The 72,089-nt window shown below is 40.6% G+C and overlaps 2 protein-coding genes across 2 annotated transcripts in view; one reads left to right on the forward strand and one right to left on the reverse strand.

The window, feature by feature from the left end:
* Positions 1-5,173: 5,173 nt before the first annotated feature.
* Positions 5,174-38,436, forward strand: LOC133550446 (uncharacterized). The gene is made up of 21 exons (XM_061896428.1): positions 5,174-5,287; positions 5,355-5,602; positions 5,669-5,817; positions 11,680-11,808; positions 11,908-12,069; positions 12,738-12,861; positions 14,767-14,900; positions 14,961-15,120; positions 15,203-15,303; positions 19,176-19,284; positions 21,350-21,561; positions 23,423-23,559; positions 29,497-29,750; positions 29,821-29,969; positions 30,037-30,162; positions 30,868-31,029; positions 31,558-31,714; positions 34,619-34,749; positions 34,864-35,023; positions 35,888-35,991; positions 36,062-38,436. Exons 1-21 carry the CDS (start codon positions 5,189-5,191, stop codon positions 36,163-36,165), a joined length of 3,111 nt encoding a protein of 1,036 aa, XP_061752412.1. The 5' UTR covers positions 5,174-5,188; the 3' UTR covers positions 36,166-38,436.
* An 11,811-nt stretch (positions 38,437-50,247) lies between these two features.
* Positions 50,248-72,089, reverse strand: part of umodl1 (uromodulin-like 1) — a 66,031-nt gene continuing 44,189 nt past the window's right edge. The window contains 9 exon segments of the mRNA XM_061896429.1: positions 50,248-52,304; positions 55,303-55,387; positions 55,461-55,617; positions 64,229-64,465; positions 67,837-67,997; positions 68,072-69,384; positions 69,816-69,953; positions 70,754-70,973; positions 71,039-71,151. Of these exon segments, the coding sequence (XP_061752413.1) occupies positions 52,117-52,304; positions 55,303-55,387; positions 55,461-55,617; positions 64,229-64,465; positions 67,837-67,997; positions 68,072-69,384; positions 69,816-69,953; positions 70,754-70,973; positions 71,039-71,151 (2,612 nt within the window). The 3' untranslated portion in view covers positions 50,248-52,116.

Consider the following 72,089-nt stretch of genomic DNA (forward strand, 5'->3'; position numbering starts at 1 on the left):
ACACTTTATGCCAGTGTTTTGCTGACACATCAATCATATGAGGCAGTAACTGAAGGTCTGAACAAGACAAGGACTATGTTAACATGCATACTTTACATGTAAGCAGTTTGTCCTATCTACGTAAGGTCACAGTTAATGTGAACTGTCCATAATTCCAACCGCAGTGTGCCTCCCAAACACTAGGGGTGTCACACCTCCCCTTATCTTAAGCACAGCAGCTAAAGCCTCTAACAATCTCTCTGAACCCTTTCAGTCCGGTTTAAGGCCAAATCACTCCACAGACATCTCTCGCAAAAATTACTAATGACCATGAGTCCATATTTCTCGCCCGGAAAAGAGTGGAGAGCCATCTCCGGGTTGGGGAGGAGATCTTGCCCCAACTGGAGAAGTTAAAGTACCTCAGAGTCTTGTTCATGAGTGAGGGAAGAGTGGATCGTGGGCTCGACATGCGGATCGGTGCAGCGTCTGCAGTGATGTTAACCCTGCATCAATCCATTGTGGTGAAGAAGGAGCTGAACCGGAGGCAAAGGTCTTAATTTACCGGCCGATCCACATTCCTATCTTCACCTATGGTCATGAGATTTGGGTTATGACTGAAAGGACAAGATCACGGTTTCACCGAAATTAAATTTCTTCGTCGGTTGGCGGGTCTCTCCCTTAGAGATAGGGTGAGAAGCTCTGTCATTTGTGAGGAGCTCAAAGTAAAGCCGCTGCTCCTCCACATTGACACAGCATGCCTCCTTGTGTCAAGGCGTGGACTGTGGTGTGGTTTGTTTTCCCCAGGTGCAAAGCGACTGGATCGGACAACGGTCGAAGGTACAAACATTATTCAAATTTAACACTCAAAAAAGGAAACAAACGAAAGGCGCTCACAAGGAGGTACAAAAACTTGGCTGTGAAAACAAAACCTGCGCTGAGGCAAAACTATGGACCTAAACTAAAACTTGCACAATGCCAGAACTACGAACAACTAAAATGAAAACACTTACTTTGACCAAGAAAAGGGAATGACAAAAGGCGGCATGGATATCATGGGTTTGTCCAGGGTGATCGATGGTGATGTCGCCAGGCTTACATAATACTGTGGTGATTAGTGAAAACAGGTGCGTGACATGGGGACAAGGTGAAAACTAATGGGTTGATGTGGAAACAAAGCAAACAAGGAAGTGCAAAAACAGCAAACAATAGAGACTTAAACAAAAAAGAACATAACTAAACAAAACATGATCACAAGACATGACACCTTGGGGAGGTGTTTAGGGCAAGCCCGACCCGTAGGAGGCCACGGGAAAAAACCCAGGACATTTTAGGGAAAGAATGTCTCCTGGCTGGCCTGGGAATGCCTCGGGATCCCCCGGGAAGAGCTGGACTAAGTGGCTAGGGTTGAAGTTAAAGTTAAAGTACGAAGTCACACACACACTAGGTGTGGTGAAATTACCCTCTGCATTTGACCCATCCCCTTGTTCCACCCCCTGGTAGGTGAGGGGAGCAGTGAGCAGCAGCATTGGCCGCGGAATCATTTTGGTGATTTAACCCCCAATTCCAACCCTTGATGCTGAGTGCCAAGCAGGGAGGTAATGGGTCACATATTTATAGTCTTTGGTATGACTCAGCCGGGGTTTGAACTCACAACCCACCGATCTCAGAGTGGACACCACAAGGCCACTGAGCAGGGTGACGGTCGTCTGGGCCTCTCTGCTTAGGCTACTGCCCCCGCGACCCGACCTCGAATCATCACGGCTTGTCACATAGTGCCGTGCCTTATTTTGAGTTTCTTGGTGATTTTATGGATGTAGTTTTAGTTCCTGATTTTGCGCTCTTATTTTGTGTTTTTTCACTTCCTTTTTTCTCCTTTCTTGCAGCAGCTTTATGCCTTCCTTTGAGCCTATCCCAAAATAATTTTATTTCCCTGCAAGCATGACCGTGCTTGTACCGAAATAAAGATGAGGAGATCACGTGACTGTACTTGCAGCAAAATGACCTCAGGAAGAATTTCAATTTTATATGCCCTGGCCCGAGCGAGGGGAGATGCCTTTGAGCGGGAAGACATCTTACTGACTCATCTGGGTCGCCAATGCCTGTTTCTGTTTGTAATTTGCAGTATTTAAGTTGAGCTTGCGACACCATTGGTTTGTCGGACATTATTCACGATTCACTGGTGACTGTTAAGGATTTGTTTGATACATTTCTCTAGTACGCATGCACTTTGTGGACGCTGTCTGCTCCACCTTCCTTGTAAGTGTTTTTGCTGTGTTCCAGCATTTTGGTTTTGTCTCCCTCAAATTCTCTGTTCAGAGCACTTCCCTTTTGCGCTTGCTTTTTTGTTTTTGTTTTGTTTGTTTAATCAATAAATCCCCTTTTTACTACACGCTGTCACCTTGTTCATCTGCATTTTTTTAAATCACTGCAGCATTTGTCATCTTCCCAAACGCAGCACCTAACACGGCTAGGCGGAAGAAGATGGATGGATGGATGGATAGATGGATGGATGGATACTATTGCGTTTTAATAAGTAATGGCGTGGTCGGGGGGGGCGGGGCGTGGTTAAGAGGGGAGGAGTATATTTACAGCTAGAATTCACCAAGTCAAGTATTTCATATAATATATAAATATTAGGGGAGGGCAAATTAATGCGTTAATTACGCGTTAACTCATCAATCTATTAACGCCGACAATTATTTAAGAGCACATTTGCGTATGTTGTTTACATGCTTTTATTTTGTTAACGCCTTTTCTTAACAAGATGGCATCTCCCGGATGTACTTCGGCGTCGAGGGGCTCTTGGTAAAGATGGAACATTTGGCAACAATACCGGACAATTCTGCAAATTTCATAGCTGGCTTACAGCGTGGTCACTCCGGGATCACTTACGACCGCCAGACAATTCTGAATGTGGATAGATCGGGACGTTTTGGACTGAATGAGGCGTGCTTGCTAGACCGGCTAGCTAGTTTGGGAATACTTTGCCGGCTACATCCAGCGGCCTGTGAAGTAGCGGAGTATATGTGTTGTCTGTCTATTTATGAATAATGCAGACGAGGAGTGTTGGCTGAGTTCTTAACGTTTGCTTTCAGAGCGTGCATATCACAACATACAAGATGCCGTCATGGCGACACAACCTATACCGGACTACCGCGCATGCTCGTCACTCCTGTTGCATGCTGGGTAGGGTAGTTCTTTTTTTCCCTGGCTCATAACATCACAAATAGTACCATGTATATGCGTTCAGTTTATCAAAGCACCAAGCAAACAATCGGAAAATTCCCATCATATCAATTCCTAGATATGGTCATAATTATTTTAAGTGCACTATGCAGAATAAACACAACATTATTAATATTGCTACTACGGATAATTTGATCAAAAATTCCCTAAAACAGCCCACTACCTATAATATAGGTTTTTTAAACATAAGACCCTGATAAAAAAAATGTTTCTGCTGTTACCTCAGAAATTGCCTTTTCAGATGTTATGATTGTGGCTCAGAGATTTGTATGTAGATTATATTTATTTTCCATAACAAACAGGATAACTTAAATACCCTGGCAGTGGCAATAAGCTTAAATGTTTGTATTTACATTTTTTGAGTTGATTTTCATAAAATATGCTATTTAACTGCTACTGTTTAACAAGGACTGATTTAAATTGTGTTTGCACAACAAATGTTTTGGCGCTTTTGTTCATGTGGGAGAATATTCCAATAAAGGTGCATTACACACTACTTTTGAATTCATTATTGGGCTTTGCGTATACAATGCAGTTAATCGCGAGTAGTCGGAGAAATAGTGCGATTAACTTCGATTAAAATTTTTAATCGTTGCCCAGCCCTAATAAATATATATATATATATATATATATATATATATATATATATATATATATATATATATATATATAAAAGAAATACTTGCTATATATATATTATAGCTATATATATATATATATATATATATATATATATATATATATATATATATATATATATATATATATATATATATATATACATACAAAAGAGGATTATACTTGAACTTCAGTATTCATTTATTTACACACACACACATACATAACACTCATCTACTCATTGTTGAGTTAAGGGTTGAAGTGTCCATCCTTGTTCTATTCTATCACTATTGTTCTAACCATGCTGAACACCCTCTCTGATGATGCATTGCTGTGTGGCACGCACAAAAGTGCTTTCATCCAATGCACTAGAGTCTGGAATCTTCCATCATGGCCCAAAACCGGTCAATCTTTGTTTCCTGAGGAAGATCTTCACTGCCAAGCACTTGGTAGTCCACTACTTCTTCCCGGAGGCTATCCAGGTCCAATCGCTGCTGCGGCTTGGAACTTAAAAGCGTATTCCTTCATACTCGTCGACGGCGTCGCCATGGCTGTATCTTCCTCGTTCTTCTGCTCCGTCTCCTTGTTGTGTGCGCAGTTGTGCACTGCACTCTCTAAAAGCTGTAGAGGTTATTGTCACATATGCATATACAGTAGATGGCGGTATTGTCCTGTTTAAGAGTGTCACAACATTGCTGTTTACAGCAGACAAACTGCTTTACGGTAGACGAAAACGTGACTGCTGTTGTTGTGTGTTGTTACCGCGCTGGGAGGACGTTAATGAAACTGCCTAACAATAAACCCACATAAGAAACCAAGAACTCGTCTCCTAGCATTCTACAGTTATAACGTCATTTGGCAGGCACGCTGTTTATATTGTGGAAAAGCGGATGTGAAAACAGGCTGTCGACCCATCACTCATGTCCGCATGGAGCTGGAGGGGGCGTGACCTCCAGTTTCGCCTGAATTTCGGGAGATTTTCGGTAGAAAATTTGTCTCGGGAGGTTTTTTGGGAGAGGCGCTGAATTTCGGGAGTCTCCTGGAAAATCCGGGAGGGTTGGCAAGTACAGTATGAGTTTAAGGCCCTGAAAATCCCCCCCTAAAATAGAATGCTGAAAATGGTCGAGTTCTTTTCATGTATGTATTTATTTGCATGTGTTATGTGTTGTATCTTAATTGCATGTTAGTTGATGACTAATAACGGCTTCTCCATTGGTCATACCTGAGATTTAAGAGCAAAGTTGCTCAACAAGCCCACCCCTCATCTCCCTTCCTGGGCGTGCAAACACTATTTAAGTAGCGTACAGAAGATCTGTATTCACATTTACTTTGAGCACACAAAAAGATGACATTCTTTAGGCTGTGCATTGTCCTCAATTTGGCGCTTGCAGTTTATTGTATTCCAGTACCACAGATTCCTACAGAAGCTGAGAGTCTGGCAGAGGTGAGATTACTTTTTCTGTTTCTGCTGAGTTGCCCCTTTTGCATGTCTTTCATCTTTCTTCCCCCAGGGTTACCTGCAGAAGTTCTTCAATCTTACGGAGGAGAGTGGCCCTCCGTCCAGACGGGGGATTAGTCCGCTGAGCAGGCGTCTGAGTGAGATGCAAAGATTCTTTGGTTTACAAATCACAGGCACGCTGGATGCGGACACCTTGGAGATGATGAAGAAGCCTCGCTGTGGCGTTCCCGACAATCATTTTGCCAGATTCTCCATCTTCGGAAACAACCTCAAGTGGCAGAAAAATAGTCTGACATACAGGTTCATGATTTCATGATCACTTAACCAAACTTTATGCTTCATATTATTTATTTATTTTACGTGCAGGATAGAGAACTACACACCAGACATGTCCCAGTCAGAGGTGGATGATTCCATAGTAAGAGCTCTGGACGTTTGGGCCAAAGTGACTCCTCTTAGATTTACTCGACTCTACAGCGGCACAGCAGACATCATGATCTCTTTTGGTCGACAATGTGAGTAGAAAAAACATTGAAAAAAGCCCCAAAAAATAATTAATACTAAACAAAAATTAAGTTCAAAGTCAGTTTGGGCCTGTCTTTCTGGGCTTTGCACTTTGTGTCTATAATGTGTAAGTGCTGAAATTGACTCGGTATAGCTTGGTTGGTAGAGTGGTCGTGCCAGCAATTTGAGGGTTCCAGGTTCAATGCCCGCTTCCTAGTTACTGCCGTTGTGTCCTTGGGCAAGACACTTTAGCCACCTGCTCCCCGTGCCACCCACACTGGTTTAAAAATCTAACTTAGATATTGGGTTTTACAATGTAAAGCGCTTTGAGTCACTAGAGAAAGGGACTATAGAATTCACTTCACTCTTTCATTTTAATCTATGAGGTTTTTTTGATTTTTTTTAGATTTTTAAAATAATATATTTTTCCTGAATATTTCAGTTAGGTTCCAAACTTTAACATTTTTTGCAAATTTGACTTTGTTGGTCCCTATATGCCAGGGTTGTCAAACTAATTTTCATTGAGGCTCACATTGTAGTCATTGCTCCCCTCAGAGGGCCGCATGTTTTTTTTTGGTTTGCTTTTGGAAACATTTGAAGTTGTGTTTCTCCATATGAATCAGTTACCTGTAAAAGACAATATAATAATAGTTAAGTTAAAATGAATTTTGATGTCAAAGTTTAATAATAATATTGTTCGAATGAAATTAGTAATGTGTAACAACCTACACCACTTGGACTCTCTACGTTTGATACATCCCCTTTTCAACCCATATTCAGTTGAATATGCTACAAAGACAACATATTTGATGTTCAAACTGATAAACTTGTTTTTTTGTTTTTTTTTTGCAAATAATCATTAACTTTAGAATTTGATGCCAGCAACACGTGACAAAGAAGTTGGGAAAGGTGGCAATAAATACTGATAAAGTTGAGGAATGCTCATCAAACACTAATTTGTAACATCCCACAGGTGTGCAGAATAATTGGGAACAGGTGGGTGCCATGATTGGGTATAAAAACACCTTCCCCAAAAATGCTCAGTCTTTCACAAGAAAAGATGGGGCGAGGTACACCACTTTGTCCACAACAGTGTGAGCAAATAGTCAAACAGTTTAAGAACAACGTTTCTCAAAGTGCAATTGCAAGAAATTTAGGGATTTCAACATCTACGGTCCATAATATCATCAAAAGGTTCAGAGAATCTGGAGAAATCACTCCACGTAAGCGGCATGGCCGGAAACCAAAATTGAATGACCGTGACCTTCGATCCCTCTGACGGCACTGTATCAAAAACCGACATCAATCTCTAAACGATATCACCACATGGGCTCAGGAACACTTCAGAAAACCACTGTCACTAAATACAGTTTGTCGCTACATCTGTAAGTGCAAGTCAAAGCTCTACTAGCCATTTATCAACAACATCCAGAAACGCCGCCGGCTTCTGGGCCCGAGATCATCTAAGATAGACTGATGCAAAATGAAAAAGTGTTCTGGGGTCTGACGAGTCCACATTTCAAATTGTTTTTGGAAATATTCGACATTTTGTCATCCGGACCAAAGGGGAAGCGAACCATCCAGACTGTTATCGACGCAAAGTTCAAAAGCCAGTATCTGTTATGTATGGGGGTAAACTAGTGCCCAAGGCATGGGTAACTTACACATCTATGAAGGCACCATTAATGCTGAAAAGTCCATACAGGTTTTGGAACAACAATATGCTGCCAACTAAGCGCCGTCTTTTTCATGGACGCCCCTGCTTATTTCAGCAAGACAATGCCAAGCCACATTCAGCACGTGTTACAACAGTGTGGCTTCGTAAAAAAAGAGCGCAGGTACTTTCCTGGCCCGCCTGCAGTCCAGACCTGTGTCCCATCAAAAATGTGTGGCGCATTATGAAGCGTAAAATACGACAGCTGAGACCCCGGACTGTTGAACGACTGAAGCTCTACATAAAACAAAAATGGGAAAGAATTCCACTTTCAAAGCTTCAACAATTAGTTTCCTCAGTTCCCAAACGTTTATTGACTGTTGTTAAAAGAAAAGGTGATGTAACACAGTGGTGAACATGCCATTTCCCAACTACTTTGACATGTGTGGCAGCCATGAAATTCTAAGTTGATTATTATTTGCAAAAATAAAATAAAGTTTGTAAGTTTGAACATCAAATATCTTGTCTTTGTAGTGCATTCAATTGAATATGGGTTGAAATTGATTTGCAAATCATTGTATTCCGTTTATATTTACATCTAACACAATTTCCCAACTCATATGGAAACGGGGTTTGTAAAATGCAAGTTTATAAGGTGTGTTATGATTTGCTGCTACATGACTTTTTGTGTTCCGTGCAAGAGGGGACAGAATAGATTTCTTGATAGTAAAGGTTGCCAACCTCTGAACTAACCTCAAAAAAGTGAGCGCTCTCACAAGATGTCTGATCAACAAGCATAAACAAACTCTTTCTCCTGGAGCGGAGAAAAGCCAAAGGTTGTTTTCTGCTGCATGCACAGACTCGCCATTAGTGTTTTTGTGCTCTTGCTGCCTGCCAAATGTTACACAACTACAACAGTGTTGCTGTCAGTCAAATGTAAAGATATGTCACAGTCAACTTTTAGTGGTCCTGAGATGTCGCTATCATATATTAGCATCATAAGCAAATTAGTATACATTCATTTCATTTGGAGTGCCCTGTCATTTATTAATTTACATTTTACTTGTGCTTTTTCACGGATCACAGTGAGATTTGTATAAAGTAGATATGTAACGATTAATAGTATTAATTAGTACTTTTTTAAATAAAATGATCAAAAAAACCCTGATTAATAGCCGCACTTTAATAAACTCACAGATGGACTGCCCCACTGGCTTAAATGCTAACATGAAAACAAGATACATTAACATCTTTCCCCATTACGAAACGTTATACCACAATCTACACTTATATAACACACAGCTGTCCGAGCAACTAAGCTATTTAATTGTGCACATTGAACCTACACAAGCTGTGCTCTCTTAGAACAGATTGATGGAACTATACGACACTACATATTTTACGATGCATTCAAGAACTAGTGAAAGAGTGGGACACCACATCACCCGTCAGAACACTTATCAGTGTCATGATCTGTGGTCTGAAATATGTTTTTGTTACATTTTGTTAGTTTTTGGACTCTTTTAGTTCCTGTTTGTGTCACACCGTTTATGCCAAGCAAGTTTTGTTTGGTTCATGTCTGATTCAAAGTTTATGCCAAGTGTTTGTTTCATGCCATAGCTTATGCTAAGTCCTAGCTTCACGTGTTTTAGGCACGCTTGCCTTTTTTGTTCTTGCCTGTATTTAGGTAGTTGGGTGATTTGCCTAAAAAATCTAATCCTACCTTCTTCACGCCTTGGTCCGGAGTATTCCGGGAGAACGAACCTCTTTAACTCGACCCTCGCCTTGACAATCAGTAAAGCATAAAAAACACAGAACATGCAAAATAGTGGTTCTATAGATTTTAGTCATTTAAAAATATCAACATTTCAGTGTTTTTAATTTCATTTTTATTTTAATTAGTCCAACAAAATAGTACACAATAATACCATAATAATACAATTCCAATTCCAAAACCAAACCCGGCCCAGCAACATTCAGAATTGCAATCGACAGAGCACTTGAGAGGACACACAAACATGACACAAAACAATCCAAAGGTAGTCAAACAAAAATGAATAATGTCAACAACAGTATCAATAGTAGGTCGTGAGTTCAAACCCTGGCCAAGTCATACCAAAGACTATAAAAATTGACCCATTTCCTCTCTGCTTGACACTCAGCATCAAGGGTTGGATTTGGGGGTTGAATCACCAAAAATTTTTCCCGGGCGCGGCCACTCCTGCTACTCATTGCTCCCCTCACCTCCCAGGGGGTGATTAAGGGTGATGGATCAAATGCAGAGAATAGTTTCGCCACACCTTGTGTGTGTGACAATCATGGGTACTTTAACTTTTTAACTTTTTAATATATATAGAAATTCCAACATAGAAGTGATTAGAAATCCCTCATTGACATTATCATCACAGCCATTTATAAAAAAATAAAATAAAAACATTTAAAAAATGAACAGTAGCGTCACAGAGGCTTACACTTGCATCACATCTCATAAGCTTGACAACACATTGTGTCCAATATTTTCCACGTTGATAAAAAGGTCATATGTTAGGTTCATTTAATAGTTAAAATTAATTTAAATAATGAATCCAATATTCCAATATAAGACTCATTATTATCTCAACTAAATGCAGTTTTTGTGTGTGGGTATGAGAACTTTTTGAGCACATTCAACAATACCATGATAATAATGATCATCGTGATCATTTTGGTGACAAGAACCGTGATAGGACATGTTCTTATCGCTACATTCTCAGTGCATAGCTATAGGCATTGCGGCCCAGTTTCCATCTTAGGTTTGGGTATTGTTTGGATTTGGAAGATTACTGTGCCGGTTCCTTGTTCTGATTCCAGTTCCCAACAGTTCGTAATTCCGATTCTCTTAAGAGGAAGGGTCTAAAACTTATAAAATTTACAATTGTTACATGCAGTATACCAAAAATATCAATCCATCCATTTTCTACCGCTTATTCCCTTTTTTTGGTGTCGCGGGGGGCGCTGGCGCCTATCTCTGCTACAATCGGGCGGAAGGCGGGGTACACCCTGGACAAGTCGCCACCTCATTGCAGGGCCAACACAGATAGACAGACAACATTCACACTCACATTCACACACTAGGGACCATTTAGTGTTGCCAATCAACCTATCCCCAGGTGCATGTCTTTGGAGGTGGGAGGAAGCCGGAGTACCCGGAGGGAACCCACGCATTCACGGGGAGAACATGCAAACTCCACACAGAAAGATCCCGAGCCTGGATTCGAACGCAGGACTACAGGAACTTCGTATTGTGAGGCAGACGCACTAACCCCTCTGCCACCGTGAAGCCCAAAATATCAATCCTTTGAACTTAAATATATGTGTTATGAAGTTTCTTTGAACAGGTGTACACGTTCACTAAGTTTAACCTTATTTTTGAAAACCTCAAAAAAAATATTAACACATATTCCATTGTTTATTTGACGGATAGGGCAGTTCCGATCAGGGTTTTATCAATCAATCAATCAAAATGTATTCATATAACCCTTAATCACAAGTGTCTCCAAAGGCTGCACAAACGACATCCTCGGCTCAGATTTCACATCAGGGCAAAAAAAAACTCAACACAATGGGAACAACGAGAAACCTTCTAGGGACCGCAGAAGTAATAATATGGACATTTCCTATGGAATCGGAATGTAAATCCTAGTTGTTCGCATCGATGCCTGAAGCCCAAGCCTACATACTAAACTCTTAAACACTTTGTACACTCTTACATGATGACGCAGAATTAGTTCACTATTGGCTTTTTACGAATGAACAACAAAGGTATGGAGGGTTTTTTGCAGAATCGTTTTTTTAGACAAGTTTGCTGTTGTCGTTAGTATTATTTTATTACTTCTTTATGTAGCAAACCGAAAATTCATTGATTTTGTAATTGGGCTAGAACATAGTGGATATTGTCACCTGGCCAAAACTAGGAATACATTTTAAAAGCTCAGCTGAAGATCCGACTTTCCCAGTCAGGAATCCACCACCTGATGCCCTGCTTCAATATTTGGCCAAATATAGGAACTTACCAGGTGACCGGCATGGGAGCAGATAGTCTGAAGGGTAACTATAATATCCCTAGAACTCGTCATTGGTTGCAGATTATCAAAGGCAGGACTTTATGCCATCACGTCAGTTAAGCCATGAAAGAAGCAGTGTGTTGGTTTGGCACCACTGATTATGTTCTTTTTGGCAGCGCATGGAGATTATTACCCCTTTGATGGCCGTGATGGAACCCTGGCCCACGCCTTCGCTCCAGCGCCTGGCATTGGTGGAGACGCCCACTTTGATGATGACGAGACCTTCACTTTCCGCTCTAATTCTGGTAAGTTATTCAGGGGTTTTTATTTTGTTGTTGTTTTTTTATGCAGAACTCCAATTATTCAAAAGCTGTAAAAATGTAATTTACTGTTTTGTGCTGCAGGATATGTTCTCTTCATGGTAGCAGCCCATGAGTTTGGTCACTCCCTCGGCTTGTCTCATTCTGATGACCCCGGGGCCCTCATGTACCCCATGTACTCGTACAGAAACCCAGACACTTTTCTTCTGCCCCAAGATGATGTCAAAGGCATCCAATCTCTTTACGGTGCGTATGGACCTTATAACCTTCCTCTAACCCAGTGGTTCTCAACCTTTTTTCAGTGATGTACCCCCTGTGAACATTTTTTTAAATCAAGTACCCCCTAATCAGAGCAAAGCATTTTTGGTTGAAAAAAATAGATAAAGAAGTAAAATACAGCACTATGTCATCAGTTTCTGTTTTATTAAATCGTATAACAGTAGTGGTCTTTCTTGAACTATTTGGAAAAAAAGATATAAAAATAACTAAAAAACTTGTTGGAAAATAAACAAGTGATTCAATTATAAATAAATATTTCTACACATAGAAGTAATCATCAACTTAAAGTGCCGTCTTTGGAGATTGTAATAGAGATCCATCTGGATTCATGAACTTAATTCCAAATATTTCTTCACAAAAAAAATAAATCTTTAACATCAATATTTATGGAACAAAAAATCTAGCTGTCAACACTGAATATTGCATTGTTGTATTTTTTTCACAGTTTATGGGCTTACATTCATATTTTCTTGAAGTATTATTCAATAAATATGTATATATAAAGGATTTTTGAATTGTTTCTATATTTAAAAATCTCACGTGCCCCTTGGCATACCTTCAAGTACCCCCAGGGGTACGCAAACCCACATTTGAGAACCACTGCTCTAACCAACCGGAAATGTTTCAACTTCCAGGTCCAAATACGGATCCTCATAAGCCTGGACCTACACCCCCCACCACCCCTGATGCTTGCGACTCAACCATGGTTTTAGATGCTGTCGCCACTCTGCGTGGAGAGATGCTCTTCTTCAAAGACAGGTATCAGCGAAGGACTAAAATTTGCAATTCCAGCATGTATGGAGTGTGTGGATGTTGGAACAATTTGAATCGGATGAGAAATGTGGGATATGGAGAGGTTTGTATATTGTTCATTCATTTTCAATGGGGGTAAATTCCTGGTAATTCAAGGTAATCAGGGAATTTTCGGAACAGGGTACCATGCTGGCTTGAATGTCCAGGGGGAGTGGAGTGTGTGGATGTTAAAACAGTTCAAATCAAATGAGAAATGTGGGATATGTTAGATTGTATAATGCCCATTCATTGCCACAGGGAGAACATTTTGAGAAAAACAGGAATTTTGGAAAAGGGAAAAATATGTTTTGTGTTCAATATATTAGGACAGTAGTGTAGGTGGATGGTTGAAATGTCGGAATTACACACATTTTAGAGAATTAAGCGCATTGCAGAACTGTAAATGCATCCATTCATTTGAATAGGAATTTCCTGGAAATTTGGAAATTTCGAGAAAACCGGAACATTTTCAATATATTGATAATAGCACAATTGTTCTAGATGTTAATAATGGGTTTGTGATGACCGGGTCGCTTCGTGATGTGGGGTTTGTTCTCCCAGGAATGCAGATCAGGCTTCAGACACAGCGTGCAGGCGGGAACAAATTATTTATTTAGAAATAAATCAGACGGTAACAAAGAAAAACGTGCTCATAGCACTTAAGGCAAAAACTAAAGGAGGTAACGTGGAAGCTAGAAGGTAAAAAGAGCCTAGCGTGGAAGATAGCAGGTACAGAGCAGGAGACAAACATCATCATCTGTTGTATGAAACAATCTAGGAAGCCAACCCGAGTGAGACCAGGGCATGGACTTAATAGCCCTCTGATTAGTGCCCGGGCAACAGGTGCGCGTCCCGAACACTAACCTGAGGCAGTTGAAAGTAATCTGCCGTCATGGCAACTGAGACACACAAACTCAAATGAACCGAAAACGTAAATAGATTGTGATCCGGGTAGCGGATCATAACAGGGTTGGTGTTGGAATTTGTTGGAATCGATTGAAAAATATTGATGAAGTGACAGTTTGAATTGAAAATGGGTATTTCGGAATTCTTGGAATTTCGAGAAATCCGGGAATTTCGGGAAGTCTGGGAATATGTACAAAAACCAAAAGGTAATTTTGTTGTCCCAACGAAGATAAATTATTTGTTATAAATGGTTAAAAAATATGGAATATGAAAACTTTCCAGCAAGAGTTAAAATCAGGACTTTCGAAAACTGTAAATTCTGAAAATCCCTGGATTTTTTATTTATTTTTGTTAACCTGGATCGTAGTTTGGTTTTTCAAGGTGAGTTGTGTGTGTGGGTGGTTTAAGGGTTCTTAATGGGTGAGAAATGTGGGAGTTATGCAAGTCCACAAAATGGCCAATTCATTTTCAATGGGTAAAAATGTCCCGGAAAACCGGGAATTTGGGATAATCGCGAATGTTTTGTAAAAAAAAAAAATATTGTGACCATAGATTCCCGGTCAAGCCAAACATAAAGATACTTGAACGTTTCTCTTCGAATGAAATTTTGGGGCTGTACAATAATAAACTGATTCATTTTTGGTGTAGAAAACTGCTTTTGTTGACAACACTATCATTAAAAAACATTTTTAAACCTGCACGTGTGGCTGCGGTGCCGTGTCTGACAGTGGGAGCGCTAGGAAGCGACTTCCGCACACGCCATCTTGCTTTTAAAAAAGTGACAGTGGTTCTTCCACATCGCTACTCCCCTCTCATGCAGCATTCATCTGAATTGATTGCACATGAGTCATGGTCAATTATGCAAACTAGATGATGAAGTCCTTGAGCCCACATCCTTGAGTAGGTTGCAGTCACGTAGGAAACACCAATAAACATTTTGAAATGACTTTGCTTGTGTGACCCCAGGTTCTTCTGGCGAAGCTACCCTCAGAGCAGATCGCCTCAGCAAAGTCTCATCACCAGTTTTTGGCCCAACGCTCCTGCCGACATCGACGCTGCTTACGAGAGTCAGCAGTCAGACAAAATCTACATCTTCAAAGGTACTTTGTATTTTTTTGCATTTTTTGCAATATATTTCATTGTCTGACGTCTGCCTGCAGACCGTCAAGTGTGGGCTTTCTCTGGCTACGATCTGGTCCGAGGCTTTCCCAAAACACTCAGCAGCTTTGGTCTGCCTAGAAGTGTGAAGAAAATCGACGCAGCTTTATATGACGTGCAATCAAGAAAAACTCTGTTTTTCGTCGGCAGTAATTACTACAGGTAAGTTTGAAGTTTGAATCATTATTTTTAGAAAAAAATATTTCATGGTCTTCCGTTCACCTTTTTTAAATTATTTTTTCAGTTTCGATGAGGCTGCGAACAGTGTGGACTATGGGTTCCCCAAACTTATTCATCAGACCTTTGCTGGCCTGGATAAAGTGACGGCAGCTTTCCAGTATCGAGGTGAGTAAAGTATTATAAAAGCAAATAGAGTTTGTACTTTTAGTGAAAAACTAGTGCAGAGTTTTAAAAAGTTTTAACAAAATTTAAAGTGATCAATAATACTTCAATATTAAGTTTTATCTGCCCAAGCGTGTTTCTATAGGTGATGTACTAAGAGATGCACAATTAATAACAAGTGCAAAAGTCATGCAAAGCGCCCTATTTAAATTAGGATTTTGCATTGTGATAGCAAAATTACTTTCACTCGTTTAAATAGATGATGTTCTTTGAACTGGGTACCAAAAGTTGTTTTTTGGGCTCAGCTTATGTGTCATCTATTTTTGACCCCCCTCTGGGCTAAATTGGTCCCCTTTCCTGAGTGACCCCCCCCAACCCCGCCCCCCCTTCTGGGCAAACGACACCCTCTCCCCTTCACAGGACTTTGGGTATTCATTCCACTGGTGTACTGAATGTTAATGAACATGGAGGGTGGGACTTCTGAGAATGTATAATTGTCATTTCATATTCTAAAGGAGTTAGAACAAGCTGGAACGAACGGATGTGTCGTTCTGGTTTGGTCTCGCTTTGCAAAGCTTGTTATTATTTGTTTGTTACTTTAATAAATTATTTTAAAGCTATTTGTCACTAAAAGATCGTCTTTAAGAAATTTCCACGACAGTATGTACTGCCAGCCGTCACAATGGAGACACTCATTTCCCTCCACCTTCATATTATCATTCCTGTAGCATTTACTATGTTGTGGACAATGCAACACACAAATATAACATGCATCATATTTTCTGGACTATTAGAAACTCTTCGAGTGTGATTTTACTTTTTATTATTTAGCACGCCGAAAGTATTCTGATGGTGCCTGTGATGGTGCGCTGGAATGATCAAAATGCAAAAAAAAATGCATGGTGCTATAAGTTTTTTAAATATAGGAAGTATACTTAGGGTAGTATAATAATGGAAATTTGAACAGATACCAAAAACCGATAATTTACAGACCTTTACAACCGATAACCGATATTTATTTATATGTGTTTACAAAAGATTGCCCATAACAAAACATACAAATCTAAAGTACGGATAAGGATAATTTCAACTTATATTTTTTTAATTAATTAACAAAAATGTGTTACAAATACATTACCTACTATAATTTTGACCCATGCAAATAGTTAGAATCATTGCGTAGAGCAAAATAATTTTGAAATGTTATTGATATTTCATCTTTTCAGTGATTTAATTGATAGACAACCAGCAACTTAAACAATCTGAATATGATTTCAAAAAATGAAAAAAAAACAAACACACTCAAACACAACAAATAAATGAGGCCAATTTAATTATCCAATCCACTTTATATATATATATAGCACATTTAAATGTTTCCAAAGGGCTGCACAACAATATTATAAACAACATTCAAATACTAACCTGAGCTCCACCAATGACTGAATGAAAAGAAAAAAGAAAATTTATAACAATAAATAAAAATAAATAAATACAAATTAAACCAATATAAAAACAATATAAAATAAATATGATTAAAAACAAGTTTAAGGGTGAAACCAATTAAAACAGTAAATAGAAATCAAAATTTTAAAACACAGACGGCAACCGAGGACTAAACTACTCACGTAGTGTTAAAAGCCAGAGAATAAAAATGGGTCTTAAGACGAGACTTAAAACACTCCACTGTGGGAGCAGTTCGAATATGGAAGGGCAGAGTGTTCCAGAGCTTAGGGCCAACCACAGAGAAGGCCCTGTCTCCCCTAGTTTTAAGTCCGGTCTTGGGCACCACGAGTTGGAACTGGCTCTCGGATCTCAGAGCGCCAAATTAAGCCAAAAGGATTCTGCATTCTGCATCGATACCAGTGGAGTCATCTCTCTTGTTGAAAAATATGAAATGCATGTAAATACAATTGCATTTTTCCCTGAATGTAACAAAGAATATATAGAATGTTAAATTGCACTTTTTTACTCTAAGAAATCCTAAAAGTTACAGTTGCCTGTGCCACCGGAAGAACCATGAAATTAAACATCAACAACTCATTTTGTTGTCAAGTTGATTCCCCCTTGGGTATTTCCTTTTAAACTGTTACCTCTTATCAAACGCTTTCTCGTCACCTGTGGCTTTATGTTTGCTGCGGTCACCGTTAATAACGCTCGGTCTCGATTTAGCAGGACAGGTAGCCTTGTATTGCTTCCATAAATATTCCCATTAGTGATTTTTTTTAAGATGACTTATCCGATTTGATTGTGTTAAAGCGTGTTTTTAACCCTCCGTCTAATTTCTGCAGAACACGTTTTACAAAACGATAAGTCAAATGTCTTCTTTGGAAATGTTGAAGAAAGCCCACACCGGTCGGTATCTGCTGCGCAATGATGCAGTATCATGATATCGCAAACATGCGACCAGACAGTGGGGGAAGGGTTGAGGAGCCAGGCAGCAGCAACGCCACAACAGAGAGACCAACTGCAAACACAGAGATGATAAGCCTTTATTATTATCAACTTGTTTTATCAGTTGATTTTTCATTAGCGGAATCAATGTGACATCATAATTGCCGTTAGGATAATTATCAGATGCATCCGTAGAAATATTGATTATTTTTAGCGTCTGCTTGCTCCAAAACAGCCATTGAGTCAAAGATACAATTTGGGTACAGATGACATGTATGCTATTTTTATAACTGACATTAATGTGTCGATTGATAACACGGAGGATTGTCTCTCTCCATCGTCTGTCACATCGCAGCGATCGCCTCCTTCTGACCGTGTTGCGGCAATTTGTGCGTAACTGTGCTACCTTCTTTTAACAAAGCAATTGGGAGTTGCACATTTTCTTCTATGGTACGCAGCTTCCTCTGGGGCTTGGTTCCTCTGCCAGGAGCCTGACAAGGCGCAGAACATTTGGATGACATCGTAGGGCTTCTAATAAATAAATAAATAAAACATAAAACTGTGACTCTGAACAGGATCATCTGTATGTAAGATGGATTAAGGATAGAAATGTCCTATATGGCTTTTTTGCCGATATTCGATATTCTGATATTGTCCAACTCTCAATTACCGATACCGATATATACAGTCGTGGAATTAACAAATTATTATGCCTAATTTTTTTGTGTTGCCCCGCTGGATGCATTAAACAATGTAACAAGGTTTTCCAAAATAAATAATTTCAAGCAATGGAAAAAAATGCCAACATGGCATTGCAATATTTATTATTGAAGTTACAAAGTGTAATATTTTTTTTCAACATGCCTCAAAACAGCAGCTTGGAATTTGGGACATGCTCTCCTTGAGACGGCATGAGGAGGTTGAGGTGGGCAGGGGTGCATATTGTAGCGTCCCGGAAGAGTTAGTGCTCCAAGGGGTTCTGGGTATTTGTTCTGCTGTGTTTATGTTGTGTTACGGTGCGGATGTTCTCCCGAAATGTGTTAGTCATTCTTGTTTGGTGTGGGTTCACAGTGTGGCGCATATTTGTAACAGTGTTAAAGTTGTTTATACGGCCACCCCCAGTGTGACCTGAATGGCCGTTGACCAACTATGTATTGCATTCATATGTGTGTGAAAAGCTGTAGATATTATGTGACTGGGCCGGCACGCAAAGGCAATGCCTTTAAGGTTTATTGGCGCTCTGTACTTCTCACTACATCCGTGTACACAGCGGCGTTTTAAAAAGTCATAAATTTTACTTTTTGAAACCAATACCGATAATTTTTAAACCGATATCGATGATTTCGGATATTACATTTTAAAGCATTTATCGGCCGATAATATCGGCAGTCCGATATTATCGAACATCTCTAATTGAGGAGCAAAACGAGCGCTTAAAAATGAAAGAAAGTATAAGCTGACAATGAAAGTGTGATTTGCAGGTTTCACATACATCTACAGCGGGCCCTACATGTTTGAGTACGACTTGAAGACCGGGAGATTGTTCCGCGTGCTGAGGAACAGCTACTTCCTGCGCTGCACCAACTACTAAAGGGACTTTTTCGATGTATATTTCTCTTAAATATTTCTCCATGTAGATGGAAACAACTGACATAATTGTACAATATGTGTTTTTCATCAATCCTGTTTGTAACATGAATATATACAAATAAAATGTGATTATTTGTAACCTGGCCTTTGTCTATGGCTGGCATAATGTCTCCAGCTTGTAGACTTTTATCATTATCGCATCAGTAAGTGTATTCAGTCCCTCATCATTTTAATCAAAGATAGAAATTGATAACATCTCATATGTCCAATTCACGCTTGCAATGCCGTTTTATTAGGGATGTGCTAATCGATCAGCCACCGATCAGTATTTGGTGATCTATTGCCGATTATTGCTTTTTAATGCGGATCACAAAGCGATCCCCTCTGGCGAACACTGTATTTATTAGTAATCCCCCGACAGCAGCATCTAATTATGTGCCTCCATACATAGTGTTGAGCCCCTTCCAAATATGATAGATAACTGTATTTCTGTCACGTGTGACGTGTCGGGTCGAGGTTTGTTCTCCCGGAATGCAGGACGGACAGCTCCGGACGACAGCGTGAGGTAGGAGATGATTATTTAATCATACAAGTACCAAAAAGACAGAAACAAACAAAGGAAAAACGTGCCCATTCATTATTAACTCGAAAATGTAACAAAAATAACAAAGGGTATAAACAAAAGGCGCTTTCAGCGGAGGTACAAGACTTGGCTATGAAAACAAAACTATTACTACAACATAAATTATTGACATAAAACAAAACTTGCAAACTATGGCATGAATAACGAAAACTTACTTGGAACGAGAAAGGGAGCATGGATCATCGGCATGGATAACAAGGGTGTGTAGAGGTTGATGTCGCCAGACCGACTGTCTGGCAACTACAGGCTTAAATAGGACTGTGGTGCTTAACAGTTGCTTGAGTCCATGTCAATCAGGTGCATGACATGAAAGGTGAAAACTAATGAGTTGTCATGGTGACAAAAACAAACAAGAGTGCAAAATGAGTCCACAACCAAACAGAACGTGGACAAGTCGCCATCGCCTCCTCATCGCAGGGCCAACACAGATAGACAGACAACATTCACACTCACATTCACACACTAGGGACCATTTAGTGTTGCCAATCAACCTATCATCAGGTGCATGTCTTTAGAGGTTGGAGGAAACCGGAGTACCCGGAGGGAACCCATGCAGTCACGGGGAGAACATGCAAACTCCCCACAGAAGGATCCCGAGCCCGGGATGGAACCAAGGACAACTCAGGACATTGTTCTTAATCTTCAAATTAATTAAGAAGGCTGATTATTAGAACGAGAATATATAGTGTCTCTAAAGTAGGTGTGTCCTGATCTGATATTGATATCAGGTTCCGGTTCAATATCAGCAAAAAATGTGGATTATATCAGCTTGCATGTAAAATGCATGTAAAAGGATTGGCCAGGCTAGGATCGCTTACCTACAACTAAAGGACATCTGGAACGGAGAAAACACCTAGCCATGAAAACAAAGATAAGGATATTAAAAACAGCATAGTGAAGGCAGTCCTACTCCATGGTGCTGAGACAAGGAGGACCACTGCAAACACCACCAACAAAATCCAGTCAATCATCAACACCAGTGTACGTCAACTCCTCCAGATCCTCTGGCCTAACACCATCGACAACCAAGAACTGTGGCAACGCACCGACCGAAAACCAGCAGAGGAAGAGATCCCTCAAACCACATTGCCGTTGGATAGGCCATATTGTCCGTAAACCAGGCCTCAAAAACCACAAGGCAGTCCCTCAAGGGTAAAAGAAGGAGAGGTAAGCAATGAAACACATGTTGGCTCAAGACTGAGATGCTTGAGGAACTCTTGTAGACGCCCTGAGCCCCAGAAGGGGTAATAGGTGTAAGTAAGAAAGTACATAAAATGTGTTTACTTGTGCAAAGCTGGATAACAAGTTAACATGTAAATGTCCTCCAACAAGCACACAAGGTTGGTCTTTCACAAATTAATTTCTAAAAAGTAATTTACAAAAGGTAATCATGGTAGGTTATATGTTGCGGCACATGCGCAGTTTGCGTCTCCCTCCGATGCGGGACCTTCCAGAGGACCCGCTGACAGCGCACTCGGACACGCCCCCGCCCACGCTAAGCGCAGCACGCCCACTCAGCGACAAGCCTGCACTCATTTATCAATCTGCTCACCTGGTTCTGATGAGGGCAAGATCAAAAAAGGACCAATGGACCCAAGGATCGGCGAGGGAACTTAGTTCTCATATGGTGAACCGTAAGTGAAGCTCTCTGCGCTATTCTTGTTTCCTCTCCATGGCTTGAATTGCATGGGACTCGTACCGATGCCATATCAGCGAGGCCACGAAGGCAGAGCTCAAAAGGGGCTACAACCTTACAATGACTGTTATATCTGGAGGTTGCACAAAGTACCTGCAGGCCCCCGATGTTGTGTGGAATGGCCCTTTCAAAGCGCAGCACCGTGACTACTATGATAACTGGATGGCTGGTGATAAAGACAAGACCTACACCAAGTCAGGGAACCTGAGAGCCCCTTCCCGCCGCATCCTGCTCGCCTGGGTCCTGCTCGCCTGGGATGGTCTGGATCGGGACACTGATCAACTCATTCAAAATAAGCTGGCTGGCTGTGGGTATGTGCGTGTGTGTGTGCGCGTGTTGTAAACTGTAGCCATAGCTGATTGTTGCTTTCTGGTATCCTACAAGGTATGTGGGCTGACGGTGGCAGCTGATGGGAGTGAGGACCAGCTCATTTACTGCCTTAAGGAGGGACAGCCATGTCAGGCAGGCAGAAAGATGCTGTTGAGGGCTGGACAGCAGGGTGCTGCTGTGGTTCAGGAAGAGGAGGAGAGTGATGAGAAACAGCAGTTCCTCAATGAACTTGTGATTGAAGAGGAGGATGATGATGACGGGGGTGAGGGAGAGGAGGGGGAGGTAGAGGAGGAGGAAGAAGGAGAGGAGGAGGAGGATGATGACTGGGTTTGAGTTGCATTTGGGGTTGCGTTTGCTGCAGTATTATTGTTTTGATGGTTTTATTGAGTACTTGGTACCATAATTTAATTTTTCCTGTATGCTGCTTTATTTAAAACTTGGAATACTGTAGCCTTTATTTTATTTAAATTACACTATTATTGTTCTGTTTTGATGGTGGGTTTTATACTTAAGTACTTGGTAGCATAATTGTATTTTTCCCGGTAGGCTGCTTTATTTAAAAACTTTATTTATTTTCAGTATTGGTATTCTATTTGACAATTGTTGCACTACTGCCATGTTGATGCCTTGTTGATCTCTTGTCTTTTGATAGTCTTGTTTTTTTGTTTGTATGTTTACATAGCTTTTATATGTAAAGTTTTTTATACGGAAAAAAAAAATACTGGACAGTAACTCTTGTAACCAAATAATGGCCTGGTGCAAAAATAAATAAAAGCCTTGTGCAAATAACCGCCTGCTTCTTTTAAACGCCCGTTTCCAAAAATGATTTTGTGAATTAAACGCCCGGGCTTCTATATATAGGATATATATATATATATATATATATATATATATATATATATATATATATATATATATATAACAAATACTTGAAAATATATACACCCCCCCCCCCCACACACACACACACACCTCCACACACACCCCCACCCCCCTTAAGACGTAAGTCTTCCATATCTGCGTTGTATCAGAAGTGGACAACCCTATTCCAAAGTTTCCCCAACATGTTCCATTGGCTTTTTGATTTCGTCTTTCTGACGATTCAGTTTATGGAGCAGATTAGGATTAGATTTGTAGTGCCTTTTCACCAGATCTGAAATATGCATGTGGCAGAAAAAGTGTAGAAAGGAAAAACAGTGGAAGGTAAACAGAAACTCTGCATTTTGATCCTGTCATAATATGTTTGCAGGTACAAACTAGTTGAGCAATGAAGCTCATTTTACCAAACTCAGTGTTATCTCAGTGTTGATCTAAATAATGACAATTTACATATTTCTTCAGAAGGTGCTTGTTCAGACAGTCAGCGGAATGCTCCGTGCCCAGTCTTGCATCTTTCTCTGCTCTTAACCTCCCATCTCAAATACTTTAGCAGGAAATAATTGAGGACTTTGCAAGTGTGCAGAGCTAAGACGTATTCTCTATCTGCAGGACAATAACTATGGAAGCTCCATGGACTGTCAAGGCTGTCATCATGATGGTGACGATAGCAGTGTGTACAGCTGTGCCTGCCGTCCTCGACAGCCAAGAGGATGTCGCTAAAGCCCAGGTAACATGCAAACGACAGTGCTGCTGGTTTGTTTGACCTGGGTCTATGAGACAATCACTTTGGGAAATTAAGTGAGATTACTTTGTGTTATTAAAACACTCTCAAAGGTTATCAATTTGGCTTGTTGTACTAGTTGGAGTTCATGTCATAGTTAGTGCCTTGCATTAATACGTTCATTTTCATATGTAAGTGTAGGGTTGTTGAATATCAGTTCATGATCCAAAGCCTTCCAAATCATGTGTCAGTCATGTTGTATAATAAGGGTGTCCCGATCTGATTTTAGTATTGAATAAAAAAAACGTTTTTATCTTTGCTTACATCAAAAATATACGATACAAGTGCCGTTGCAAGCAATCCTGTGAAGTATTCCCTTGTGTAAAGCTGGACAAGTTAAATGTCCTCCAATAAACACACAGGGTTTGTCTTTTCTTGTATTTTAGTCAAGTCATTTTCAAAAAGTAAACATGGTAGCCTATAGGCTACTAGGAGCTAGCAGCTACACAAGCTAGACATACGTGATAAGTCTCCATAATTGAGCAATATTAAAGTCTAAAACACAACATTTGTCAATATAAACAAGTATTAATGAAATAAAATGATACATGAATATACAAAGTCTCCAAGGCAGACGCATATTAGAAAGTGTCCAGTTAGAAACGTGTCTGGATCATTTAATTTACTGCGTCATGGGCTTAATCTAATGAATTGTTGTGACCCTCGAGGTATCACCAAATCAGAAAGTACTACTCCACTTCAGTTTAATGTCGGCATAAGTCTTGTCTGTCAAAAGGTTAATGTTTTCCATGCCGACCATTGTTCCCTTGGAAATTCCACTCTATCAAACCTTTTTTAACACATCAACCAATCAAAACAATCTAAACAACCAGTCAACAGTGAGAATTAATAGCAGGTTGAGCGTTGAGGCCGTGGGTGTTGTTGAGGTTTGTTCAGCCCTGGGACTCCCTTTAGGTTAAGGCTGCCTTGGCTGGGCTATCTATGAGCCAGAGACAAAATATATCCAAACATTCATTAAAGTAAAATTAAAAATAGGGCAACAAGAGAGATATTTCACACTTCTCTTTTGTAAAGTAAATATGTCCAACAGATATGTGCATCTACATCAGGGGTGTCAAACTCAAATACAGAGTGGGCCAAAATTCTAAACTGAACAAAGCCGCGTTAAAATGTTAAGTTGTTCAACTTTGGCCCGTTGAACAACTTAACATTTTAATAGGGACCCAAACAAGTTTTGCATTGAATATTGAACAAGCAAGGCTTATATAAATTTATAGTGACATGCAAAATCGAGTTTTGTTGGTAGCGGGGGTGTATATTGTAGCGTCCCGGAAGAGTTAGTGCTGCAAGGAGTTCTGGGTATTTGTTCTGTTGTGTTTATGTTGTGTTACGGTGCAGATGTTCTCCCGAAATGTGTTTGTCATTCTTGTTTGGTGTGGGTTCACAGTGTGGTGTAACAGTGTTAAAGTTGTTTATACAGCCACCCTCAGTGTGACCTGTATGGCTGTTGACCAAGTATGCCTTGCATTCACTTGTGTGTGTGTAGAAGCCGCATATATTACGTGACTGGGCCGGCACACTGTTTGTATGGAGGAAAAGCGGACGTGACAACAGGTTGTAGAGGATGCTAAAAGCAGTACCTTTAAGGCACGCCCCCAATATTGTTGTCCAAGTGGAAATTTGGGAGAATGGTTGCCCCGGGAGATTTTTTGGGGGGGGGGCACTGAAATTCGGAATTCTCCTGGAAAAATCGGGGGGGTTGGCAAGTATGAAAACTAGCATTGAATACGGTGATACAGCGGCACCGCTACTGTATAATACCGGCGGGCCAGCTCTAATGTTAATTTATTATTGCCTCAAGGGCCAAATGAAATTACACGGCGGGCCAAACTTGGCCCGCAGGCCAGAGTTTGACACCCATGATCTACATCAACGATATGATATGCCTGAGCGACTGCATAGGACTGATTTATTTTATATCTTTAACCTTTAGACAGATTGTGGAAGCTGGCAGGCCGAATCCGTAGTTTAGGGACCCCTAATTTAGAGTCTCCAATCAACCAGTGCTTTTACATTTCTTTTCTGTTACGAAGAATACGTGATTATTACATTTTTAACAGAAGTGTAGATAGAACATGTTGAAACAGAAATTAACAATAAATGGACAAGTAGATGGATAATCCATTTTTTACTGCTTTTCCCTTATAATTTTGACAAAATAATACAATCAGAATTGACACAATATGTTACTGCATACATCAGCAGACAAATTAGGAACTTTAGTTTACTTACTTACTACTAAAAGAGAAGTTGTCTAGTATGTTTTATATCTTATTTAATGACAAAATTGTTAATCGATTGCAATAAGAAACATGTTTAATATATCAGAAGATCATCTGTAAAAAAATAAAGGCAATAATGAAATTTTTGTGGTGCCCTTTATTTTGAAAAGTATCGAAAGACATGTGAGTACTGGTCCTGGCACCACAATATTGGTATCGGGACAAACCTAGTTTTGAATATAGAAAAATAAAACACTATTTAAATAAAGACTCAAATCTTTGGTGTAACGCTAGATGGAGCCAGCGTGCCACTGTTTTGAGAATCACTAGCATAGGCAATTGTGTAATAATATTATGAGGCGATTATACATTTATGTTGGGACAAGCTGTAGAAAATGGATGGATGGATGGATGGATGGATGGATGGATGGATGGATTATTACATTGTGAACGGCTCCCTGCCGCCATCTTGTTGGTTGCATGGATCAAACAAGAACGACATCGCTTCGCACAGGTTTGACTCTTTATTTTTCAATAAAGCGGCTTGCAGGGTCAGTTGGTCGCTCTTTCAGCTCCTCCTTCTCTGCTCGCGCCGGGTTTCTTTTCAGTCTCCGTCTTCCTGTGCTCGTCTCGGTCGCTCCGGGGCTCTCGGTTGTTCTCGGTTGTTCTCGCTCGTCTGATCGTCTGTCCAGTCTCCTACTACTTCTGCCACGATCGCTCCTCTTTCGCCCATTTTATTCTGCAGCAGAAGATGTAACGATTGAGCGCAGGTGTGTGGTGTACGCACCTGACGTTGATGGCTGCACTGCCGCTCCAGGTGTGCCCCGCCTCGCCGTTCTGCTGCATGCCCCGCCTCCTGGCCGCCATCTTGGTCAGGACAACCATTTGCCCTGTCCCGCTGTCGGCTCGTCGGCTCTGCCTCTCCACATACATATTTACTGTTACAATCTGTGATGTGGCCCTCTGTTACCACCTGTTACACCTGGTCACTGTTGGTTTTGCTTTTTGGGAATTTTTTTTTTTTTCGGTTCTTTCAGTCTTGCACATAATTGTTGTTTCCCCCTCCTGTGCTGTCTGCTTAGCACTGTCTGCTTCACTTGAAGGTGATTAGTGATTACGTGTTCCAGGCCGACTTTACGTAGGGGACAAATACATTTCTTGCCCCCTCAAATTGAAATTTTGGAAGTTGAGAAAGTACATTTAAATACATAAAATTGATGATGTAGATGCCCATATCGACTGTACAAATTTACTTTAAAAAAGAGAAGTGTTGGATGCTTCACTTTTTGCTTTGATTGTATTTGACTTTATTAAATGTATTTATATTATCATTCGGTGCAGCCGGGCCGGAGCAGGAGGGGATAGAACCTTTGCTGGCATTTAAACAGCAACTCCCAGTTCCCTCCTCCAATCACATCACTTCATTGTTAAATGTCCCAGCTGTCTCCAATCCACCTAACAGTTTAGGGAGAATGACAGCAACCCTATTAAACATGCACTTTAAGAAGCAAGAAATCTACAAACACCACACTATGGTTAAAACTGCGTAACAATAAAAGCACACAATTATATAAAAATATAAAATCACACAACACAAAAACACACCATGTAAAATATAAAACCACACTTAAAACATGTCTTCTTGGTGAACAGAGTGTGACATCCATCCATCCATCCATCCATTTCTACCGCTTCTTCCCTTTGGGGTCACGGGGGGCGCTGGTGCCTATCTCAGCTACAATCGGGCGGAAGGCAGGGTACACCCTGCACAAGTCGCCACTTCATCGCAGGGCCAACACAGATAGACAGACAACATTCACACTCACATTCACACACTAGGGCCAATTTATTGTTGCCAATCAACCTATCCCCAGGTGCATGTCTTAGGAAGTGGGAGGAAACCGGAGTACCCAGAGGGAACCAACGCAGTCACGGGGAGGACATGCAAACTCCACACAGAAAGATCCCGAGCCCGGGATTGAACCCCAGATTACTCAGGACCTTCGTATTGTGAGGCAGACGCAGTAACCCTTTGCCACCGTGAAGCCCCAGAGTGTGACAATTATGTGTATTTGTAATCTAAATAAGTCTCAAAAATGTTTAAATCAAACCGTGTATGGATTCTGTTTAGTTATGTTCTGTTCATTTTTGACTCCATTAGTTCCTGTTTTTGCGCACCCTGGTTTGTTTTAGTTTCCATGACAACTCATCAGTTTCATCTGTCATGTGTTCACGACTCACGCACCTGATCTGTTTGGACTCACACACCTGTCGATAATCACGTCACTATTATTTAAGCCATAGTTGCCAGGTAGTCGGCCTGGCGACATCACCCTTGATGCACCCTTGATATACTCCTGACATTATTCATTTCTTGCTCTGCACATGTTGGATCTGTTGTTTTTGCTCGGTCCACGCTATAGTTTTCGTCACCGTAAGTGTTTTTGTTTTTGACCATAGTTCAGGCTATGTGTTTACGTTTTTGTTTTCTTAGCCAAGTTTGTGTCCCCGCACTGTGCGCGCCTTTTGTTTGTACTTTGTTAGTGTTAAAATTAAATCATGTCTTTACCTTCACGCCTTGTCCAGTCCAGTCGAATTTGCACCATGGGAAAACAAACCGTGCCAAAGTCTGAGTCTTGACAGTGGAGGCATTGCAGAGATATTTATAAAACACTCTTGCCTTCCTTCCTACGTTCAAGTGTGATATCTGCAGATTGTCCATATATGGTAGACATACACTCAAACATCAATGAAGGAAAAAGCTGTTTGTTTTAACCAGCGCAGGTCACTACACTAATTTTCAGCCTCATCTGAAGTAAAAAGTGTCTTACTTTGAACTTTTATGACTAGGGGCAATGTGCCTTTATCTGTGAAGAAGTTGCTTCGAGTTTGTAATTAATACCACATGTTACACATTTTTACATTCTTGTGTAATATGCACATGATTAAGTTCTACAGAATAATATTCCATCCATCCATTGTCTACCGCTTGTCCCTTTCGGGTCGCGAAGGGTCCTGGAGCCTATCTCAGCTGCATTCGGGCGGAAGGTGGTGTACAACCTGGACAAGTCATCACCTCATCACAGGGCCAACAAAGATAGACGGATAAAATTTGCACTCACATTCACACACTAGGGACCATTTAGTGTTGCCAATCAACCTATCTCCAGGTGCATGTCTTTGGAGGTGGCAGGAAGCAGGAGTACCCGGAGGGAACCCACGCATTCACTAGGAGAACATGCAAACTCCACACAGAAAGACCCCGAGCCCGGGGATCGAACCCAGGCCCTTCGTATTGTGAGGTCATGGGTTATTGATTCATTTTATTTATTTTCAAAAAAGTATTGTTTTTGGCCCTGCGATGAGGTGAGGAGAGTTAGAGACGTGTAGGGCTTACTGTACCGAGACCAGTAGCTACGTTTTGGAACTGGAAGGCAGGGGAGCTCTTATCAGCGTCAAGTGTGTTGATTGTAGATTGGAGACAGCCGTGCAGGGGCGCGGCCACGGCAGAGATGCGCTCAGCGGAATGCGATTACGCCGTGACAAATACCTCCATTAGTTGTTTTCGTTTGTTTGTTGTGTCCTTTTTCGTGCAAAGACACAATTGCTAAATATCTTGTGTGTTTGTCTCCTTTCCTAGGATTACCTTTCTCAGTATTTCTCTGAAGTGGGCGTCAGTGATGGTACCGGGACGTGGCGTAGTGGACTTGACTCCTTCACAGACACCCTGAAAATAATGCAAGAGTTTTTTGGCCTGGAGGTGACAGGACAGCTTGACTCAAACACCATGGAAGTGATGTCTCGCCCTCGATGTGGTTTCACAGACTTGGACAAATACAAATACGGCCACTTTGACGGTCAGCCCAAGTGGGAGAAGAACGTGATCACTTACAGGTAGAGAAATAGTTTTCAGCAGCAATTCAGTGAGCAAAGATTGAAAGGACTTTCTATAAACTCTTGCCAGGATAACAGACTACACGTCGGACTTGAGTGAAAGTTACGTAGATGCTGCCCTTGCCAAAGCCCTGCAGGTCTACAGTTCTGTAACACCTTTGGATTTCAAGCAGATTACTAGCGGCACGGCCGACATCATGATCAAGTTCAAGGCTGACAGTAAGTCTTTCTTCTTTTAAGAACGTATAGGGAAAAATATTAACTAGCTCTCTTTCCAAAAAATCAGATCATGGAGACTTTGCTCCTTTTGATGGTCAGGGTGGTGTCCTGGCACACGCCTTTTCCCCTGGAGAGGGCAGAGGAGGCGACACCCATTTTGATGACGATGAACTCTGGACTCTAACCTCATCAGGTGCGGCCATCGTAAAGTATTCTAATACTACCGTATGTCAGACCTAATCCCACACTGTACCTCACCAAAGTGAGTACACCCCGAAGTGAGAATATGAATACTGTGTGGCTGCTATTATTTTCTAACTCTGCCTTAAGCCTCTTGGGTGTGGAATTCACACAGGTCTCACAGGTTGCCTCTGTAATGTACTCCATGTTGACGTCATGATATTGGTGGTTATTTCAAGGATACATCAAAGTCACAGTGTTACACGAGGTGTACACTGACTACTTTACCTTTTATCATAATGTAATTTATTCAGTGTTGTCCCATTAGAACATCAAATATCAATTATTTGCAGAAATGAAGATCCTGGGCTCAGGATCTTTCTGTGTGGAGTTTGCATGTCCTCCCCATGACTGCGTGGGTTCCTCCCAATTCCAAAGACATGCACCCGGGGATAGGTTGATTGGCAACACTAAATTGGCCCGAGTGTGTGAATGTGAATGTGAATGTTGTCTGTCTATCTGTGTTGGCCCTGCGATGAGGTTGGGACTTGTCCACGGTATACCTCACCTTCCGTTTGTCTGCTACTGGGATAGGCTTCAGCAACCCCATAAGGGACAAACGGTTGAAAATGAATGGATGGATGAGCAGTGTACTCAGTTTTGTGAGGTATCATACAGTACCCACCGTTTTTAACAGTATAATCTCCGTTTTGTCCAGGATCTAACCTTTTCTTGGTGGCAGCCCATGAGTTTGGCCATGCGCTTGGTTTGTCACACTCCAAGCTTCCAACATCTCTCATGTACCCCACCTACCAGTACACCGACACAGATGGCTATGTGCTACCCGACGATGACACGCAGGGAGTGCAGGCACTCTACGGTCATTGCAAATACACTACCATGATCAAATGTTTAGCATTTCTACGTTACTGCAAATATTAAACAAAACTATATTGTACGATGAATATTTTTCGATAAAAACTCAGCATTATTACCTGGGTATGGGTGCCTTTCACATTTAAACAGATACAGTATCAATTCTCGATTCCTGGAAATCGATACAAGTACTTAACAATACCAATTTTCAGTACTACTGTGAGTGTTGATGTGTTAATAAACTTTTCAATTTAACAATGAGCTGCAACATTTAACAGTGAGTGCAGTTATAACTTCATTTTCTTGAGTTTAATTTGCAAGTATGCATTCAATTCAGGAAAACTACTATTGACAAGCATATTGTTTATATTTCGTTTAATAACCTTAATGTCATCCCGTATCCAGGGAATTATTTTCGGAATTTGTAAACATTACCAAAAACAACGCACAAAATGTTTAAGGGATAATATTAGAATACTGATACTACTCTTTGTATCGACACTCCCAGTTTACTTTCATTTTCCTTCTCCAGGAGTCAGATCGTCGTCACAACCAACAGTTAATCCTGAACCCCAACCTGGATCACAGTCTGAACCTTCTCCAAAACCTGTTCCGGACAGGTGCAGCAATAATTTAGTTTTTGATGCTGCAACCTCCATAAACAATTATCTTTATTTCTTCAAAGACGGGTAAGCCAAGAATATTGCACACAAACATATTTAGCAGAGAGCTCAATGTCTAAGTGAAATAGCGGGTGTTATCAAATAGTCGATTAATTGACGATTCGATTTGGAGGAATCTGACTTGACTGTTAACTTCAAATTTGAATCATCAACACTGAACCGTGTTCCTTCAAATCCTGTATCTGAGCTCCCCTGCGTATCAGCGAGTGTGTTGAAATGATGTTCCAAGCTGTGGGACGCTGGGCTCAGGAAGCCTTTTTCTACTCCACATACCGAAACCTTGTTGTGATGTTTATTCCCTCCAGATCAGGGGTCTTCAACATTTTCCAGGCCAGGGATCCCAAACTGATCCAGAGACCGAGCATGGACGCCCTACCAGTTTAATTTAAAACACAAAAATTGTGATTCTGTTTTAAATTAAACTAGTCCTGAAGATACCTTGCTGTTGCGAAATGCTTTACTAAGATATTCAAATATTGCAGTGTAGGGCCGTTAATGGCCAGCACTAATCGCTGGCTGGCAACTAGGACCCTAATCATTCGTTGGCAACTGGCACGCTAATCACAAGCTGACAACTAGCACGCTATTTACTGTCTGGCAACGAGCGCCTTAATCATTAGCTGGCAACTGGCGCGTAAATTGCCAGTTGGCACCTAGCATACTAATTGCTAATGACAACTAGTGCACTAATCGCTAGCTGGCAACTGCCGCAGTAATTACAAGCTAGCAAATGGCCCGCTAATCGCTAGTTGATAACTAACGCATTAACCGCTAGCTGGAAACTACTGCTCTAACTGCCAGCTGCCATTGGCATCCTAAATTTTAGTTGGCAAAGAGAGCACTAATGGCTGACTAGCTTAAATGCTAAAATGAATAAAATTACATATTTGTTTTTTACAGTGAGTTGGGCAACCAAACCACTGTTATTTATAAACTGCCCTACAATGTATTGGACCAATGATAATATGTATTTAAAGACATTCAAAATTACGGTAAAAATTGCGGGGAAATATGTAATTTAAAAAAAAGTCTAATCCACCAAAATTTTTCCGACCATCTTGCAGGACTTTTCCAGACACCTTAAGAGTCACGGACACCCTGTTGAAGACCTCTGCTATAGATCAGGGGTGCCCATTACGTCAATATTAAGCTACCGGTCGATCGCGTACATTGTCGGACATCACTTTCGGTCTTCCATTGTTGTACACGGCAAGTAGACAAAAACCCCAATTTTTTTCATGACAAATCAAATTTGTGAACGGTGTGGTTTTCGTACTGGTCGTGGAACTGTGGACCAGCTCTGTACTCTCAGCAGGGTCCTTGAGGGTGCATGGGAGTTTGCCCAACCAGTCTACATGTGCTTTGTGGACTTGGAAAAGGCATTCGACCGTGTACCCCGGGAAGTCCTGTGGGGAGTGCTCTGAGATTATTGGGTATCGGACTGTCTGATTGTGGTGGTCCTCTCCCTGTATGATCAGTGTCAGAGCTTGGTCCGCTTTGCCGGCAGTAAGTCGGACACGTTTCAAGTGCGGATTGGACTCCGCCAAAGCTGCCCTTTGTCACCGATTCTGTTCATAAGTTTTATGGACAGAATTTCTCGGCGCAGTCAAGGCATTGAGGGGATCCGGTTTGGTGGCTGCAGGACTAGGTCTATGGTTTTTGCAGATTATGTGGTCCTAATGGCTTCATCTGGCCAGGATTTTCAGCTCTCACTGGATCGGTTCACAGCCGACTGTGAAGCGACTGGGAGGAGAATCAGCACCACCAAGTCCGAGTCCATGGTTCTCGCCCGGAAAAGGGTGGAGTGCCATCTCCTGGTTGGGGAGGAGACCCTGCCCCAAGTGGAGGAATTCAATTACCTCGGAGTCTTGTTCACGAGTGAGGGAAGAGTGGATCGTGAGATCAACAGGCGGATCAGTGCGGCGTCTTGAGTAATGCGGACGCTGTTTTGATCGGTTGTGGTGAAGAAGGAGCTGAGACGGAAGGCAAAGCTTTCAATTTACCGGTCGATCTACGTTCCCATCCTCACCTATGGTCATGAGCTTTGGGTTATGACCAAAAGGACAAGATCACGGGTATAAGCGGCCGAAATGAGTTTCCTCCTCCGGGTCGCGGGGCTCTCCCTTAGCGATAGGGTGAGAAGCTCTGCCATCCAGGAGGAGCTCAAAGTAAAGCAGTTGCTCCTCCACATCGAGAGGAGCCAGATGAGGTGGTTCTGACATCTGTTCAGGATGCCACCCGAACGCCTCCCTAGGGAGGTGTAAGGGGCACGTCCAACCGGCAGGAAGCCATGGGGAAGACCCAGGACAATTGGGAAGACTATGTCTCCCGGCTGGCCTGGGAACGCCTCGGGATTCCCCAGGAAGAGCTGGATGAAGTGGCTGGGGAGAGGAAAGTTTGGGCTTACCTGTTTAGGCTGGCTCCCCACGACCCGACCTAGGATAAGCGGAAGAAGATGGATGGATGGGTGGATGGACAAATCAAATTACGTGTATTAAAAGTGCAGGTTTTAGCTTCAAAATAAAGTAAATTATGAATTATTCAACATACTGTAGCTGTACAATCCATTGTATTGCATTGGGTTCAATGGGAAAGGGGGTCTTTCTAAGATAGCCGCCACAAAGGCAGCATGGCTGCTTCAGTGCGCTGACAGATCTAGTTATAGGTATTATTGCAGCCTTTTTAAGGTGGAAAAAGTTGTAGTTGAGATCTGTTTATTCGTGGGGATAACCCATTAGCTGTGTTCTTGCAATTATACATGCTGGCATTTACAAAATATGTTCTGACGATGAAAATCAGCACATAACACCACTCAATGAGTCACACAGTGCTAGCCGGAGGGCTAAAAGCTGAGACTGTTAACTCATTGTCCGGCCCGGCTCTTGACACCTTCTTCTGTTTTTTTGCCAGCTATTTTTGGAAGAGGAGCAGCAACTGGGATGGTGTCACTACAAGGAAAATAAGTTCCATCTGGCCTGGAATTAACAAAGTGGACGCTGCGTACGAGTACAAGAGACGCAACATTGTTGTACTATTTGAAGGTATGATGACGTGGTATATTTTCTCAACAAGGACGTACATATAAAAAACCTGAATGCAAATGTATGGAATTAAAAGTGGGAACCTGATATCAACCCACCCTTTCCATGACAAAGGGAACCGCTACTGGCAGGTCCGAAGAAACAGCGTTTTACCAGGTTTCCCTAAACCTCTCAGCGACTTGGGCTTTCCTTCATCAGTCACCAAGGTCGATGCTGCCGTCCATGTAACGTTTTTGGGAAGAACCCTTTTCTTTGTGGACAACAAGTACTGGAGGTGAGACAACATTGACACAAAGTACATACAGTACATCCAGGGATCTTATTACAGGTTGTGGTCATGGTTTTCGGTTTGATTCAGTTTGTTTTTTAACACCATGCCCTAAATATCAATAATCTACCACTACTATTATTTTATCAATGATGTCATGTATAGCCGAAGTCTAGTATCAATCAATCAATAAATCCAAGTTTATTCATACAGCCCTTAATCACAAGTGTCTCAAAGGGCTGCAGAAGTCCCAACGACTGTCTCGGCTCAGATGCAACATCAGGGCAAGAAAAAACTCATCCCAATGGGATTCAATGAAAAACCTTGGAACGGTCCACTGATGTGGGGCGACCGGTGCAATGGACGTCGAGTGGATCTAGTTAATAGTGTGAGAGTCCAGTCCATAGTGGGGCCAGCAATTGATCATCTTGAGTGGAGACAAGTCAGCAGCGCAGAGACGTCCCCAAATGATGCAGCTGGGGGAAGTTTGGTTAATTGAATAGGCCTTGGAGTGAAAGGGGCGCGATACCTTTTTAATGACAGAATCCTTGACTGCCCCACGTCCGGAGTAAGGGGAATCATTTAAATTCCTGACACTTGGGTAAATGTATGCCATGTATGGGTAATGCGCTGACGTCACTTATGGGAACGAATCATTTGGAGGAAGTATAAATATCTCCGCAATGCTTTCCCGGTTTGATTTCAAATTTTCGGGACTTATGCAGATCCCAAATACACAAAAACTGTTACCAATAGGTAAGTAAGACACGTCGGTTTTGCTTTAGAGGGCCCATTTAACAAATGTGTAACACCTGTACAAAACAAGTCAGTTGAAAGAGGTACTACTTAAACATGTTGGATGTATTACAGTTACAGTGAACGGAGAGGACGAATGGATCGTAGGAACCCAAAACTTATTCGCACAGAGATTCCGGGGATTGGCTACAGAGTGGATGCTGTCTTTGAGAACAGAGGTTGGTTGTTGATGAACGATGAAACCTTCTGCTACATTTTGCTTTCTGCAAGTACTACTTTATTTTGCAGGGTACCTGTACTTTTCCTATGGACCCAGGCAGACACAGTACTCTTATGTGAAAAGGAGAGCAGTTCGTATTCTGAAAAACAACGACTGGATGGATTGCGATTGAACTTCTTCACGCATTGGTATGTCTTTGATTTACAGCAGTGCCGGTGTTCTGACGAATCGGGCTGCTTCGTCAAAAAGAGCTTCCCAACGCTACTGAGCATGTGCACCCATGCGCATCAAAGCTTAAGTTTTCCTTTAAAAAAAATCCATCCATTTTTCTACCGCTTGTCCCTCGCAAAACTAGTTTATGTAGACTTTGTGCAGACTTACCGTGTGTAGACTGTGTCACTCGCGCTACAAGCAAGTGATTCTTTGAAATTATATTTCTTTCATTGTGTTTTCTGACCAGCATGTAGACACTTTCAGAATGAGAAAAAGTATATTGAGGCAAATAATAATAACCTACATTTTCCTTTTCCTCACCGTTATTTAAACAGGAATAGCTACAGATAGCTGTTTTTGTCAAAGCAGCTCGATTCAACAGAACACTGGCTCTCAGCTTTTTGTGGCCTTAAACAAGATTTTTTCTTTTTTTGTGCTTTCATATTACTCACATTTGATTTTATAAGTCCCGCCCTGAAAGGCTCCAAATGTCACTACTTTTTTAAATGGTCACAACCAGGGACGTAATTTGGTGGGCAAGGTAGGTGGGACATGTCATCTGACTTTTTTGAAAGGCAGTTTCGGTTCCCTGCCCACCATAGGGTTGTATAAGGCACTTTGTTGTTTGTTTTTTGCCAATCCTAACCATAGATTGTTTATTGTAAATATCTATGAGTTCTGACTTTTAGCCATTTATGCGGTCTAAGAAGGTCTTAAATCAGGCTTGGGCAATTATTTTGACTCGGGGGCCAAATATAGAGAGGAAAAATGTGTCTGGGGGCTGGTATATCAATCTGTAGGAAAACTAATGCAAAACCTCACAATAAAGTCTGATTGAATGCTAAAAATGTTTTCACAGACTGCCTTAAAAACGGAATGGAATTGCATTTTTTCTATGAAATATAAAACCCTGAATATTGAGAACATATGAACGTCACACCCGCTTTCAATCTACACATTTTACAATCAAGCCAAATGCAAAAAAAATGCAGCAAACACAGCAAAATATGAACGTGAAGGGTAAAAAAACAAACAACATCTACAGTCTAATATATAAGACTGTATCACTAAGCTTTAGAACTTTCTTGTAAAAATCTCCTTCCACGTCCGTCCCTGAGACACACATTTCAGGCTGGCCGTTCTGGAAAAGCTCTGTGGAAACGCTCCCCACCCACACTGCTTGGTGCCTCGTCTGACCTGCTGTGACGTAGATTACTATAGTAAGTAGTAGGGTTGTACGGTATACGGGTATTAGTATAGTAAAGCGATACTAATGAATCATATTCGGTACCAGACCGCCTCTGAAAAGTACCGGTCCTCCACATCCTAAGATTTTTGTTAAAATAAAGCCAATAATGCAATTTTTTCTGGTCTGCTTTATTTAGAAAAGTATGGAAAAGTACCAAAAAGTATCAAAATAGTATTGGTATCAGGACAAGACTAGTCACTAAATATCATGGAAAATCGCAGATTCCAATCATTGAAATATGTTGTATTGTTCAAAACTTAGGGTAATTTGAAAACCTCACTACACATCATAATGGCAGCGACACTTTCCATCTTAAAGATCTAAAAAAAATATTTGGGAATGTATTTGCCCAGGTCTGTCTTAAATGAACCCAAATAGTTCCAGTGGTAAATGAGGTGCCCAAAAAAGTCCCAAATGAACCCATGGAGCTTCAGATTTTTTGGGTAAATGTTCAACCTTTTGGATGATTGAGTCAATTTTGGGGAACTTGGGGATCTTTAGAGGTAATATGAACCTTTTTGGGGTACTTCTGGACCTTTGGGTATATTGCTTCGCTGGTGTGAAATTATTTTGCCAAAGTTAATCTCTGACATGTTACAGACATATGAACCATTTTGGGGATTGGTCTCATGCTGGTGTCCAGAATCAGGACCAAACATGGTGAGGCTGCGTTTCAGTTTCACAATCTGGAATGGTATTCTTGAAAATGTGAGACAGGCAGTGTTGGCAATGTTCAAATCCAGGCTGAAAACAATTGTATTTAATTGTGCATATTACAACTGAGAGTCTGTTCTCAACACATTTTGAGTGTACTGTAATTGAAAAAATAATAGTATTATGATTTTAATTTGTTTTTCATTTGAATTATGTTGACTTTTACTTGTTTCATTTTCAGTTTTGCCTTCTTGTAATTTTCTGTACAGCACTTTGAATTGCGTTTTGTACGAATTGTGCTTTCTAAATAAACTTGCCTTGCCTTGCCTTGCTCTGTTCCTGAGTCTATGGACTACAAATACTGTAGATAAGCCCCACTTCCTTTGGGTCCACTTGTTGTGAAAAAGTGCCGCTAAAAGTCAAAGTCTCATTTTATAAGTTCCCCAAACCAGCCAAGAAACTTTCTCAGAAACGACGTTACGCTGTACAGTGGTACCTCAATTTACGAACTGAACTGGTTCTTAAATTAGGTTCGTATGTAAGAAAAATTGTACATGGAAATGAATTTCGACCAAATAAATGATGTAAAAAAAAACATAATTAGTTTGAGCCTTGACTTTGTAGGACTCAACAATAACAAGACATGTACATGCAACTTAATGGCAAAGACTACTTCCTGGATAAGCCAACATAGTTTATGCACTACTGCCATATAACATCTTGGAATTGCAACTGTATGCTAAGTCAACCATATACTTGCAAATGAGACTCAGAAGAGTAAGAAAACAAGATAAAACAACAGTACAACATAACTTATCATCACCTTACTGTTAAATGCTACATTAAAAAGAGTAATTTTAGTATTAAACAACTTACATTAATGAACATACAAATTCACACAAAAGTACCAAAAATTGCAATGGTTGAGTACTGGTACTGGAAACTGGTTTGAAATGTAAAATGTACCCATTCCTAGTTACTGCCAAAGCCAGCAGTAGACAGTTTTAAAGAAAAAAGTGTGATCATGCAGTTGTTATCAGAATAAAGTTTAACACAGTGCCTTGTAAGAGTCATTATTTTATCATCCTTAATACAACTTTGGAAGTCAATAAAAATATGATTATTTCAGCCATAATAAAGACTCTAAAACAGGGGTATCAAATGTAAGGTGTTATCCCGCCCACAGGATGAGTTTGCTAAGTATAAAATGTAGTCAACATTTTTGAATGAAAGACACTGCTGTTCTAAATGTGTCCACTAGATGTCTCAGTAGCAATTCTTTGTATTTATGTAGATGATGCTACATATGTAAAAAACAAAACAAAAAAAACACATGATGTTAGTACATCAGTTGAAGAAAATGAGCAAACTGCATAAATAACATCCTGTAGTTTGAGTTTTATTTTATTTTTTAATCTTGATGGATTGAAAATCTAATGAGTTGACTGATTAATATTACCACTTAATTTACTCAGAAAGTATAAATAACGACAAATAAATGTAGAATACTATTAACCGCAACATGTAAGCGTAAAAAACAACATTATTTATATGTTCATTTTTTTTTTCTTACAAAGAAACAATCTGAAGTTGTCTTTATTTTTAAGTTATCGTGCCGTGATTTTACCAGTCCGGCCCATGGGAGTAGATTTTTCTCTATGTGACCCCTGAGCTAAAATGAGTTTGACACCCCTGCTCTAAAGCAATGTGTGTGTAATGAATCTGTTTTGGTTTAGTTCTTCCTGGGTTACTTGGAGCGCTGATTGTTTACACCTGTCCGGGTTTAGGGATTAGACTCACCTGCCAGGAAGACTAATTAGGAGGCTTTTATGCCCAGTAGCTTCCTTCTGACGTCGATGGCTCGCCTATCCAATGTGATTGCGTTGTGTGTCTGTCACAGTGAACGGTCAGTATTGTATAATATTGAATACGGCACAAGTCACAAACATGTTATTAGGTTTTTTTTACTGCGCAAAATGTAAAAGGAGTCACATTATGGATTATTATGCTTTGCTTACATGTGGCTCTCAGGTAACAGGTGACCATTCACCCATGGAGTTACTGCAGTGATATTTATGAAACCATTTTCCTGTAATTATGGCCTGTAGTCAGCTGGGTGAACCTTAATGAAAATAAGCTGTTTGAAAGGTGATCAACCGCATGCAATGCAAGAAACAGTACTGACCCCTGCTGCACTAAAGAGGTACTGTCACAGGCTGGTGCTTTATAACAAATCACATTTACAGTTGCGCTCCAAAGTTGCAAAGTTGAACTGTGCAGTATTTTTTTAAGAGACCAGCAGAACAACTAAATTGTGAAATAAAAGGTAAATCCAATTGTCACACTTCTGTAAAAATACAGAAGAAAATGTACAGTGTGTAATAAAAACATAATAATAATGTATTAGATTTATATCGCGCTTTTCTATTGTTAGATAATCAAAGCGCTCACAGAGAAGTGGGAACCCATCATTCATTCACACCTGGTGGTGGTAAGGTACATCTATAGCCAAAGCTGCTCTGGGGTAGACTGACGGAAGTGTGGCTGCCACTTTGTGCCTACGGCCCCTCCGACCACCACCTATCATTCATTCACCAGTGTGAGCGGCACGGGGGGCAAAGGTGAAGTGTCCTGCCCAAGGACACAACGGCAGCGATTTGGATGTCAATAGGTGGGAAGCCAACCTGCAACCCTCAGGTTTCTGGCACGGCTGCTCTACCCACTACGCCATGCTGCCCCATACATGATATACTCTAGTACAGGGGTTTCAGACACGCGGCCCGCAAGACGTTATTTTGCGGCCCCCCCTTGATATGAAAGTTTAATGTTAGTGCGGCCCGCGACTTTTATATGAATGCCGCTTGACAGCATTGTGTTATTTGGGTCCAAAGTGACTCTTTCAACGTTTTGGGTTGCCTACCCCTGCGTTAGTGGAAAAGCAGCAAATGAGTGAAAGCGACATAGACTTTGCCATGGAGACGAGGGTTTCCTTACGTGCCTGGCTGCAGTCACACCGCGACACCTGTACCTCAGTAATAACAGTCCCCGATAACCTGGACCAATTCAAATCGTTATTTGTTTTTTATATTGTTTTAATTTGCATTGCTTCACACGATGCATACTTGCCAACCCTCCCGGATTTTCCGGGAGACTCACGAAATTCAGCTCCTCTCCTGAAAACCTCCCGGAAGAAATGTTCTCCCAAAAATCTCCCGATATTCAGCCGGAGCTAGAGGCCACGCCCCCTCCAGCTCCATACAGACGTGAGTGGGGACAGGCTGTTTTCACGTCCGCTTTCCTGTTATACAAACAGCTTGCCTGCCCAATCACGTTACAACATCTACGGATTTTAATAAAAAACTGTACACACAAGGAGACGAAGCAGAAGAACGAGGAAGTTACAGCTATGGTGACGCCGTCTGTGATAGAGCGATTTTATGATGTCTGTTGCCATCTCCTGGTGAATGTTGGCTATAGCGTTAAGGGGTTGCTTTTTGATTGGCCAACGATTTACGTGGTGTTGTGCACCTGAAGGCAAGTGACTCTCGCCAGTACGCAAATGGCAGAACAAAGGTTACTCAAATAGTGAAAGGTAAGTGTTGTTGTTGTTTTTTTAGTAACCAGCAAGCACAGTACAGTTAGTAGAACAACTGTGTTTTTATTACTGTGTATTTGATAGGTGCCGTCTGAAATTCAACTATTTCTCTTATTTATACATATAATAAAATAAATATATATAGCTAGAATGCACTGAAAGTCAAGCATTTCATACATATACATATATATATATATATATATATATATATATATATATATATATATATATATATATATACATATATATATACATATATATATATTTATATATATATATATATATATATATATATATGTATGTATATATATATATATATACATATATATATATATATATATATATATATATATATATATATATATATATATGAAATACTCGAGTTGGTGAATTATATTCCTTCCCTCTTAACCACGCCCCCCGCACAAACCACGCCTCAACCTCGCCTCCGCCCCACCCCCGACCATGCCCCAACACCCCCAAAACCCCCACCTCCCGAAATCGGAGGTCTCAAGGTTGGCAAGTATGCGATGAACACTACATATATTTCTATATGACGCCGGATAACACTCTGTAAGCCGAGGAAAAGCGGAACGACACACATTGCGGAAATAACATTATTCTCCCTGCGTCGGCTAAATACAAATATATTCCACAACGCCAAACATGTGTTTTTCAAAGCCTGCAGTAAAGAGAAAGGTTTTGTGATGAGCAAAAACAATTCCAGGTAAAGTGGGAGATGCAATATTTCTTTGTTGAGCACAGGGGCACCCCGACGTGTCTTATTTGCACAGTGAAAGTTGCGGTGCACAAGGAATACAATTTTAAACGTCGTTATAAAACTAGACATACTGAGGAGTATGCAAACATTTTTTAAAGAAATCTTCTCTCGCGGTCCAGCATCACCCAGACTCTGCATCCAGTGGCCCCCAGGTGAATTGAGTTTGAGACCTCTGCTCTAGTAATGTTGGATCAATTTTACATGTCTTTAGCGTTTGCATTGAAGTGTCTGATGAAAGAATTTTGTCATTTGTCATTTGAAACAAATTTGAACCCAGAATATATGAGAATTGAAAAATAAGCAAATGTGCACATAAAATGTTTAATAACAGGTTGCAGACAAATATGTAATCCATCTTTAAAGACTTTGGTAGATGGCCGGAACAAGGTTAGTGGAATGATAAGGCACTTTTTCAGTTGTGCTAAATTACATAAATATAGAACGTGGATGGATGGATTATGTATGATAACGCCTCTGGTAGCTTGATTAAATCCTACTTTGTTCCATGAACATTTTGTTGAAGGTTTGTGTGTTTTTAGCATGCAGCATGTATGGGATGCCGAATGTAAAAGTTCAGTCACACTTTATTATCAGATATATTTCTCAGATATAACTCACCTTTCTCAGATTTAAATCACTTTTCCCACATTTAGCTCATTTTCATGAGCTAAACAGTTAGTTCAATTAAAGTTAAAGTACCAATGATTGTCACACACACTAGGTTTGGCAAAATTATTCTCTGTATTCGATCTATCACACTTGATTACCCCCTGGGAAGTGAGGGGAGCAGTGGGCAGCAGCGGTGGCCGCACCCGGGAAAAATTATTTTTGGTGATTTAACCCCCAATTCCAACCCTTGATGCTGAGTGACAAGCAGGGAGATAATAGGTCCCATTTGTATAGTCTTTGGTATGACTCGGCCGGGGTTTGAACTCACAACCTACCGATATCAGGGCGGACACTCTAACCACGAGGTTAGTTGTTTGTGCCTCCACTACAAACAAGCTAGACACTTTTGATACAGAGTTTCCGCGGGTCCTAAGAGCCTCAAATCCATTGCAAACTTCACGTTTGTCTTCCAGGGAGCCAAGAAAGTACACGGTCAAATCCCCTCGTAATGTTTGTGGTATTGTTGCTATGGTAACATGCCAGAATGTGAGTCGCATGGTGCTACATCAGTCGCTAAACAAATCAGCTGATTTTCACCTGGTGTGTAGAATGAGAACGTGAAAACAAATCTTACAGTGTGTGGGGGTCGGTTTGGAGAATCATCAGGAGCAGCATTGCAGGTAACTAAATTATGTAATGTTGTTACGTCTTGGGGCGCATGGCAAGCAGGAGTAGCGTGCAGGTAAGATTAAAGTTAAAGATAAAGTACCAATGATAGTCACACACACACTAGGTGTGGTGAAATTATTCTCTGCATTTGACCTATCACACTTGATCACCCCCTGGGAGGTGAGAAGAGCAGTGGGCAGCAGCGGTGCCGCGCTCGGGGACCAGTTTTGGTGATTTAACCCCCAATTACAACCCTTGATGCTGAGTGCCAAGCAGGGAGGTAATAGGTCCCATTTTTATAGTCTTTGGTATGACTCAGCCGGGGTTTGAACCAGGGGCGTCGCCAGACATATTTCACGGGGGCACGTGCCCCACTGTTGCCCCAGTAAAAATTTCACCAATAAAAAAAAACGCTTCAGAGTTTTAAGTCTACATAACATAGACAACAGCGCACATACTACTTAGTATGGTAATTGATTGCTACTGTATTCACTCCGTAACAATGAGCACATGGCTAATTAATATGGTAATTTATTCACGTGTGGATCGAGACTTCCGTTGAGAGAGAGAGTGAGAGAGGAAGAGAGAGAGAGAGAGAGAGAGAGAGAGAGAGAGAGAGAGAGAGAGAGAGAGAGAGAGAGAGAGAGAGAGAGAGAGGGAGCGAGAGATTTGTTAATTACATTATTTTGATTTTGATTTGACTCAAACTGTAACTCCTAGACGGATTTAAGAAAGTTATTCGCCCGCAGCAGGGAAGAAGCACCGAGGAATGAGAGGTGTAGGTGAAGTCCTAGCTAGCTAGGCAACATAATTGTCATAAGTTGATGCTAAGTTAGCTAACGTTATTCCTTGTATCAAGACAAACATATTCATTTGCTGTACGAGCTGTCGGGGGAATTTCCAATGAACATGAAACATAATGTTGGTTATTGTCTGCTGCTTCTGCATCAGTGAGTATTTGGAGTAAGCATGTGTGAGTTGAGTGCTTCTCAAATGGTTTATCTTCAGGAAGAAAAACATTTTTCCATATCATCAAGTCGTGAGCCAAATTTTTAAATCATTCAAGTTTATTTCACAGAAAAATAGCACAGTAGACTTGTCTTGTTAATCGGTGTGACTTTGACTAAAATAATCTTGTTTTGTCACCATAAAAATGGCTACAGCTAAAGCATCTGGTTTTGTTTCCAGAAAAAATAGTTAGATTTCTGTATTTGTTTTCAGAGAGATGGCTGAAAATATCTGGTTTTGTTGCCCCATTTAGATTTTAAAAAAATATATTTCCATGTTTGTCCTGAGTCCTCCTCCAACTTGTTAGTCGGTTTGCGTTTTGCTAAAATACTCACTAATAGTCACTAGAAAAATGGCTAAAAATATCTGGTTTTGTTGCCACAATTTGATTTTTTTCTCCCTAAACTTTTTTTTTTCCATGCACACATCTGACTGCGACTCACTGAAAATGACACACAACCCACTTTTATGTCACGACCCAGCAGTTGGGAACCACTGGTCAACTGTATATCAGTTACTGTAATATTTCCATGTCTGTCCAGAGTGATTGACCACTTTGCAAAAATGAAAAGGAAACGTTACAGTTTACGTCTCAGAAAATGATTCCCTGAACAGACACACAACAGTTGTTCATTTATTCTACTACTGTGGCTTTATTGTTTTGTTTATATTTTATAGTTTTGTGTATCTGAAATAGGATTAGCCACATTGCCATAAATGGAAATTAAATAATATAAAAGAACCCAGAGATGTAGGGGTGCTTTATTTTTTGTTTTACTTTTGTAGATGTTAAATTTGCAGATGCTTACTGCAATATATATTTCAAAAAGATTCATTGCTCTTCCTTTTTGCTTTTACCAGTTGCAGTTTAGAAGTGTGGAGTAAAAAAGTGCACAAGTAGCATTAGTTAATTTCAGGTGGTTAATCAAAGATCCATACAACATAATTTGATATGATTTCCTAAGTGCTAAAAAATGTTTTTGCTTGCGCGCATTGCACGCTCACATGAATTATTTGTGCCCCAGGTGTGCCCCAGTACAGTATAAGGTCTAGTGACGCCCCTGGTTGAACTCAACGATCTCAGGGCAGACACTCTAACCCAGGGTTGCCCACACTTCTTCTGCTGGCGAGCTACTTTTCAATTGACCAAGTCGAGGGTATCTACATCATTCATATATATAATTTATATATTTTTATTTATGAAACATACATTTTTGTTAACATAGGTTTTTAATGATCATGCAATAATGTTTAACACATATAGAGTAATTTTTTTTCATGAAGACAAGAATATAAGTTGGTGTATTACCTGATTCGAATGACTTCTATTGATTGGAATCTGACAGAAGTGCGGATAACGTCGGTATTTTCAAATAGAGGAGAAAAAAAGTCCTCCTTTTTGTCTAATACCAAATGAAAGTGGTTGGTTTTTGGCATCTTTTTTGTCCAGCTTCCATAGTCGTTTTTATACACTTTACAAAAAACCCACTAGCTCCGTAGCTTGCTAGCTTGTGCACACCATCTTTCTGAGACTCTTATTTTGGTAGCACAGGCAAGAGGAAGCAGCGCTTTTATTGTGAAGATAGGAACTGTGCAGTCGGTCTTTAGAGTTTTGAACAAGTTATTAAACTATCACTCCATGCTTGATGGTACACCTCAAGTTTAGTCGTGCGCCATTTGCGTTCCAGCTTTCTACATAATAATTTCTGAGCTCTACTTTCTTCTGTAAACCATGGCGTACGCCTTTTTGGAGCCTTTTTTAACTTCAGTGGTGCTATATTATCAATGGTTTCGCGCAGGGCGTCGTTAAAGTTGTTAGTGAGGTTATCAATAAAGCCCACATACTTTGGGAATGGTGACATTACCGAGGGCAGTAGGCCAGCAAGAGTTGTCGTTGTGGCAGCATTAATGTTGTGGCTGCTATAGCAGTTATTATTATTATTAGTTTGACGAACATGAGTCTGAACCTCGAATTTTATGAGGTAATGATCGGACATTACTTTAGTACACGGGAGTATCATAACTTTGGAAACGGTGATACCCCTGACAAGCACTAGGTCTATCGCATTACCGTTGCAATGCATGGGTTCATTTATTATTTGTGTAAGGCCACAGCTATCAATTATAGTCTGGAGCGCTACGCACGGTGGGTCCGACGGGGTATTCATATGGATATTAAAGCCCCCAATTATAATTATATTATCGGCGTGCGTCACTAGATCAGCAAAAAACTCTGAGAATTCATTGATAAAGTCCGAATAGGGCCCTGGGGGGCGGTAGATAACAGCCAGGTATAGAGGCAGCGGGGTGACAGAACTCATAGTAAGCACCTCAAACGATTTATATGTATTATTTATGTTAGGACTAAGGTTAAAGTTTTGGTTGTGTATTAGTGCACCCCCCCCCCCCCCACCCCTTTTAAGGGGACAGGCAATATGCGCATACGTATAGTTAGGAGGAGATGCCTCATTTAGCGCAAAAAAGTCGTCTGGTTTAAGCCAGGTTTCGCTGATGTCCTCATTAACTAATAACGTTTTGAAAAACAATGATCTTATGTTTAAAAAACCTACATTATAGGTAGTGGGCTGTTTTCGGGAATTTTTGATCAAATTATCCGTAGTAGCAATATTAATAATGTTGTGTTTATTATGCGTAGTGCACTTAATATAATTAGGACCATATCTAGGAATTGATATGACGGGAATTTTCCGATTGTTTGCTTGGTGCTTTGATAAACTGATCGCATCATAGTTTTCTACTTCAGTAAGAACGCATGTTCCGATTGTTTGTTTGGTGCTTTGATAAACTGAACGCATCATAATTTGCCACCTCAGTAGAACGCATGTCTAACTCTGAAACAATTACAGCAGAAAAAACTTGTTCTAACTTAACTGACTCCTTACCTCGACCAGTAGGCTCGTGTCTTTCTTTCAAATCCGGCTTCAGGGTGGAGGGAAGTGGTGTTCTGTGGGGATTAGCCTTTAGCTTTGTTTTTAGCCCCGCTCGGCATCCGCGTTTCCGATCACACCGCTTGCGTCTGTTCCATAGATGGCCTCCGCTGGTACTATACTCCGCTGCTTCACAGGCCGCGGGATGTAGCCGCCAAAGTATTCCCATGCTAGCTAGCAGGTCTAGCAAGCACGCGTCATTCAGTCCAAAACGGCCCGATATGTCCACATCCAGAATTGTCTGGCGGTCGTAAGTGATCACGGAGTGACCACGCTGTAAGCCAGCCATAAAATTTGTAGAATTGTCCGGTATTTTTGCCAAATGTTCCATCTTTACCAAGAGCTCCTAGACGCCGCGGCCCGTCCGGACGCCGCCATCTTGGAAACAATTTTTTACCATCTACGCTCCGTAAAATCATCAAAAGGTTCAGAGAATCTGGAGAAATCACTGCAAGTAAGCGATGATATTACGGACCTTTGATCCCTCAGGCGGTACTGCATCAAAAACCGACATCAGTGTGTAAAGGATATCACCACATGGGCTCAGGAACACTTCATAGAACCACTGTCAGTAACTACAGTTGGTCGCTACATCTGTAAGTGCAAGTTAAAACTCTACTATGCAAAGCGAAAGCCATTTATCAACAACACCCAGGAACGCCGCCGGCTTCGCTGAGCCCGAGCTCATCTAAGATGGACTGATGCAAACTGGAAAAGTGTTCTGTGGTCTGACTAGTCCACATTTCAAATTATATTTGGAAACTGTAGACGTGGTGTTCTCCGGAACAAAGAGGAAAATAACCATCAGGATTGTTATCGACGTAAAGTTTAAAAGCCAGCATGTGTGATGGTATGGGGTGTATTAGTGCCCAAGGCATGGGTAACTTACACATCTGTGAAGGCACCATTAATGCTGATTTGTCCATGCAGGTTTTGGAGCAACATGTTGTCATTCAAGCAACGTTATCATGGACGCCCCTGCTTATTTCTGCAAAACAATGCCAAGCCACGTGTTACAACAGCGTGGCTTTGTAGTAAAAGAGTGCAGGTACTTTCCTGGCCCACCTGCAGTCCAGACATGTCTCCCATGGAAAATGTGTGGTGCATTATGAAGCATAAAATACAACAACAAGACTCCGGACTGTTGAACAACTTAAGCTGTACATCAAGCAAGAATGGTAAAGAATTCCACTCTCAAAGCTTCAACAAATAGTTTCCTCAGTTCCCAAATGTTTATTGAGTGTTGTTAAAAGAAAATGTGATGTAAGACAGTGGTGAACATGCCCTTTCCCAACTACTTTGGCACGTGTTGCAGCCATGAAACTTTAAGTCAATTATTATTTGCAAAAAAAAAAGTTTATGAGTTTGGACATCAAATATCTTGTCTTTGCAGTGCATTCAACAGAATATGGGTTGAAAAGGATTTGCAAATCATTGTATTCCGTTTATATTTACATCCAACACAATTTCCCAATTAATATGGAAACAGGGTTTGTATATGCATATTTACATGCATAAATATATCTAAATACATCCATCCATCCATCCATTTTCTACCGCTTATTCCCTTTCGGGGTCACGGGGGGCGCTGGCGCCTATCTCAGCTACAATCGGGCGGAAGGCGGAGTACACCCTGGACAAGTCGCCACCTCATCGCAGGGCTATATCTAAATACATATGTACATAAATACATAAATATATATCCATACATATATCTATACATATGGATATACAAACGTTTGTAGATATACTGTACATGTGTATAAGTCCATATATATGTTTATATACATATGTATGTATATACATATATATATATATACACATATATATATATATATATATATATATATATATATATATATATATATATATATATATATATATATATATATATATATATATACATATCTATATAAATATACATATGTATATCTACATATATGTATGTATATATATATATATATATATATATATATATATATACATATCTATATAAATATACATATGTATATCTACATATATGTATGTATATATATATTTATTTATTTGTATTTTTTTTAATATATGTATATATATATATATATATATGTATATATATATATATGTATATATATATATATATATATATGTAGATATATATATATATATATGTATATATATATATATATATATATATATATATATATATATATATATATATATATATATATACATTCTGAATATATTAATTGCTTTAAGTACAATTTTGATGTAAGTCAAAACTAATCTCAGTGAACACTGAAGTCCACCACACTCTACATATATAAATTAATAAAATACAACGCATTATTTATTATTCAAACAGGTATTTAAAAAATAACAATGGTACCATCTTTCAATTTACATTAATAAATAAACACTCTAAATTTATAAATATAATAAATGTGTGATTCTACAATTGGGAAAAAACTGACAAGTTCTTTTATGGTAAAATCACAAAACATGTTTCACAGTGAATTCATCAACCCAAAAATGTGTATAGGTCCATCTCACACAACTTTATTTCTTTTATTTGACAAGATTCCTAAACTGAAGATGACATTGGAGTAACAGGACTGAAAGTAACATAAGAGTGTTTAGCATAGAATGATCAAATAAATTAACTATAACCATATGACATGTATGCTAACAACCTGTTGACACTAGGCACATTATTACAGGGAATGAAAAGTTTTCAATTATAAAAATAAACACATTACATTTAAAAAATAACTCCTGTAATAGGACTGTGCTGAGATCTACCGCTCCTGTGAGAATATGTGAATTATGTGAGGAATATGAAGGATTTATACGATTATATATTTCAATAAAGTCAAATTTTAGGAAGCAGGGAGGGACAACAAATGTTATTTTTCCACTGTGTATTAGTTTAATTGATTATTTTAAATTTATGAAATATGGCATTAAATCTTAATGACTTATTCTTATCCTGCATGTATACATTTTATTTCCTGGGGATGTAATTGCCCTTTTGTAGCATGTTTTCTTTAGCATTTATTTAGAATCTTATAGCATTCATCACTAAATATCAACATTTTTATGATTGTATTTGTTTTTATTGACTTTGGATAACATTTCTGCATTTGGACATTGTTGTGTGTTTGTCCCTGTAGTGCGGAGGGATGGTTATCTTTTCAACTAGAATTGATGCTCAGTGGCACCAATTGAAGGTACTATTTGGCAGATAATGTGGTAGTTAATTTCAATTTGTTTAATTATAAAATCTGAAAGGGTTTTACTAAACATGTAAGAGGGAGCTGATAGTGATAACTGTGCTGTCCAGTCATATTTTGGTTTCTCACATGTGCGAGTCATTTGCAAGGATGCATTAATTTTAGTTTTTCTTAGGTGTGTCGCCATAATCAGGAAGTAGTCTTTGCCATTAAGTTGAATGTGCCAGTCTTGTCTTTTGTCGAGTCCTATACGCAGTTTTTACCCTGTAAGTATTGTACTTATTGCACACCAGTTGTTTAAATGTAACATTCATCTTAGATGTAGTTTTCATTACCAAATTTGGAGGTGTTGAAATTGCTATGTAAAATCAATTATTTTAATCAGTAGCATGTATATCGCATATCCGATGTTACTTAGCTTATTTACCATCCCTATTACCCATACCAAGTGGCGTGTGTATCTGTTGTCAGGTTCGTCCCTGGCAGTTTGGTTATGTTTTAGTTTTTTCCTCTGCATTTGTCTTTGTTTTTTGTGTGTGTGTTGTATTTCCTGTCTTTAGTTCCTGTCAGCACTCTTATTTTGGTTCAGTTTCCTGTTTGTCTCCTTGAGTGCTGTGTGCCCTCAGATGCAGCTGATTGGCACCTGGCCACACCTGGTGTCAATCAGCCCGCTCCTATTTAGACCTGTTTTCTCCTTCAGTCCGTGCTGGATTATTGTACTGTATTGTATTGTATAGTGTGGTTGCTACCTGTCGTGTCGTGTCAATGCAGCGTTGCGGTAAGCTATCTTCGGTAGCTGTTTGTAGCTTATTGTCTTTTGCTTCCTGCTTCCAGTTTTTGTTTGTTCATAGCCAATTTTGTTATCCGCCCCGTGTGCGCTTTTTGTTGTATCCTTTGTTTTGTTTTGTTTTGTTTTCGTGTTAAAGATTAAATCATGTTTTCTTGCTCAATGCCTGCCTCCTTCTCTGCATCTTGGAGTTCATCACAAACAGACTTTGACATTTGTTCTGATAAAAAATATTATGAGTAAAACATTCATTCATTAAATATTCATAAAACATGATTTTTTTTCTATAAGTTTTTACTCTATTGTGTTAGTGTTTCTTGTGAATGTAGCCAAGCAAACGTGAAATCCTCCATGAAGCAAAGGTGTTGAAGTGAAAAGAAAAAAATGACGTTGGAGGTTTAAGCTTTGAGGTCAATAAATGTGAAGTTTTGTGGTTTCGGTTTGACAGCAAAGTTGTAATGTCCGACACGGTTCCTGTGGTAGTTGAACAGGCAGGCGAAACCAACGATGAGGAAGAGCGTCACAGCAACTCCAAGGCAGGATAGTGTGATGAGCTGGATTTGGTCATTCACATCGTCCACGGGCACTTAATTAGGAATTACATAAAGAAAAAAAAAAAAAAGACATTATATCAGAAGTCAGTTGTAAAATAAAAAAATACATCAACAACTCGCAGTCGATATTTGCCTCGTCGCGGTTTGGTATTTGGGACTTTGCATGTGAGCATAAAGTCGTATCTAGTTTATCACGCGTATTTGGTTCAAAGCTTGACTCTGGTAGACTAATTTCCGCAAAGGATTATTAGTAATAAATCGAACATTTTTATTACGACTGGTTGGCAGATTGTTGCCGGACTTGTATACCCGTGGATGCGTCAACATGAACACAGCAAAGGTAAGATTAAATGATTTATTTAAGTAATAAAAAGGAGCTAAAGAACAAAAACACTGGAGCTAAGCAAAAGGCAAACAAAAGCGCTAGCATGGAAGGCTATGTAGACAAACAGATAAACTAAACTTGGCACGAAGGCACAAAAAGGTGAAACAAACACAATTGGCATGAGAGTTGAGAACAAGGAATAAATATAGCATGAAAGCTAGCGAGTAATTCTAAATAGCGCAGTTGTACTGTTGCACGTAGGAAAATTAGAATCCCAGAATGAATAACGAAAAGGAGCAGGCTTATATATGGCAGTAATCAAATGTAACAGGTGTGCGGGAACCGAGAGTAGCAGGTGAAACTAATAAGAAACCATGGAAACAGATTAAACAGGAACTAAGCAGTCAAATGACGGAGAGTGATACAAAACAAGGAAAAAAAACATCTGTGAAGATCCGAGCAGCGGATCGCAACAATTTTCATAGTTATAGCTAGTTTTAGTTCATCTACATAACAGCTTAGCACACAATATGACACAAGCGAGACTTACATAATAGGTGTCCTTCATTGAACAATATTGCCATCTAAAACGGCACATATTTTAATATAAACAAGTGTTAAATAACTATAGTTACATATTACTTACACATACAAAGCCTCCAAGGCAGAAGCAAACAGTATTAGAAATTATCCAGTAGCAAACGTGTCCGCATTATTTAGCTCACTGCGTCATAAGTCTAATAACACAAATTATTGTGTCACTAGTTGTCACCAAAGGGGTGGGGGGGGACAATTAGCGCTCCACTTCAACTTATAGACAGCATAGGTCCATTCCAGATAATTAATGATAAACAGGTTAGTGTTTTAATTCATACCATTGTTCTCTGTTTGACTAATTTCCCTTGATCAAACCTTTTCTTATATTCCACAGTCTTCACTACAAAAAAAAATGAAATCATGTCAATATTGATTAATATCGGTATCGGCCAATACTCCAGGGTCCAATATTGGTATTGTATCGAAAGGGACAACCCCTATGCAGTACAGTATGTTTTCTCTCAGTATTTGTTCTATATTGGGTAAAACGAGAGTAAAGGTGACAATATAGGTGTTATTTCATGTTTAGATATGATTAGATATATCCCAATACATCGCAAGGGTTCTGAAATTCTACGCCATTTCACAAAAGCGCACAAGTGCAGAGGCGTCAAAATCATTTTAGCTCAGGGGGCACATGAAGGACGATCTGCGCACACGAGGGCCGGACTATTAAAATCATGGCATTAAAACAAAAAAATAAAGACAACTTCAGGATAGTTTTATTTGCCATAATTTGGCCAGAAATAATTAATAAATTAAATTATATATATATTTAAAAAAATACCGGCTTCAGTAAACTTTAGACCCATGAAGGAAAGAAGAAAGTAAATTATTTTTTATTACTGAATAAAAATGTGTTTTCTTTTGTATAAATCTTTTTTATGAATTACCTATTTGAACAACCATTTTCCAAAACACATATAGAATGTGAGCTATAACAGGAGAATGGATACATTTATCATTTGTTTTCAAAACGGTTACAAAAAGTGTGACCCCAAAACATTTACTGTGGGACCCCATTTTGAAAAATCCTAGCGCCAACACTGATGGAGTATTGGTGCATGCAAAACAGCAACAGGCGGCTGTGGCCTGCGGACCGGTTCTAATACTAATCAAATATCATCCCGGGGGCCATCGACCATTCATTCGCGGGCCATGGCTGCACTAGTGTATCACTAGGTGTCACTTTCACTAGATTGTCTTTCGTTGTAAAGCTATTTACTTCCATCTTACACAAAACATACAACTTTTTTTGGTTCAGTATACCACTCCCTATTCTCTCAGACTTATCCTTTTTTTACGGTCCCTAAAAATTCCCAAAGAACTCGCCCGCAGGTCAATTAAGTTTAAAGTCCTATCTGATTGGAATAATCTTAGTGCTTTTTGAAAGCCTATTACCACTTTTTTGACCTTCAAATCCAATGTATTTTCCTCTTTTCCAAAAAGTTGTTGTTGTTGTCCCTGATGTTAAAGTTTTATTCTTGTGCTCCTGATGTTGTATTGTATTGTATCTACTTTGTGGCCTAGAGTGTCCGCCCTGAGATCTGTAGGTCGTGAGTTCAAATCCCGGGCGATTCATACCAAAGACTATAAAAATGGAACCTATTATCTCCCTGCTTGGCACTCAGCATTAAGGGTTGGAATTGGGGGTTAAATCAGCATAAAATGATTCCTGGGCGCGGCACCGCTGCTGCCCACTGCTCTCCTCACCTCCCAGGGGGTGATCAAGGGTGATGGGTCAAAGGCAGAGAATAATTTCGCCACATCTAGTGTGTGTGTGACAATCATTGGTACTTTAACTTTTTAACTTTATTGCAATGCTTAATGTGAATAGGTATGAGTGATGTGGAAGTGATAGAGCAGTGTGTTGTTGTATTTTATTGAATTGTATGTTTTCTGTATTGGTGAAGGGACCCCCTTGAAAACTAGATGCTGCATCTCAGGGGTTTATCCCAAATAAGTTGAATTCAATTGACTTGCATTGTATCGTTTGGTGAAGTCATTTGCCAATACCCAGCCTGACTCTTCATGTTCCGAAAATCCTTTAAAAAGCTATGCAGAAGAAAAAGGTTGTTGTTTTCTTGCAGTTGTAGGCGAGCACTCACCCTCCTCAGACTTCAGCAACGGGCCGGCAGAACCAAACCCTCGCCCAATGGTGTTTGAAGACCAAGCTGTTCTTTGCACACAGTCCTGAAACAAAATCAGGAGTAAAAAGGGCTGAAATGAATGCCTAGAAAATAAAAAAAACATGTGAAGCACTCACAGGAACACAAGTATCAGATCCAATATGTATGCAAATTTGAACATGGCAGTGCAGATATATCAGATTGACGTTGACAAAGGAGAATATCTTCACAGACACGAGAGACGTGCTGGAGTTTCCGTTCATCAGCACATTGGTGTATGCGTTGAGAGCACACCTGTAGAGTACATAATATTTACATTACAGGTGGTCACTTTGCAGGGTGGCAAACACTATGAGACACAAAAAGAAAGAGTTACTGAAACCCTGACAGAAACGTCCAGTAATGAAAAAGTTAACCGTTAGATTTGTCGCCATCGTCATTTCCTCCAGGATTTCGCTGACCTTTGTTTGAGGATTGTTGCAACCTGACATCGCTGATTTCTCGGCAGATTTCTACTTTAATAACATTGTGTCAAAAGCAACCAGGTCGAGCCCATAGCTTTCCTTCCCCCTTCAAGAGCTTGAACCAGCTAAGAGTACGAGTGTGCTAGGCTTTGAAAAAAAATCCATATCTGTCAACTCAATGATGTTCAGCAAGAATTCTTATCCCTTGGATGCACAATCAACCAAAACATACACTCTTCCACGAGTGGGGTCCAAAATTACCCCTATTAAACTCAATACATTTTTGCAACAAATGGGTTGTTGTTTTTCATAGTCTTTAAAACAAAGAGTTTTAATATTGTTATATTCCAGGTATTCCTCATAAACCATTTGCATTTGTATTTTTATTTTTTCATCAATTTTAAGAAATTGCAGTTTTTGTATCACTATCCCCTCTACCGTACCTCTATTCTCAAGGCGGCCGATTGGAGTTGTGGTTGCAAGGTAAATGGTGCCTGTCGTGGCGGTAACCCAAGAACCCGCTTGAGGGATGCCGTCAAGCTGAAGAAAGAGTCCTATCGGGCTCTTTTGGCTCATGGGACTCCGGAAGCAGCAGACAGGAACCGACAGGCCAAGCCGTGTGCGGCTTCAGCGGTCGCGGAGGCAAAAACTCAGACAAGGGAGGAGATCGGGGAAGCCTTGGAAAACGACCTCTGGACAGCTTTGAAGCGATTCTGGACCACCATCCGCCGCCTCAGGAAAGGGAAGAAGTGCAGTGTCAACACCGTGTATGGTGGGGATGGTGTTCTGCTGACCTCGACTGCGGATATTGTGGTTCGGTGGAGGGAATACTTCGAAGACCTTCTCAATCCTACCTGCACGTCTTCCTATGAGGAAGCAGTGCCTGGGGAATCTGTGGTGGGCTCTCCTATTTCTGGGGATGAGGTTGTCGAAGTAGTTAAAAAACTCCTCAGTGGCAAGGCCCCGGGGGTGGATGAGATCCGCCCGGAGTTCCTTAAGGCTCTGGATGTTGTGGGGCTGTCTTGGTTGACAAGACTCTGCAACATCGCGTGGACATCGGGGGCGGTACCTCTGGATTGGCAGACCGGTGTGGTGGTTCCTCTCTTTAAGAAGGGGAACCGGAGGGTGTGTTCCAACTATCGTGGGATCACACTCCTCAGCCAAGGCTGCCCTTTGTCACCGATTCGGTTCATAACTTTTATGGACAGAATTTCTAGGCGCAGTCAGGGCGTTGAGGGCTGCAGGATTAGATCTCTGCTATTTGCAGATGATGTGGTCCCATACTTGCCAACCTTGAGAACTCCGATTTCGGGAGGTGGGGGTGGGGGTGTGGTCGGGGTTTGGGGGTGGGGCGTAGTTGGGGGCGTAGTTAAGAGTCAAGTATTTAATATATACATATATATATATATATATATATATATATATATATATATATATATATATATATATATATATATATATATATACTTGACTTTCAGTGAATTGTAGCTATATATGGATATATGTATTTTATTTCATATATATATATGTATATATATATATGTATATGTGTATATATATATATATATATATATATATATATATATATATATATATATATATATATATATATATATATATAAACATATATAAATAAATAAAAGTAATACTTGAATTTCAGTGTTCATTTATTTACACATATAGACACACATAACACTCATCTACTCATTGTTGAGTTAAGGGTTGAAATGTCCATCTTTGTTCTATTCTCTGTCACTATTTTTCCAACCACAGCTAGACTCTCTGGCAGAGAAGAAGTCTAGCAAAACTCCTAGCCATTATGGACAACACCTCCCACCCACTACATTCGGACCTTGCGGAGAGAATTAGCACGTTCAGTGGAAGGCTCAGACTCCCTAAATGAAACACGGAACGACACAGGAGGTCCTTCATACCGACAGCCATCAGACTGTATAATGCATATGTTCCTTGACTGCACTTAAATGTAGAATATATTTATATTATTCATATATTATATATTATATATATAATATATTATATTATATATATTATATTATTATTATTATCATTGTTTATTGTGATCGAACTGTGGTGCTGAATTAAATAAATTACATTCTATTGTACATTCTATTCTATTCTATGTTCAGTAGATGGCAGTATTTTCCTGTTTAAGAGTGTCACAAGTTCACAACATTGGAGCTTACGGCAGACGAACTGCTTTATGATAGATGAAAATGTGACTGCTGTTGTTGTGTGTTATTACCAGGCTGGGAGGAATTTAATGAAACTGCCTAACAATAAACCCACATAAGAAACCAAGAACTCGTCCTCGATCATTATAACGTTATAACGTCTTTGGGCAGACACGCTCTTTATACTGTGGGAAAGCGGACGTGAAAACAGACTCTCGACACGTCACTCAGGTCCCCTTGGAGCTGGAGGGAGCGTGGCCTCCAGCTCCGCCTGAATTTTGTGAGATTTCGGGAGAAAATAGGTTTACGGGAGAGGCGCTGAATTTTGGGAGTCTCACGGAAAATCTGGGAGGGTTGGCAAGTATGTGTGGTTATGATGGCTTCATCTGGCTAAGATCTTCAGCTCTCATTGGATCGGTTCGCAGCCGAGTGTGAAGCGACTGGGATGAGAATCAGCACCTCTAAGTCCGAGTCCATGGTTCTCGCCCGGAAAAGGGTGGAGGGCCATCTTCGGGTTGGAGAGGAGATCTTGCCCCAAGTGGAGGAGTTCAAGTATCTCGGAGTCTTGTTCACGAGTGAGGGAAGAGTGTATCGTGAGATAGACAGGCGGATCGGTGCGGCATCTTCAGTAATGCGGACGCTGTATCCATCCGTTGTGGTGAAGAAGGAGCTGAGCCGGAATGCAAAGCGCTCAATTTACCGGTCGATCTACGTTCCCATCCTCACCTATGCTCATGAGCTTTGGGTTATGACCGAAAGGACAAGATCACGGGTACAAGCAGTCGGAATGAGTTTCCTCCGCCGGGTGGCGGGCTCTCTCTTAGAGATAGGGTGAGAAGCTCTGCCATCCGGGAGGAGCTCAAAGTAAAGCCGCTGCTCCTCCACATCGAGAGGAGCCAGATGAGGTGGTTCGGGCATCTGGTCAGGATGCCACCCGAACGCCTCCCTAGGGAGGTGTTTCCGGCATGTCCGACCAGTAGAAGGCCACGGGGAAGACCCAGGACACGTTGGGATGTCTATGTCTCCCGGCTGGCCTGGGAACGCCTCGGGATCCCCTGGGAGGAGCTGGACGAAGTGGCTGGGGAGGGAAGTCTGGTCTTCCCTGCTTAGGATGCTGCCCCTGCGACCCGATCTCAGATAAGCGGAAGAAGATGGATGGATGGATGGATATCCCCTCTTCCACAAATATACAGGACAAAAATATAAATGCAACACTTGTTTTTGCTCCCCATTTTCATGAGTTGAACTCAATTCATCCATCCATTTCCTACCGCTTGTCCCTTTTGGGGTTGCGGGGGGTGCTGGAGCCTATCTTAGCTGCATTTGGGCGGAAGGCGGTGTACACCCTGGACAAGTCGCCACCTCGTTCCAGGGCCAACACAGATAAAAAAAAAACTTTCACACTCACATTCACACACTAGGGCCAATTTAGTGTTGCCAATCAACCTATCCCCAGGTGTGTGTTTTTGGCAGTGGGAGAAAGCCGGAGTAGACGGAGGGAACCCACGCAGTCACGGGGAGAACATACAAACTCCACACAGAAAGATTCCGAGCCCGGGATTGAACTCAAAACTACTCAGCACCTTCGTATTGTGGGGCACATGCACTAACCCCTGTTTCCACCGTGCTGTCCATGAGTTGATCTCAAATATGTAAAACTTTTTCAGTACATACACCTATTCCTCTCAAATATTGTACACAAATCAGTCTAAACCTGTGTTAGTGAGCATTTCTTCTTTACCAAGATAATCCATCCCACCTCACAGGTGTGGCTTATCAAGATGCTGATTAAACAGAATGATTATTGCACAGGTGTGCCTTTGGCTGCCCACTCTGAAATGTGCATTTTTGCTTTAATGAGGGTCTGGGAGGACAGAAAAGCTGTCTTTTGGCTCATGCTATGCAACACATTTCATTCGCATAGAGTTGATCAGGTTGTTGATTGTGGTCTGTGGAATATTGGTCCACTTCTCTTTAATGGCTATGTGAAGTGGCTGGATATTGGCAGGAACTGGAAAAGGCTGTTGTATACTTAAAGTTAAAGTTAAAGTACCAATGATTGTCACACATACACTAGGTGTGGTGAAATGTGTCCTTTGCATTTGACCCTTCCCCTTGATCACCCCCTGGGAAGTGAGGGAAGCAGTGGGCGAAGCGGTAACCGCGCCCGGGAATCATTCATGGTGATTTAACCCCCAATTTCAACCCTTGATGCTGAGTGCCAAGCAGGGAGGCAATGGGTCCCATTTTTATAGTGTTTGGTATGACTCTGCTGGGGTTTAAACTTCCAACCTACCGATCTCAGGGCGGACACTCTAACCACTAGGCCACTGAGTAGAGTATGTCGCTCTACTGGGATGTTTTCAGCTTCCAGGAATTATGTATAGATAGTTGCAACATGGGGCTGTGCATTGTCATGCTGCAACATGAGGTGATGGTCTCGGGTGAATGGCACAACAACGGGCCTCAGGATCTCGCCAAGGTGTCTGTGTGCATTCAAAATGCCATCAATAAAATGCACTTGTGTTGGTAGCCCACAAAATAAGCCTGCCCGTACCATGATACCACCCGCACCATGGGCCACTTCATTCACAACGTTGACATCAGCAAACCGTCCGCCCACACAATGCAACACACCATGTCTGCCATCTGCCCTCAACAGTAAAAACCATGATTCAGACACCATCGAATGTGAGCATTTGGCCACTCCAGTCGGTTACGACAATGAACTGAAGTGAGGTCGAAACCCGATGAAGACGATGAGCAAGCAGATGAGCTTCCCTGAGATTGTTTCTCATAGTTTGTGTAGAAATTATTTGGTTATGCAAACCAACTGTTGGAGCAGCAGTCCGGGTCTCAGACAATCATGGAGGTGACCTGCTGAATGTGGAGGTTCTGGGCTGATGTGGTAACATGTGGTCTCCGGTTATGAGGCCGGTTGGATGTACTGCCAAATTCTCTGAAACACCTTTGGAGATGGTGTATGGTAGAGAAATGAAAATTCAATTAAAGGGCAATTGCAACTAGTGGACATTCCTGCAGTCAGCATACCAAGTGCACAGCCCCTCAAAGCAATGTGCTGTGTGATAAAACTCCACATTTCAGAGTGGCCTTTTATTGTGGGCTGCGTAAGGCACACCTGTGCAATAATCAAGCTGTTTAATCAGCATCTTGATATGACACACCTGTGAGGTGGGATGGATTAAAGTGTTGTGTTTATATTTTTATTCAGTAGAGTTCCTATGGAGTCTTCTAAAAACCTTTAATTCTTAGCAACTCTAACGGTCCCATTTACACATTTTATGTCAGCAGTCTCACCACCCAGGAAGGGGAAATATCTCACCCACTAAAGACTGTCAGACGACAGAAAACAAGTAAGGTAATTCTAAATACTGTAAAACCTGGAACTTTTTACATTCTTATGGGTAAATCTATAGATGTAAACTCTATTACAGGTGTTTTATATAGGTTGGTTATATTTAACCTAAATGTTTTGTTTTTGCTAACTGAACGTCTCCCTCGCGAGGTTTTTCGGGCCCATCCGACCGGTAGGAGGCCAAGGGGAAGACCCAGGACACGTTGGGAAGACTATGTGTCCTGGGAGAGGGAGGAGCTGGACGTAGTGGCTGGGGAGAGGGAAGTCTGGGCTTCCCTGCTTAGGCTGCTGCCCCCGCGACCCGACCTCGGATAAGCGGAAGAAGATGGATGGAAGGATGGATGGATGGAAGTTTTGTGTTGTATCTTTCAATATTTGTTTTAGCCAAATTAGTAGTAAACTCTGAATGTTGCAAGCTAACACGGTACATTCATTTTATCTGCTGCTTCTCCTGCCACTTAACCCAAGTAGTCACGTGACTCCCCTGCCAACATGGCCACCAAACACAACTGGTCACGCAACTCTCCTTCCAACATGGCTACCGAGCACAACGAGTCACGTTACTCTCCTGCCAGTTTAATGGCCAGTAATATGAAGGTCCTGGGTTCGATCCTGGGCTCTGAGTTTTTCTGTGTGGAGTTTGCATGTTCTCCCCGTGAATGCGTGGGTTCCCTCCGGGTACTCCGGCTTCCTCCCACCTCCAAAAACATGCACCTGGGGATAGGTTGATTGGCAACACTGAATGGGCCTTAGTGTGTGAATGTGAGTGTGAATGTTGTCTGTCTAACTGTGTTGGGCCTGCAATAAGGTGGCGACTTGTCCAGGGTGTACCCCGCCTTCCGCCCGAATGCAGCTGAGATAGACTACAGCACCCTCCGCGACCCCGAAAGGATGGATGGATAGATGCATCAGATGTGAAAGATGACATCAGATGTGTACGTGGGAAATTCAGAGTTTCTAAGAATTTAAGGTTCATAAAATATTTCATAGGGACAGCTTGGGGTCATTTTTACACCGCTTTTGGAAGAGCAGGGTAGTAAAATAAAAACTGCAATATCTTAAAACTAATGAAAGAATGAATAAAAATGCAAATGGTCTCATGGAACAAATACGTTTTTCGAAGGAATACTTGGAATATGAATGAATATATTACAACTTTTCATTTTCAAGAATTTGAATAATAACAAGTGGGGTTATTTTGACATTGTTTGGGAGTGAGCAGTTATGCAGGATAGGCAAAAATGTGACTTAAGTAAGAGTACCGTTACCTTAGCAGTCTTTCTCAAATAGTGTGGCGGGTCCCCCTCGGGCAGCCGCAGTGCTTTTTTTGCGGTACCAGAATATGATTAAGGCTTCACTGTAACCACGGTGGGAGATGAGGACAGACCGCTGTGTTGTTTCCTTTAATGTTAATAGGCTCACAATGTTCTGCAAAGGTATAGTTTTAAGCATTTTATAGACGAATTATACTATTATATTGCGCAATATATTTACTACTTACTCGTGGGAGCATAACAGAAAAATATTTGAGAAGCATTGCTTTAGAATATTATAACTCTAGCAAAACTAAGACATATTCAATACTTATATTATAATTAAAATCATTACTATTAGTTGAGTAAGAGTAATTAGGTATTCAGTGAAAAAACTTTTGAAGTATTGAGTAACTGGTAAGTAACTTCTAATTCATTTAGTAGCTATTTTTTAATTGGTACTTGCACTACAACTTCTAATTATCATCATAGAACATTATTTCAATTGTATGTGAGTGGTTTATTCCTTAAAGGCCTACTGAAACCCACTATTACCCACCACGCAGTCCGATAGTTTATTCATCAATTATGAAATATTAACATTGCAACACATGCCAATACAGCCTTTTTAGTTTACTAAATTACAATTTTAAATATCCCGGGATTTTCGTCTTCGAAACGTCGTGTAATGATGACGTGTATGCAAGACATCACGGGTTTTTAGGAAGTATGAGCGCTGCACACACACACAGCTAAATGTCGTCTGCTTTAACGGCATAATTACATAGTATTTTGGAGATCTGTGTTGCTGAATCTTTTGCAATTTGTTCAATTAATATTGGAGGAGTCACAGTAGAAAGACGGAGTTGGGAAGCTTTAGCCTTTAGCCACACAAACCCACGGTGATTCCTTGTTTAAAATTCCTGGAGGTGAAACTTTCCTATGGATCAGAGCACGGTCAAGCCAACATGGATCCCTACCAAATGTCAACCATTAGGTCTGGTGAAAAAATTGTGGTTAAAAAGTCAGTTCTTACCGGAGAAAAGCTGAGCTTGTGCCGTTCATAGCTGCCATCGACTCCCGAGACACTGCGCGTCAACACACCCGTGGAGACACCCTTCCGACTATCAGGTACTATTTAACTCACTAAAACACTAGCAACACGATAGAAAGATAAGGGTTTTCCCAGAATTAACCCAGTAAATGTGTCTAAAAACATCGGAATCCGTCCCAATGCAATTGCGTTTTTTTTTTTTTTGTTTTTTAGTCCGTCGCTATCAATTAAACACAAATCTTTCATCCTCCCTCAAATTAATGGGGAAATTGTAATTTTCTCGGTCCGAATAGCACTTTTTGTTGGAGGCTCCCATTAAAAACAATGTGAATATGTGAGGAGCCATCACACGGGTGACGTCATCGTCTGCGACTTCCGGTAGAGGCAGGGCATTTCTCTTAGCACCGAAAGTTGCGAACATTATCGTGGATGTTCTCCACTAAATCCTTTCAGCAAAAATATGGAAATATCGCAACTATGACACATAGAATGGACCTGCTATCCCCGTTTAAATAAGAAAATCTCATTTCAGTAGGCCTTTAAAAGCACATTCCCTCTGATCTCACCTGTTGTCCAGGAAGTAGAAGCGTTTGTTGTCAGCTGGATTTGGAGTAGGTGTGGCCCAGCATGAGGAGATGACTACTTTGAGCTGGTCTGCTGACGTGTTCATGCTGACCTTAACTACCACAGCCTCTTCAGGTGATAAACTGTAGTTGTACGGTAAAGATTCTGTGCCGTTCATCAGCTGCACCGACACCTGGAAAAAGCCTAAGCCTGTGATCACGTCTTTGATCAAGTTATGCCTGGATGACAAACACAAATTAGACTTCAGACAACTGGCGTGCAAGACAAAAGTTCAATTTATCCATCCATCCATTTTCTACCGCTTATTCCCTTTTTGGGCTCGCGGGGGGCGCTGGCGCCTATCTCAGCTACAATCGGGCGGAAGGCGGGATACACCCTGGACAAGTCGCCACCTCATCAGACAACATTCACACTCACCTTCACACACTAGGGCCAATTTAGTGTTGCCAATCAACCTATCCCCAGCTGCATGTCTTTGGAAGTGGGAGGAAGCCGGAGTACCCGGAGGGAACCCACGCATTTACGGGGAGGACATGCAAACTCCGCACAGAAAGATCCCGAGGCTGGATTTGAACCCAGGACTGCAGGACCTTCGTATTTTGAGGCAGACACACTAACCCCTCTGCCACCGTGAAGCCCAAGTTCAATTTACTAATTGGAAAAAGGTTGAAGTTTGGCGTACACACTAATAACTTGAGAAGTTGGAGTTCATCCCATTTATTTTAATGCAAAGAAGAACTTGTCATTCTCACTATATTTTAATGTCTACTATTCTCACAACATAACCAAGAGTATAAGTAATCAAAAAACCTTAGTTTATATAACATACATGTTTTTGAATTACAGGAGGAGGAGGCCACAGTACTTGGACTGAACTCATGCAAGCATCCAAACTCCACAGAGACAAGGTCAACAGGCAATATTATGGAAGGTCAAATTGGACAAAATTCAATAAACAAATACATTTTGAAATAATGTCCAGGGTGTACTCCGCCCTCCGCCCGATTGTAGCTGAGATAAACACCAGCGCCCCCCCCCCGCAACCACAAAGGGAATAAGCGGTAGGAAATGGATGGATGGGATGGATTTTAAAATAATTACCTAAATATGTCATTAATTGATTTGATGTAAAAGTGCATTTAATTATTTAATTATTACAATATTTAATTATTTCAATATTAAATTAAATGTGTCAATATTTATTTTTAATCATACAATTATTTAATTATTAATGAATAGTTTAATAATTTGATTAAATATTTAATGATTGAGTAATTGGATTAAATATGTATGGATTCAATACATTAATCTAATGATAGCTTTAATTGTTTAATTAATTACTTGTTATTTACTTGTTTATTTCATGAATTAATTATTTATTTATTTAATGATTAAATTCATTATTTAATGATATAATGATTTATTTACCGTACTTGTTTCAAGAATCTGTGTTTCAGCACTTTGTGAATTTATTTAATCCGTCCAACTCAGCCCTCAAAGTCAGTGGGTTGGGCCTAAAACCTTTTTTTTTTTTTTTTTTTTTCAACAATGTTCCATGGGTCTGTAAAAAAAGAGCTACATTCCACAAATGGACCCCACACTTTAAACACCACTTGGTTGATAGATTTCACCAAAAAGGCAAATTGTTGCCGAACAATGGAAGTGGAGAATCTTTAATCCGTGTCATGTGATCAAGTTTGGGTTGCAATTATCGTAGGGGTTTCTGTACACGTAATGACATATTATGGGCTTGTAGAGGCGGATCTCTCGTACTTCAACCTGTGATTCATCTGGTTAAAAATAGTAACCATTATGCATTCATAACTATTTTTATTTGTATATGCATTGTTAAAAATCCTACAATGGTATTCTTGCAATATGTTTGAGTCTCATAATTTTACTATTTTTACATTGTTTGTTTTTTCAGAGAGGCCTTAATACTTGCACTTTGTAAAATGTGTGGTTGTTGACTGGATCCGATATCAACATGAATCTTACCTATTTATATTATTTTGTAGTGTGGAATGTTGGAGAATACTTGATCAAGTAAAATGACACGTTTGTTACTGGACAGTTTCTAATAAGCTTCAGCCTTGGAGACTTTGTATGTGTAAGTAATATGAATCCATCCATCCATTTTACTCTGCTTATCGGGTCGCGGGGGCAGCAACCTAAGCAGAGAAGATCAGACTTCCCTCTCCCCAGCCACTTAGTCCAGCTCCTCCAGGGGGATCCCGAGGAGTTCCCAGACCAGCCGGGAGACATAGTCTTCCCAATTGTCCTGGGTCTTCCCCTTGGCCTCCTGCCGGTTGGACGTGCCCCTAACACCTCCCTAGGGAGGCGTTCGGGTGGCATCCTGAGCAGATGCCCAAATCACCTCATCTGGCTCCTCTCGATGTGGAAGAGCAACGGCTTTACTCTGAGGTCCTCCCGGATGACAGAGCTTCTCACCCTATCTCTAAGAGAGAGACCCACCACCTGGTGGAAGAAACTTATTTCGTCCGCCTGTACCCGTGATCTTGTCGTTTTGGTCATAATCCAAAGCTCATGACCATAGGTGAGGATGGGAACCTAGATCGACCGGTAAATTGAGCGCTTTGCCTTCCGGCTCAGCTCCTTCTTCACCACAACGGATCGGTACAGCGTCCGCATTACTGAAGACACCGCACCGATCCGCCTGTCGATCTCAAAATCACCTCTTCCCCTACTCGTGAGCAAGACTCCTAGGGACGGCGTGGCGCAGTGGGAGAGTGGCCGTGCGCAACCGAGGGTCCCTGGTTCAAATCCCACCTAGTACCAACCTCGTCACGTCCGTTGTGTCCTGAGCAAGACACTTCACCCTTGCTCCTGATGGGTGCTGGTTGGCGCCTTCCATGGCAGCTCCCTCCATCAGTGTGTGAATGGGTAAATGTGGAAGTAATGTCAAAGCGCTTTGAGTACCTTGAAGGTAGAAAAGCGCTATACAAGTACAACCCATTTATCATTTATCATTTACTTGAACTCCTCCACTTAGGGCAAGATCTTCTCCGCAACTTGGAGATGGTACTTTTTTGTGCGAGAACCAATAATAATATAATATAATAGTAATATGAATGAATTAATAAAAACTTTTGTTACTTGTTTACGTTGACAAATGTGATGTTTTAGATCGCAATATTATCCAATGAAGGACACTTATGACGTATGCCTAGCTTGTGTGCTATTGTGTGCTTAGCCGTTGTGTAGCTTGTACCCCCCCCCCATATTTACGTTTTGTAAATTACTTGACTAAAATAAAAGAAAATACCAACTTTGTGTGCTTTTAGGAGGACATTTAGATTTAAACTGGCTGTCCAGCATGGCAAAAGTAAAGACGCCGCAGGATTGTTTGTATCGTAGTGCTTGTACCAGATATTTTAGATGAAAGCTTAAATATTAGGGTTTTTTGCTGGTAATCAGGCATATATCACCATAGGATCAGGTCAACTCTACTTTTATGTTTCACGATAAGTGTTTCAAATTATCTGAATGTATCCTCAATGCTAATATGCGTTATTAGTCAGTTAGTATGCAATGATGCTGAGTAATCGTAAGAGCGATGAAAGCATACCCCATGGAGCCAAAGCCAGTGGACATGAGCATGCTCCTCATGTACGTGCATATAACTGGAACCTCCAGGTGCAATAAAGGTGCTTCTGATGTTCCGTTGGGTAAACTGTTTGTCTCCACGGTGTTGAACAGGGTTACAGAGGCCACGTAGTTGGTATCGTTCTAAAATACAATAATAGTGGTTAGATGTAAAAATAACGACTCAACTACAGGCCAAAACATGTCAGAAAACTCACTTTGACAAAACTAGTGACACACATTGTGTCATTCCACTCCACAATCAGCTGAGCATGACTGACATTGCCGCCAATGATCCCGCATTCCTGCTGGCCCAGGTACAGAGTGCTCTCCCTGATGTTGTTCTTCACTAGAAACTCTCTAGCAACTGTCACCATGATGCCAGTAACTTTGCAGTCCACTGAAATATCACCTATGACTGAATTCATTATATAAGAATGTAATGTTGTTGTTGCTACACCATTGGTAGTTGGTTCAATGGTTGTTGTTGTTGATGGAGTTGTGGTTGTCATTGGTACAATGGTGGTAGGAGGTTCAAAGGTTGTTGTTGGTGCCGTTATGGTTGTCATTGGTACACTGGTGGTAGGTGGTTCAATAGTTGTTGTTCTTGTTGGAGCAGTTGTGGTTGTCGTTGGTACACTGGTGGTACGTGGTTCAATGGTTGTTGTTTTTGGAGCAGTTGTGGTTGTCATTGGTACACTGGTGGTAGGTGGTTCAATGATTGTTGTTGTTTGTGCAGTAGTGATTGTTGTTGGTACACTGGTGGTAGTTGGTTCCATGGTTGATGTTGTCAGTGCAGTTGTAGATGTTGACATCCCGGTTGTAGTTAGTTTAATGGTTGTGATTGATGTTGCAGTAGTGGTTGTTGCTGGTACCTGTATGGTAGTTGGTTCAATGGTTGTTGTTGATGCAGTAGTGATTGTTGGAAGTACACTGGTGGTAGTTGGTTCAGTGGTTGTGGTTGCTGGTGCAGTAGTAGTAGTTAAGGGGACACTGGTAGTTGTTGAAGAAACAAAGGTAGTTGCTAGTGAATGAGAAGTGGTTGTTGGGGCAGTGGAGCTAGTCATTGCAACAGACAATGGTGGTGGTGGTGCAGAAATAGTGGTCCTTGGCGCAATAGATGTGGTTGTTGGTACAGCCGATGTAAATGCAATTGCATTGGAGATTGTTGTTGCTACAGAAGTTACAGCTGTGGTCATTGCTACAAAGTAAGTGGTTGTTGGTTCAATTGAGGTAGTTGTTGGTTCGATAGGGGTGGTTGTTGATCCAGTAGTATTAGTTGTTGGTATGTTGGAAATTGCCCGGGCTATGATGGCTGTTGTTGGTATGTTAGTGGTACTAGCCTGCACATTGTTCGTGGCTGGCAATGCAGAAGAGGTTGTTGGTGGGATAATGAGAGAAGCGGTGATTGCTGTGCTTGCCTCTACATGTGTGTCAATGGTTGGAGCTGGAGGAGTTGAGGTTGTTGTTTGAGATGACATACTCACTCTTGATACAAATGTGGAAGTTAGTGGTAATGTCCCCAAGGAAGCTGCACAAGACACAATGCAGTCGTTAGGAGAAAAAAAAAAATACATCTAAGATAGAATGTGATTACTCCTTGGTAAAATCAAGGTTTGTATGTCAAAAAATGTTACCATTATGAAAATGTCTTATTAAACAAACCATCAATAAGACATTATCCAAAAGCATGTAACTAAATATTGATAATCATTGAGGATCGGCTTTATCAGTAAACATAATTAAATTGATTCTAATAGAAAATGTGTTAACTGTACAATTCATATTGCAGATATTGTTGAGATTTGTCCTCAAATTTGAGATTTTTGGATTTGAAAATGTTTTCCAAAAGACTGAATGCTATAATTAAACCAAAAGGGTCAAATTGATTAGTTTAATCGAGTATCGTGCTTTGTAGTGGTTTGATCATCATTCTAGCTGAGCAGCACTATGAGAGACTACCTTGACAGGCTCTCCCAGATCTTTGTGGGTTTGTGTCCATAAATCCATCCAGACAGGAGCAGGAGTAGGAGCCCCAGGTGTTTATACACGTAGCCCACTGTGAACAGTCATTTTCCCCAGGAACACATTCATCAAAATCTACAAGAAAAAAGCAAACAAAAGGGAAAATATGTTTTAATGGGGGTTTACAGTGCTCTTTCACATTTTGGTTTTATGCTCTCACATGCAGACACATGCTGACAAACATTTAACTTCATGCATCAACGCTGGAATATAAAGACAATATAACATACATCCATAAACGTGGATGCATATGCAAAAGGCCAATATATTTATCTGTACAGTAATCTACTTATTTATATCTGCACCTTATTGATTTTTTTTATCCTGCACTACCATGAGCTAATGCAACGAAATTTCGTTCTTATCTGTACTGTGAAGTTCAAATTTGAATGATAATAAAAAGGAAGTCTAAGTCTAAGTCTATGGCTGTATTTTTGACAATTTGACAACAGCTAAATAAGAGTACATTTAAACAGTTCTGCTGGATAATCTTATAATAATATGTAATGTGAATTAAGAAAGTATTTAATTCACATGCAAAACAAGACTTAGAACTTTACCTGATTTAAGTCTTACACCTAGACCTAATTAAAGTCCTACTCCGAGACCTATTTGAACTTTTATGCGAAGACCTAGTCAAAGTCCTACGTTAAGACCTAGACAGCTGTGTGTTTGCTCAGGCTGACTGTTTTCTTGTTCCAGTGATACGTATCAGTTAGCAGTATAGTGCTTATTTATTTTATTGTCCTTCTACCTTCCCTATGTGCCTTGTGGTCGCATCCTGCCAATTCCTTAAATCTACCTCTTTAGGTTTGCCGTTTATGGCCTACGAGCCAGACTTTGGACCCCGCATGTGTAGTATAAAGTAAACATACCAATGATATGTGTGTCATTTTCATCCACAATATAAATGGAGTTGTTGATCAGGGCGTAAAGCAGATCTGTTGATGTATTTGTGATGTCCTGCTTTGGACTAGGGCTGAAGATCAGAGTAATGCTGACTACCACGCTGCCTGGAGAAAAGTTGCGGATCTCGATTCTCACTTGACCTGAATCCACCATGGCCTTCATCTCAGGGGTCAGCGAGCGGTAAATCTGTGAGTAAAAAAATGCTTACAGAGTTTTGTTTAACATGAAAAGAACATTTCCACAGTCGCTACCTCTTCTATGATGTCTGCAGTAAGGTTTTTGTAGGCCTGGCTGCTGGCGTTTCGCAGGTCTTCAGTGAACTGGATGTTGGTAAGTCGAGTTCTGGCCTCAAGAGTGTGAGCATCTGCAAAAGGGAATAAATACAAATACATATAATGAAAGCAAATAGGCCATGTCTAAAGAAATCAAAGGAATGGTGTCTGAATCAGGCTTAGAAAGCCTAATCCATTCTTTTGTCTTTAGCAGCCTAGAACACTGTAATGATCTTCACACAGGGCTCTCTAAACAAGCTCTAAAGCAGCTGCAGTATGTCCAGAATGCTCCTTCTCAAGTCCTGACTCAAACCAGGAAATAATTTTAACCCTTGAATGCACAACCAACGAATACCTGCACACTTCCACAAGTGGTGTCAAAAATTACCCCAATTATAATCAATGCGTGTATGCAATAAATCGGGTTGTCATTCTTCAAAATCTTAAACGAAAAGTTGTAATAGTTTCATGAACCTGGTATTCCCCTTAAAATGTTTGTGACATTCTTTGAGACAGACATGCTTCTGCCCGCTGACTGCGAAAGACACATCTTGTCTAGGAAGCCCACCCCACTATTTGAAAAGGACCATGTACTTTGTTGGTCTATTCTACGCTTGTCTTAGAATTAGTCCACTCTTTAACAATTATCAGTTTACTTTTAATTATATTTTACTAGTAGTAGTAAATGGATGGATGGATATTTTTGTATGTGCAGACAGCGACCTCAATCATAATTTTTTTAATGTAACGATCAAAATGATTTAACACGGTAGGAAACTAATAAATAATAAAACTCAATGCTATGTATATCAATACCTGTTTTGTTTTGTTTTTTCTACAACATTTTGTCGGAAATGATGTTCCATTTTCAGAGGCCACCAATGTTTAAAGAACTATCTTGAATTATGTTTGTACAAGTAATATTAATTAGATGTTGGTCAATATTAGTTTTAGTTTCGGCATGACAGTATATAGTTTGCACTTTGGCCAGCGTCGTGAGTGCTGCTGCCTTCAGGAACTGTTGGACATT

This window comes from Nerophis ophidion, linkage group LG04 (assembly GCF_033978795.1).
Source record: "Nerophis ophidion isolate RoL-2023_Sa linkage group LG04, RoL_Noph_v1.0, whole genome shotgun sequence".
Lineage (NCBI taxonomy): Eukaryota > Metazoa > Chordata > Actinopteri > Syngnathiformes > Syngnathidae > Nerophis > Nerophis ophidion.

What these genes read in the sequence shown, in the direction of transcription:
- LOC133550446 (XM_061896428.1), top strand. Translation starts at nt 5,189, where the DNA reads ATGACATTCTTTAGGCTGTGCATTGTCCTCAATTTGGCGCTTGCAGTT. An exon ending in AGGCATCCAATCTCTTTACG is followed by an intron (nt 12,070 to 12,737) that starts GTGCGTATGGAC and finishes TTCAACTTCCAG; the next exon opens with GTCCAAATACGGATCCTCAT. An exon ending in GGCAGCTTTCCAGTATCGAG is followed by an intron (nt 15,304 to 19,175) that starts GTGAGTAAAGTA and finishes TGTGATTTGCAG; the next exon opens with GTTTCACATACATCTACAGC.